Here is a 72,089-nt window from a genome sequence, read left to right as displayed (position 1 = left end):
TTTCCACACATCCTAAGGGCTCAGTAAATCTTTGCCATGTGTCTGTATCTTGACCATGCTTGGATCTCTTAACTTTCATTTCTAGGCAATTTGGTGAGCACAAAACACCAGTATGTGGCTCTGGAAAGCATCAGTTTTGTGCAATACTAATATATTCTTGAACAAGGTAAAATTGAAAGTAGAATGGGAGGAAAAACAGGTGTATATATCTCAAGGAACTAAGGGAACCTCTGGTAGGTCTGTCCCGTGGTCTGTACTACATCTAGCATGCTATGGAAACAAAATTACACTGAATGTCACACTCCTAATTACCTGGGCTGGGACCTCAGCAGACACAACACCAAACAAACATTATACCTCCTACTGGGAGTACATGAGTGTACTGAAAAATGTTAAATTAGGCTTTCTACTGCTCTCTTTCTGAGGCTTGCGTCTACCTTTAAGCTGGATCCTTACTTGTTCATGAATGTCTCCCTGTCTTCTTCATATGCTTCACAACTCATGACAGGTTCTGGAAATTGGAATAATTGCATGGATGTTGGAGTAGGCTTTTTGTGTGCAAGAAAACAGTTATGTCTTCCCTCTTCACTTTGGCTGCAGCAGTCTGAAAGTCCATACTTTTCCAAAATTTCCTTCTCATGGCACATTTCTTCCAGAAAGGCAGGTAGCTATAAGAAATATTTTATTTTCAGTGAAAGATAACTAACTCTGCCTTAAAAATCTATAAAACACATGAAATATTTTCTAATGTCCAAAATCAGAACTATGGATTTTGAAAAATTTTCTGTACACATTCTGATGTATTTTGTATTAGCCTGATGAAATAGATTTCTCTGCTACCTTTTGGGAAATAAAACTTTAATCTCCAAATTATAAAAGAAAAAAACTCATGCATCATTTTGTTCCTCTTTCTCAATTTTGAATTATTTTACTTTTTCCTTTTTATGTTATCAAAAATTTGGACTAGGATATATAAGCTTCTATAAATATATACACCATGTTTCATCGACACAGAGAGGAAAACAACATACACTGGGACCTGTCAGGGGTTGGGATGCAGGGAGGGAGAGCATTAGGAAATATAGCTCATGCATGGTAGGCTTAATACCTAGGTGATGGGTTGATAGGTGCAGAAAACCACCATGGCACATGTTGATCTTTGCAACAAACCTGCACATCCTGCACATGTACTCCAGAACTTAAAATTAAAATTAAAATTTAGAAAACAAGAAACTGAGCAATATAATATTTTCATGATTCTCATTAAAGATGTAACTTTTGGAATTACAAATATGTATGTATATATCATGGTACATATGTACATATTTGCAATTCCAAATATATATATATGTATATATGTATATATCATGGTACATATATGTGTGTGTGTATATATGTGTGTGTGTATATATTATATATATATACATATATATATATAATATATACACACACCGTGTTTCAGACATAAATCCTCTTTTTACATGCCATCCTATGATAAGACAATATAAAACTGCATATTATTTTCAATTAGAAATACAAATGATTTTGAAATGAAATAATGGTTGGATTTTGAATGGAAAAAAGGGTTTAAAAAAACACTTTTCATTGGTCATAACTACAAATTTAGGTAAAATGTTTTAAAATGTATGTGCTTCCTTCTCTGGTGACTTACCAAACTCAGATGACAGCACCAATATGCCACAGAAAGCCTCTGAGGAATACAAGTGTTTCGTGCATGTTACGGAACTTTTATGCAGCTTTTATAGCTGCTACAGTAATATTTAGAGAATTCTGGAAAGCTTACATAAGATTTCTAATTCCCAATCCTCACTTAAAAGGCATGCCTTTAAATTTACAAGAATAACTCAGCAATCTGTAACATTACTTTGAGCCTCTAATTGGATGTAAAGTTGCAATAGGTAATGTACTATGTATTTTTTATACACATTTTGAAAAGATTATTGGGACAAGACAAAAATAGAGATGCAAAACAGAAATTTTTATCAAATCATTAATTTTAGAATTGGAAAGTACTTTATGTCTTTAAAAGAGCATCTCTTCTATAGTATTCTAGGTACATTGCCTTTCAGCCACCTAATCAACCCCACCATAACAGAGGATTCTCTGGGCATGTTCTTTTATAATTGAAGAGTTCTAATCATTATAAAGCTTGTTTCTATGTTGAGATAAAATAAATAATAATAAATATTATTTGTTGAGCACCTACATTGGAATATCCTTTTTTAAATTGTACTTTAGGTTCTAGGGTACATGTGCAGATCATACAGGATTATTGCATAGGTACACACATGGCAATGTGGTTTGCTGCCTCCATCCCCCCATCACCTACATCTGGCATTTCTCCCATGCTATCCCTCCGCGACTTCCCCACCCCCCGCTGTCCCTCCCTTGGCCACCCCCCCCCACAACAGACCCCAGTGTGTGATGCTCCCCTCCCTGTGTCCCTGTGTTTTCATTGTTCAACACCCGCCCATGGGTGAGAACATGCGGTGTTTGATTTCTGTTCTTGTGTCAGTTTGCTGAGAATGTTGGTTTTCAGATTCATCCATGTCCCTCCAAAGGACACGAACTCATCATTTTTTATGGCTGCATAGTATTCCATGGTGTATATGTGCCACATTTTCCTTGTCCAGTCTATCATTGATGGGCATTTGGGTTGGTTCCAGGTCTTTGCTATTGTAAACAGTGCCACTATGAGCATACGTGTGCATGTGTCTTTATAGTAGAATGATTTATAACCCTTTGGGTATATACTCAGTAATGGGATTGCAGTATTCAGGGTTTATCTAAAATTTAAATTAAACTGGGTATTATATTTTGTTGTTGTTTGCTAAACCTGGCAACCCTAACAATGTGCTATGCATCTTACATTCACTATAGTTATAATGTAATGAAGCTACTAAGACTGTTAATTCTGGAGTCAGATGGTGTAGTTCATATCCTAGCTGTGCCATCTGCTGGTTCCCTTTAAAAAGTTACTTAAATTCTCTGTGCCTCAGCTTCCCCAACTGGAAGATTAACATCTATCTTCAAGAATTATTTTACATGTTTAATAAATAAATATATGTAAGCAAAGCTGATATTCTGCTCATAAGCTTCAGCCAACACATCTTGACTCACTGGACAATGATTCTGATTTGTCAGTGCTATCCTTATGTTGTAAAACATTTTTATTATCAGTGTACACATTATGCTCTCTAAAATAATGCCAGTCACATTGTATATGTAATAAAAATTAGCTACTACTATTATTATACCAATTTTCATGCCAACTCCAAAATGGAAGCTATTATTATCCCTTATTTTATAGATAAGAAAACTGCAGCTCAAAAAAGTTAATATGCCCATCATCAGGATAATCTTATTTCAGAACCATAGCTCTTAGTCACCATGTTTATAATGTTCTCTTTATAATAGCTATCTATTATTCTCTTCTGCCCTCTTTGGCAATTCAGAATTAATCTAATTCCTCTTTCATACAATAGCTCTTCAAATATTTAAATATATTTCTCATGCTATTTCTGTATCTTCTCTTCTGAATGCTAAATATTTATCGAATATCACAATGCTTTTTTAAAATTATTCACTCACATGGTTTTCAAAACACCCTGCAGACTGTTCCTCTCCAGTGGGTTTCTCCATTGCAGTCAATACATCTTTCACCATTTTGCTTACTTCCATGTAAGTGGCTTCTTGAACAAACTGGGCAAAAAATATGGTAGCCCTGAAACAAAAATACACATTAATGCTTAAGGAACAGACCTGTAGCAAGCTTATTTTTCTCAAATATAGTTTTTTGTTTCATTTTCTATTTATGTTGTAACCTGGTTAGATATTTGATTTTAACAATTATGTAAAATTAGCTTCTAGTCGTCTGAGAAGAAACTTCACTCTTTTTTCTTGTTTTCTTTTCCCTTAAGTATACATATAGATGTTAAAGGCCAAAATAAGTGGATTTCCCATAACAGTGGTTCATCCTTTTGTAACCACCCATCTGCTGCAATGCACCCATAACTGAGGGTATCTTTATTACTTATAGTTACCATAACTGTAACTGTACCCTCAGTTACAGTTATGATAATCATCAATAGTAAATTGTATCTATATTATTATTACAATTACCATAAATGAGGGTATCTGTATTATTTATAGTTACCATAATTGTAACTGTACCCCCAGTTACAGTTATGATAACTGTAAATAATAAACTGTATCTATATTATTATTACAATTACCATAACTGAGGGTATCTATATTATTTACAGTTACTTTTAAATATAAGCAAAAAATAGGTCATTAGACAGACCTCTGATGGTGTCTACTCAGAGTATAATCAAGGTCTAAAATCCAAGACTGCAGTGCTCATGGATTGACTCAAAGTAGTCCTTGTGCAGGTTTGAATGTGCAAAGTGTAACAGAAACATACTACTTTATTTATTAGAAATTTAATAAATCTGGAATGAAAAGACATCCAAGAGACCAATATACTCTCCACAAATAACAAAAACTAGAATATTTTATCATGTATGATTTGCTGCTGAGATTTAAATAGGACATAGAAAAAGAAAATATTGTAATATAGCCCTATTGGTATTGATGAGAAAAATTCCTGAATTAGTATATGACTGTCACTGATCAGACACTAATCTTCAGTTTCTAAAATCTGATTTGGTTTGCCACGTGTGATTTCAAGGAATCTAGGGGTTAATATCTAAGGCATTAGTCAACAGTTTAACCTCTTCAACATCAAGTTGATATTCAGTATGGGTAACTTTTCTTGAAATTGTCCAAATTGCTTTTGTGCTTTTAAGGACTCATAGGGCTACCCAATTTTACTTAGATATTTACTTATCATTGCTTTGCACATTTAAAGTACATTTATATAAGCAAAACTTACAGATCAGTTAAATTTTTCTCTGCAGTACATTGGTAAGAATCCAATATGGAAGCTGGAAAGCAAAATAAACTTCATGAAATGTGTTTTCAACTGCAACCAAGAAAGTAATCATTGTTACATATGAATGTTCGTATTTCAGTTAGAACTGTACAGTTTTAGAACTAAAAGAACATTAGGGATAACCTAAGCTTCTGAATTTTATACCTGAGAAAACTAGGAAACTAAGAAATGAAGTTAACAAGCATAGTTTATAGTAGATCTAACACTAAAATCCGGATTTTGTCTTCCAGTTGTTTGGTTTTCCCCTGTTCCATAGTGCTGTAATTGTCCTGAAAATCAAATGGTTAAAAATGTATTTCAGGCATTCTTTTGAACATAGTTATACTACAGTTTACCATTCATATTCCAGTCACAGTGTTTCTTCTTCAGACTGTCACATAAAGACCCATTTTTCTGTATTAAAAATAAAGATGTTACTTATTTTACTAGTCTGAGGGAGTTTTCTACGTGAAGAAGCATAATTCTGGCTTCTTCACATATAAAATTTTATTTATTCACATATATGTACATATATGTGCATATAACTAATTTTTCAAAGTTAATATGTATATCAATTAAATGTGTAAAAATTAATTCAACATGAAACATACAAACCATTCATTTGTCATGTTAAGCACTACTGTAATTTTGTAAACTCTTATAAAGTTACAAGTTTATCTTTCATTTAAATATATCCATCAGTTAAATATTTTTTCTCCATATGGAATAAGAAATATGAGAAATAAATCAAGACAAATGAATAAATGCAAATTTTAAAATTTTAATATAGAGAAAAGACTAAAAAGAAAAAACACAAAATATCTCACCTATTCCGTATTCATTTCTACGTGGTGTTCTGGATTCAGTAAAATGTAGTAGAAAAATAAAAAAAATGGATCTCACCAACTTCATGGTGGCTATTTTGTTATTGGCAGTGGTGGGAGCAGAATATGGAAAATCATGCTGAAATTCTTTTATACTCTTTTCAGGCAATGCCTGTTAACTAGTAACCTTTTGTTGGTATATCAGTTACTGTATGATATGTCCTTAGGTTGAGAATGGGGCATTTGCCAATAATTAACAGCGTAGCAGTTATTTGTATTTTATGTTCAAGGACACAGACCTCTTTGGGGTGAAAAAAATGCAAATGTATTTCATTTTGCAAATACAACAAATATTCTCCACAAACTACAGAATATTCAAAGGGATAACTTGTCTCTAAGTTGCAAAATAATTAATTCCTCTCAAATTAAGAAGATAATAAAGCCATGAAGACACAGGATTTGGTATGCAATTCATTTAAATACATTAATTCTTTAAAACTATTAAATGTCTGTTATACGCCAGGCACACAACACATTGTCTGACCAATTGAGACTTTTCATTTTGTAAATATAACTGATATTCTCAAACTACAGAATATTCAAAGAGATGACTTTTCCCTAAGTTGCAGAATAATTAATTCATCTCAAAATATCATTGCTTGATAATTATGTTGTTATTGTTTAGCTCAAAAACACTTTTCACTTAATATGTATGTTGTAAGGTACATTTTTAAGTATTTAGTATGCAATGTATTGCTTAACATAGAAAACGTAGAGCTCAAACCTAATGAACCAGGTCCCATAAGAATTTTATTTGCACATGTGTCATTGTGAAGTGGGTCAGCTGCGCCATTCATTTGGTAACTCAAGATGATGATGTTAATACAAACTGATGGATGCTTATAAACTCCACCTGGTTCTAAGAGTGGTTCACCTCCTATGCTCCCTGTCTATGAGGGTTCCCAATCTTGACTACGCATTAGAATCACTGGGGCATCTTTTTAAATTCCAAATGCCTAGTCTGTAACACAGACCAGTTAAATCATAATCTGTGGAGTTGGGACCTAGGCACCAGTATTTTCTAAAGCTTCACAGGTGTTTTATTATTCTAAAGGTAAGATTATAAAACCAAATGACACACATCAGAAAATAAATTCATATGGTACATTCATAAAATAGGATGATATACAGCTATCAAAATAATGTCATGGAAGAATATTTAATAAAATAGAAATATGGCTCATAATATATTGCTAACTGAAAAACAGGATGAAACAATGTATGGAGAGTGGTCTCATTATCTTTGTACATCTTCTATACTCCTCTTACCCTCTAAAAAATAGTGTAGAATAAAAGACAGAAATAATGGACCACAAAGTTTTAATATTGGGTTTCTCTAGATGGTAAGATAAGTGAATTTAATTCTCTCTCTCTCTCTCTCAAAACTTCTTCAATGAAAGGACAATATGCAATTTTAAACATATAATTTTTAAATCAGCTAAGTACAGTACTTAAAAATATATACTGCAAGCTACTGGGACACACATTTAAACAAAATGGGTTTGCCATCTGTAGCACTTCCAGCAAATACAACCATTTGTCATAGTATAAACAAGGTCTTCAATGCTAATCAAGTAAAATTCCCATTCATTTGTTAGTTTTTGTTCATTTTCTGCTACATGTGGCTATCCTAGGTTCTGTCTCCTAAGGAACACATTAACGAAACAGACTTTGCTCAGGCACTCTCCAGCAGAGTTAGCACCAGCCTTGTCTATCCATTTGGATTCCAGGATGGTATTTATAAAGTTCAGTTCTCCTACACTTCCTCAAGGGGACTTTACTCAAATATGTGGAAGCCAAAGTATCTGTTACTGAAAAGCAGTAGTCATGAAGCATTATTTAAGAAGAACTGAAATAGAGTTTTATGAAGCAAACTACATAAGCTTGCCTAAGCATTAGCAAAATATCCCAAAGCCTTTCACAGTGCCTGGTTCATAGTCAGGACTCAGAAACATTTGCTGAATGAATAATAAATGTATTTGTTCAAAACAAGGGTTTAAGGTAGAGAAAGGGGTTACATTTGGCAAATCCCAGATTCTACAATGTCTGAAATCTTTATAACTTCACAAAATGTATTTCAGGTTTTCCGGTGTGTGTGTGTGTGTGTGTGTGTGTGTGTGTGTGTGTGTGTGTGTGTGTGTAATCTGCAAGGGCAAGTAATCCAATCTGATCATTTCATCAAAAGATTGGAGGGGACAAATGTAAAAATGCCTGGCAAACAGTAGGCCTTTACTAAATCATGACATTCAATATTACAAATATACATATATATAGACACATAACTACAAATAATATGTACGCATCAAGACAGTGTGTGTTGTGTCGGCCACCACTTCATCAAGATGCCCATGAGACTACACTAGAGTAATAACCTTTCTATCAGTCCAGGTCCTATTTGGACGTTTCCTGTGATATTCATGCTGGTGTTGTGTCATCCTCCAATCTCTTTTCATATTCCGCCTTACTAAGCAGATGTCTGCTATTTCATGCCATGTGATCAGAGAGGGAGTGTAGTACAGTATTAAGCATGTAAAGTTGGGGAACAGATTTGAATTTTTGCCCTGCTACTTAATTTTTGCCCTGTCACTTAGCTACATGACTTTGGGTGAGTTAATTAATTTTTCTGGGCTTTATCTTAATCATCTATAAAATGATGATAGTGATTGTACCTCCTTCATGGTTAACTGAGGATTAAATAAATTAATAAATATAAATGCCTCAGAACAAGGTCTGGCACAAAGTGGCACTCCATAGATGGCATTTTATTTATTCATTCGACAAATGTTACATCTGCATTCCAGGCACTGTTCTTGGATGGGGATAATCAGTAATAAGAAATAGCCACCTTCCAGCTCTTGTTAATCTTACTGCCTAATCAGAGAAACAGGCAATTATATCAGTAATCACAATATGGTGTAATGGATACTGTGTTAAGTAAAATGAAAAGAGGACCTCCTAACATCCTTGGAGGGATTGGCTAAGGCTTCCTAGAGAAAGTAACATCTTAGTGTGGATCTGAAAGAAAATTAGAGGTGGGCCAAATAAAGAGGGAAGGTATAGTGTTCCAAGAAAATGTAAAAGGCAGTGGAAAGGCCAACTGGTAAGGGGGAACAAGGCACACTTAAGGAATGAGAGAAAATGCATTTTCAAAGAGGCACAGAGTTTAACAGTGGAACGTATTAAATATAGGGAGATTCTGGCAAAGTTGGCAAGGGCCACATCTCAAAGACTCCTAGGGCTATAATAGACAACAAAAGGGAGCCAATAAAAATCCTATTTGTATTTTGAAGCTGTCTCTTTTGTTTCAAAAGGGGATACGACTATGATAAGGAGACAAGTTAGGAAGTTTTCACAGTAATACTGTCAAATAAATGGCCTGGATGACAGCTCTGGGTAAAGTTGAGTGGTATGAATGAGATAAAGTCAGACTTAGTAACTAAGTACATTTTCAGTTTTGGATATATTGAGTTTAAGATAAAGTGACCAGTTTACCCAAACAGTCCTGGCTCTATGCCTGTTGACATAGTGTAATTATTAATCAGGCCCTCTTTTCACTCTCATCTCCCCATAGGTGGGATGAGTACCTATGCTCATCCCATGGGCTAAATGTAATTAAATCTTAAGGAACAAGAGGACCCTATGGCTACAGGACACATTATAGGAACATCCAAGGCAAAACTCCCTGGTTTGCATGTTGAAACGTCTTTAAGCTCTCCAAGTGAGGAGGTTGACATGCATTTGAATACTACTTTTTATCTTCTGGAACAAGATTGAGGCTAGAGATAGGTATTTGGGAATCATAAGGTTGTAAACAGTTATTGTAGCCATGTGAGTGATTGAGAAAAAACAGATGATAGTGATAAGAGAACTGCGAAGAACACCAAATTTTCCAAGACAAGCAATAAAGAGGAGCTTTGAGCCAGAGTTTGCATACTAACGGCAAACAATCCTCTATCTATATGTGTTATTGCTCAAAGTTTAGTCCTAGGTACAGAGGTCACAGCAATGCTTTTCCATTGATGTAATTCTGATTCCGTTTACTTTTCATAAGTCTGCGAAACTGCTCAGATGCAACATGGAACAGTAAACTGAACTTTGGTATCAGAAAGATTCAAATCTAATTCTAGTCTAATTGTCTATGGTCAACTATTAGCTATATGACATTAGGCAAATAATCTAATCTGATTCTTAATTTTCTCACATGTCATGAAAATGATCTTTCACCTGAAGTTTATTTTGATATATAAATGGAATAATATCTTCTAAATGCCTGGTACCTACAGACATTAAAATCTGACAGTAATTCTTATCTTTGTTAGCATGGTATTATTGTCAAATGTTAGATATATTCTTCTTCAGAGCAGTTAAGCTATACATGTGGGTTGTGAGAACATTTCTTTTTTTTCCTCACTGTTTCTGAGATCCTTTTCATTTTTTGTTTGCTGGATTGGGTGGCTGGTTGTTTGAAAATGTTTTCAAATCTTCACTTTCCTTCTCCATCAATGCTTAAGAAAAACTGTACCCAACCCTCAAGGTCTATTCAAATAATTATCCATGAATGTATTTCTGATTAGTCCCTACCTAGAGAAAAGCCCTCTCACCTTTGAGATTAGGTGATAAAATATTTTAGATTATTTTCTCATGGAACTTCTTGCTTGATGGTACTTCATAGTCATTTGTAAGCTATGCAATTATCACTGGACCATTAATTTCATAAAATCAAAGACTCATCATTGTGGTTCTTGCGGTCCCTAACAGAACATCTGTCACAAGCATAAATAAATGGAAATAAATATCTTTATAAATAGAAATTGAATGGCACCACCCCTACCCCCAGATTGTTGTACTCAGGATTTATGCACTAATTGTCCGCATTCATTCATTGATACAAATGAATGACACATCTTTCATACTCGGCTCACCATAGAACATTATTGAAATGTTTATATTTATATTTTCTCAGATATTCAAGATCCAGAGGCCCCAGAACAGATCTGAAAAGAGGACAGTACCTAGGGCCTTGGGAGAAAGTCAGTGAAACCTGTTGCAAGTTGCAGAGTTTAAAATAAGCTCCATAGAACAGATATAACCCAAATGTCATGAGATGGACATCCTCAAAGTCCTTCAACCCATAGTGTCCTCTGTTCCTTAATACTTAGAGAGGGAGAGAAAGAAAGCACATTTAGCCCAGTGCTCATCCCACCTATGGGGAGAAAACAGAATTACTACCACCACCCCTACCCCATCTTTCTAAGAATTCAGTGATGAGGGAGTAAGGACTGCATTTATCCTTGGGATTACTGGTTCTTATCTCCTATTGCTGTTAAATTCTCTTTACCATTGTTCTGTCTTTTCTCCTTTACATGCTGTTTCTTCCCTGCCTTAAACCCCAGATCAGATAGTCCCCAATCACTTTTTCAAAGAACATCTACCACAAGTTTGTATCAAGGAACTAGACATAAAGCATGAAAAGATCTTTTCCACTCATATGAACACCACCTGACTTTCTTCATGTAGAGCGCTGATCGACCCACTTCTTGCTTGCTGTCTCTCTCTGTCCTTTGTTAATGTCTTCCCAGCCAGCCCAGCTTCTATACTCCCTCCTATTACTGCTTTCAGGCAGAACAAACTATCCCTCCCTTTGTTTAATTTGAGCCTATCTATCTGAATCATGCTCTAGAGCATGAGATTTCACCTTTCCCATTTGCTGCCCCCAAAAAGCTATTTTTCTTAAAAATAAAGAAATATTTATTTGCTTAAAAAAGACTATTTCCCTTTATCAAACAGATCTTGTCCTTGGTTTGTAGAGGAAAATAAATATTTTTTTTTCTCCCTCCTACACAGGAACAAACTGAAAGGAATCAGTCAGATTAGGCAACCAATTTTGCCTGCCAAACTTAAAAGGATAGAAGTGCCTCAAGGTCAGCAAGGTGAACTAAGACATCAATACGGGTCATGCAGAGACAGAGCAAAGTAAGTCAAGAGCCAACTGGAAATAAATTTTACAAAGGTCTATGTTCCATTAACAGCATTTCTTTTCTGTGAGTTGACTGCCTATGCTAGGCTGGGAATAGCTCCTTAAAACAGCAGAACTGGTCCACATGCTCAAATAGACTGTCAACTACTTGAGAGAAACATACTTTGAAAGCATCTCCTAGAACAATAACTTGCACAGAAAGAGCACTTCCTAAATCTTTTTATAATGACTTTTTCATATGGAGTCCTTCTCTTCCCAGCTTCTACAGCAATGACAGGGTATGAGAAATAACAAAGGGGGTCCACGGCCATCTGCCATCATCGGCATCATTACTGAATATGAATACTCCCTTTTCTTAATGTCTTAGTCCATTAGTTCATTTGTGCTGCTTTAAAAAAAACATTTGAAACTGGGTAAGTTGAAAACAATAGAAATGTATTTCTCACAGTTCCAGAGACTAGGAAGTCCAAGATTAAGGCACCAGCAGGTTCTATGTCTGATGAGAACTTTTCCTATCCAGGTGTCCCCACAAGGCAGAAGGAAGGGAATGTCAAAAGGGCACTAGAGCACTCCCTTCAGCTTCTTTTTTAAGACAATTAATCCAACCATGAGTGTGGACTAATCACATCCCAAAAGACCCCACCTCTTATTACTATCGCACTGGATATTATGTTCCGACTTGTGAATTTTGGAGTGACACATACATTTAAACTATAGCATTTCACAAGGGTGAGTGATGGCTCATTATTGTAGAAGTTTCAGGAAAAATGCCTTACTTGGTCAAGAGATTTCATTGTCTGTTATGGACTAGATATTTGCATCTCTCACCTCCCCCTACCAAATTCATATGTTGAAGCCCTAACCCTCAATGTGATGATTCTTGGAGATGGAGTCTTTAGGAGGTAATTAGGGTTAGATGAGATCAGGAAAGCAGGAGCCTCATAATGAGATTGCTAATCCTATAATGTCAAAGAGCTTGCTTGCTCTCTCTACCATACGAGGACATAGCAAGAAGGTGGCCAACTATAAGCCTAGAATGGAGCCTTCGCCAGAAACTAAACTTTGCCAGAATCTTGATCATAAACTTTCCAGCCTCCAGAACTATGAGAAAATTAATTATATTGCTTAACTCACCCAGGCTATGGTATTTTGTTTTAGCAGCTTGAGAAGACAAAGACACAGGCACACAGACACACAGACACACACACATACACAGCGGGGGTGGGGGGGTTGGGAAGAGAGAAAGAGAACTGTCAAAATATATAGAAAATATATAGAACAAAAAACTAGAATGATTATTTATTATTCTTAAGCAAGTCACGCCACTTCCCAGAAGATAAATTATCTATTTCTAAACAAGCTCTGTTTTATTTAAAGAAATGCTCTTATTTTTGATGTTCCTAAAAAAGAATAAGAACATATGTGCTGTCTTGTATTCTGTGGGATGTAAGAAATTTGTGAGTGGATATTTCTGTGGCCTCACAATTTCTGTCATAAAAAAAGTCAGACGCTAGGTCAGAACAAATCTCCACTGCCACTCTCAATGCCTCCTGGTCATCTTTGCACTGAGGCAGTATTGTCCAAACAAGGCATCTGTTGTCTGCCCCATCACAAAGTTAGGGGGGCCAGCTGTATCATCCAAAACTGTTCTGAGTATAGAAGAGCCAATCCTTCAGGCGGTGGAAAGGATAAGTAGAGCTAATATTTGAGTGTTGTTTATGGTGTTTCACTTATATTATTTCCATCACAGTTTTTAAAACCAAGAGATCATCTTTCCTACACTGAAGAAGCATCCTAATTTTGGCACATATTCTTCTTGGCAGCCATTGGAGCTAAACTCTGCACTCTGCTCCTTTGTAGCCTCTGCTCTAATGTCCCAGTGCCAAGCCCAAAGATACAGGCAAGCCTCATTGGAAGCTTTGGAGCATGCGTCTGCCTTGAAGGTGTCCTCTTCATCACTTGAAGATGTGTGTGACTCCTAATACTCAACTGGATGGCTCTTCAAGTCACCAACCAAATGACTCCACCTTAAGCAGATGAGAGCCTCTCCCCACACAAACAGAATGGACTCCCTATATTTGGTATTACAACACCACTTATTTCAATTCTTATTTCAAATAGCTCCTTATTTCAATTCTTCCCTTGAGACTCTTAGCTGTGTTTTTAAGGAAACAGTCTCCAGGGCGCAGATATCAATTGACCGAATGAATAAAGATTTTTGCAACAAAAAGAACTGAGTGAGACATGAGCGGAGACAGAGAGTAAATACAGAAAAGTAATTTGTTCATGCGTATGCAGTATTTTTCAGACCCAAGTAACTGCTTCACACTCTAGTGTTGAAGAAATTACACAGCACGCACATGAATTATGTAAAATGGGCAAAATGACTGTTACTCCCCCTGGACATCAACCATCACACATAACATTTTATAAACATAAAATCTTCCAATGGTCAGAAGATTCTATGTTTCCCAAAAGATAAATCTCAAAATGCCGAAGTTCTTTATTTGGTGCCATCCATGTATTCATGTATTTATTCATCAGTTACTCACACAAGAGAGATGATTTAGATAATTCTAGACCAATTAAAGTGATACAAAAGTGACACCACCGTATGAGACATTACTAGGTTTGCCAGCTTTGGATGTGCAGCTTTTGATGCACCTTAACTTGGAGAAATTTTTATTATTCACATTTTTAAAATAAAATGAATCATGGTTATTTTCTTAAAGTACAAATTTTCATGATTCAAATTTTTATAAAATTCAATTTATTATATTTGTTATTTTGGAAGTCAAGGAAATTATTGTAAATCAGGATTCTGTCATTTGTAGTTTAGAATATTTAAAGCTCATGGTATAAATCAATTTATTCATCTAATTTTAATTGCATACTCACTATGTACCAAGTTACTCTAAGTATCAGGGGAGACACATGGACTTCTAATTCGTGATCCCTGCTGATCAGAAACACTATCTAGTTGAAGAGAGAGGAGAGAGATAATGAACTGATACCATTAAATGAGTCAGCTTTCGGGGGTCAGAACTTTGTGTGTTCAAATTCAAGCCCTAGGACTCAGACTGTATATATTTAAAATGGATATAAAAATCTACAATAATTATAATAAAATATAAATGTGGATATTAACATGAATTTTTGAAAAGAATGTGAGTGCTATAGTAAGTCAGGTTCAAAGAGTCAAAGACCATCAGTAAAGAAATAACCAACTCTATTTAGAAAAGTTTCCTCAAAGAAAGTAACCTCTTAGCTGGATTAAACAGATAAAAAAGAGAAAAAAAAAGACATTCCAGGTAGAAGGAACCCATGTAGGAAGGCATGAAAAGCATGGTATGCTAATGAACAGTATGAAGTTCAAACTGATTAGGATATTGAAGGCAGGAAGTAAAAAGAGATTGGAAGGGTAGTCAGGTCTGGACCTTATAAAGTAATTAAGAAGAGCAAAGAGAGTTGTTAGGTCAAAAGGGAAGCGTAGGAATGATGGGCTTCCACGTGCAGTTTCTTTATATCTAGCACATCTGTCATAAAATTGTTGTCTTATGACAATCTCAGTTGCCCTTTCATAAATCTAATCTCTAAAATGTTAGTAATAGTAATAAAAATAACTGAGCCCATGTTGCTAAATTCCAGGAGGCACCCTTCACATTTTATTTTACATTAATAGTGTCCCCTGATTTATGCAGCAGTAGCATGCACTCATGTAAAGTATATTAATTTAGTCTATTAAGATTTACAATAATGAGTATAGAAGCCAGACTGACATACCTGCTTACTGTCCAATCGGTGCACATGAAGATTCTTCTTAAGGTTCAGGCATCATCTTTTCCTTTTCAGGTTCAGGTACCATCCCCTGTTGGTACTATCTTCTTTATTGTCAAATGCATCTCATTCCTGGCTAATTTCATATCTCCCATCTCAAGAAAAAAGTAGCAATGCTGTTATTACTCAAGAGACAATGGCACTTTGGAGGTTGTTTATACTGAAACAAATAAATCTTCTTGCTCTACAGTTGTCTATTACTTTTATTGAATTTAAAGCTGGTTACATCATTACTTGCATTGCTACATCATCTATCACGTCACCCTTAATTCTGGCTTCCAGTGACTCTTGTGTTTCACTGATAATAAGCGCAAATGCAAATCTCTGGTCATGTTAAATTTACTACTAAGACTTTAACATAAATGAAACAATACATCTTTTGACCATGTTTTCTTCTAAACTTTTAGGACACGATCACTGCATTTCTACAATGTGACCTATTTTCATGTTACTTACACCTCTGCCTTCCATACACAGGGACGAACAGGAAGAATAGGTGAGGCGCCTGAGGTAAAGCAAAAAGAGTGTTCACATTCCTTCAAGAAATGTTTGGCAGGACTTTAAAACCAACCCAGGGAAGTATAATGTAACCACATTGATGGAGGTAAGAGAGGACATCAGCTGGAAGAGTCCACTGGTAATGCAGAGCCATGGTCCTCAAAGCCCTTGGAAGAGATAGGCATGGCCACCCTCAAAGACTGCATCAGTTGATATGGAGGAATCTGTAGAGAAATGGAGTGCCACAATGGGTGCCTGCAGCAGAGAATGCTCTGGGTAAAGAATACCCGTCACCACTGCTGCTACCTTTGTGTATTGCAGGCAAAGGCTACTTAGGTGGAAAGAGCTCCTGCATGGCCCACACATACAGCTGAAGCTCAAGGACAAGTCAAAGGCCAGGGCCCTAAACTTATCTTGTGTTCAGTGTGAATAAGTCACCTGTCATAACTTCACAGAAGATGGTAGGGCAAAAATGGAGCTGACCTACATGATTTTGGAGAGTAATGTTTTGACTGGAAACTGTATGGCTAAAGACAAAAGGAACTATACATAAACACTGCACTCTAGTTAGTAAAGCTGAATTTCATGGAGGAATGGGTAACTCTGAAACTCCTTTGTATGAATCCTGAGGTGGAACAAATGAGTAGGTGGAGGCTAGATGGTAGAAGAGAAGTTTCTTACTGTCACAGAGGCAAGGGAGAAGGCTAGAATAAGTCCTGTGGTTCTGAAGTTAGAGACATCAGTATGAACTCATCTTTAATCATAAAGATAGCTGCATAGACACAGAAGTGATTACAGTTGTGTGTGTGTGTGTGTGTGTGTGTGTGTGTGTGTATTTAAATGAAGATAGTAATATTAGTATTCATACTTCCCTTTCTTTGCTCTGTTCCCTGAAATGGTCTAGAAGCAGTGATGCCCCATTAGCAATGAGAATACCCAGCACTCAGATCTTTGTAAAATCATTCTCTTATATAGAGAACCAGGCCTTCCTTAAGAAATGGTCATTTCTAGGGCTGGGAAAGGGAGATATAAGACGAGCCAGAAGCAGCTTGCCATGCTAGAAAGAAAACAAAATATAGTCAAAGGGATAGGGAAGTCAACAAAAAAGGAGCCCCAAAGGCCAAAGCTGGAATAATTTGAGCAACTGAATAATGTGGCATTGAATTATAACCCAAAGTATAAAACATACATGAGTTTATACTGACATAAATGAAAAATTAAATAACAAATCTTTCTTACGAAAATATTACAAATAAGACATGTAGATACTCCCCCTTTCAGGAGTTTATCGCTCTCCCTCTCTTTCAATGTGGGCTGGATTTCATGACTTGCTTCCAAAAAATAAGTGTGGAAAGGGAAGAGTGATAACTTTACAGTGGAGAAATCTGACAAACAGCACCTTAACCAAGTGATCAGTCTCAATATTCCCATGATAAATCATGTTGATATCATATCATAATCCCCCCAATATTGTATGAAAACAGGATTTTACACACACACGTGCATGCACACAGATCGATGTGCCTGCACCACTGTTACATTCCGGTGTACCAATCTTCCACAATCTCTTTTTGTTTGTGCAGGAAACAAAAAAAGCCAGCTAGCCAGAATAATGCGTTTGCCAGGCCACGCTCTAAAACTAGAGCAGTGAGTTTGGGTTCTGTTGACTTAACTGTCTGAGTTCCTCTGGGAATCTGGTCCACTCCAAGGGAAGCAGGGAAGCTGTAGCTCAGAGATTACCATATTTGGCGGGGGGGCGGGGGGGAATCTTTCTCCAAAAGTTTTAAGTTCCTCTTTGGTGCCTGAGACTGGCCAGCATGGCATTGCTATCGATACAGAGTGTCCAGACCCAGTTCTGTGTGGGTCTATTTTGGTGGCAGTGCTTATTGAACATTTTCTAGGACCATCTCTACAGCCTTTGAGCAGCCAAGGCCCACTATCTCCATTTCTCTTTTTCTGAGCACTCTCTGACTTCTGTGATGGTTGCAACAATTGTGAAAAAAATCATTTGATACAATCAACATGGACCAAAGTGGAGGCTGCTTATGGATAGGGGAGTGGAATGGTAGGGAGTGCAGAACAGAACAGTGCAGAAATAGAAGGAAAATTTTTGTAACTTGGTACTAGAACCTTTTGTAAGCACCACACTTAAAATGAAACTATTAACCACTGTTATTAAGAACAAGTTGCGGAATAGCATGTACAGTATGAAACCAATTTGATAAAAACTAAAAACACAAACTAATAAGGCTATAAATGACTAAGTTTGTGAATTAATAGACCAAGATCTAATAGGCTCGTAAATTCATAGACAAAGTTCTGATAGACTTGTAAATTTATAGACAAAGTTACAATATGAGTTACCTCTGGGTGGCCCAGAATAATATTTTAATGTTTTATAAGAAACAGTCACCCCACAACTTCTGCAGTTCATTATTTCAGTGGATCTTCATCACTCCTTACTGTGTGTTTCTCCAGATCTTCTAATTCCCTCTATAATAAGGATCCTCCAAACTTCTTACTCTCTTTGGGTGTTGTTACTCTAAACTGTCTTAAATTTCTTCTAGGATCACTCTTTTCCCCCAGTTCTGTCATCCACACTTATCATCATCTCAATCTCCTTTGTTCCTCACTATTTCTTATAGTGTCTGAATAGTAAAGAAAAGCCATGTTTTATTTTTTTGGAAAATAATAAGTCTTCAATAAATTTAACACCTACATTACAAATGGCCCTGAAAATGCTATTGAGTGATGGTATAACATTGCATCATATGGGTATTTTGTAGTATTATTAGCTATTTTATTATTTTTAAAAATGTTTTTTCTTTTCATAGGTTATTGGGGAACAGATGGTATTTAGTTACATGAGTAAGTTCTTTAGTGGTGATTCGTGAGATTCTGATGCACCCGTTGCCTGAGCAGTATACACTGCACCATATTTGTAGTCTTTTATCTCTTACTCCCTTCCCACCTTTTTCTCCTGAGTCTCCAAAGTGCATTGTGTCATTCTTATGCCCTTGCATCCTCATAGCTTAGCTCCCATTTATAAGTGAGAACAATGTTTGGTTTTCCATTCCTGAGTTACTTCACTTAGAATAATAGTCTCCAATCTCATCCAAATCACTACAAATGCCATTAATACGTTCTTTTTTATAGTTAAGTAGTATTCCATTGTGTGTGCGTGTATGTATCTTATATACATATATACCACAGCTTCTTTATCCACTCATTGATTGATGGGCATTTGGGTTGGTTCCACATTTTTGCAATGGTGAACTGTACTGCTATAACATGCACGTATCTTTTTTGTATAATGACTTATTATCCTCTGGGTAGATACCCCATAGTGGGATTATTGAATCAAATGGTATGTCTTTTTCAGTTCTTTCAGGAATCTTCACACTGTTTTCTATAGTATTGTACCAGTTTATGTACCCACCAGCAGTGTAGAAGTGTTCCCTGTTCACTGCATCCATGCCAACATCTACTATTTTTTAATTTTTTGATTATGTCATTTTTGCAGAGGTAAGGTGGTATCACATTGTGGCTTTAATTTGCATTTCCCTGATCATTAGTGATGTTGAGCATTTATTCATGTTTGTTGTTCATTTGTATGTCTTTTGAGAATTGTCTATTCATGTCCTTAGCCCACTTTTTGACACGATTGTTTTTTTCTTGTTGATTTGAGTTCATTGTAGAGTCTGGATATTAAACTTTTGTCAGATGTGTAGATGGTGAATATTGTTTTTCCCACTCTGTGGGTTGTCTGTTTACTCAGCTGACTGTTTCTCTTGCCATGCAAAACTTTTTAGTTTAATTACGTCCCAGCAATTTATCTTTGTTTTTATTGCAGTTGCTTTTGTGTTTTTGGTCATGAAATACTTGCCTAAGCCCATATCTAGAAGGGTTTTTCCAATGTTATCTTCTAGAATTATTATAGTTTTAGATCTTAGATTTAAGTTCCTAATCCATCTTGAGTTGATTTTTGTATAAGGTAAGAGATAAGGATCTACCTTCATTCTCCTACATGTAGTTGCCAATTATTCTAGCACCATTTGTTGAAAAGGTGTCTTTTCCCCACTTTATGTTTTTGTTTGCTTTGTCTAAGATCAGTTGGCTATAAGTATGTGGGTTTATTTCTGGGTTCTCTATTCTGTTCCATTGGTCTATATGCCTATTTTTATACCAATATCATGCTGTTTTGGTGACTATGGCCTTGTAGTACAGTTTGAAATTAGGTAATTCAACCCTTCCAGATTTGTTGTTTTTGCTTAGTCTTGCTTTGGCTCTGCAGGCTCTTTTTTTTTTTATTCCATATGAATTTTAGAACTGTTTTTTTCTGAGGGAAAAGCCATGTTTTATATTCCTTACCTATACCATAGTTTTGTTCTTTTAGTCATAGTTATTATATCAAAATATTATTTTTAATATTTATAATCTGTAACTTAGAAGAGTATTAATGTTTTATTTAATTAGCCCACAAGAAACTAGAAATCCTCTACTGAAGTGGAATAAGATAGAGCATTGGAACTTCCACAGAACATACAGAATTTTCAGGATAGCAACACACCTTTGAAAAAATAACAGTGCTGGACCACTTTTTTAGATTCTTTTCATTTTTTATTAATTAAAGCACAGAGAAAAGAGGCAAAATGATTAAAGAAATTTATGTTTCTTAGACAGGGTGTTGGCTTTACACCAACGAAAAAGAAAAACAGATGAATAAGCTTTTGATCTTTATTTTCTTTCTCTTATTCTCGTGGCAGGCTGAAAAACAAAAGGACAAATATAAGTCCTATTTGCAAAATGGCTGTGTTTTTCAAATCTGTTAAAATAAATGCCAAATTACTTAGATCATCTTTCTGCAATTTCTACCAGTGAAAACAATTTAAGCCTGTTGTAGTCTTATGGCTGCTGAATTCTCCTTCTGTTGAGCTAGGCAAAAGGACACACCAATAAATGTTGTGAAGCTCCTTTTTCACCATTGGTGAAAGGGAACACCATTGGCGCTATCAGACTCAAGCTTCAAAGTCAGAGGCTTTTCATCATCACTCCTCAGAGTTATTTACTCAACCCCTATATCTTACCTAAGTTATTACAAGCAAAAACATATCTTCTCAAAGTTAGAACTTTATTAAGAAAATCTTTGCACTTAGGATGAAAACAAATCACATCTTCACACTACCAAATTTGTAGAAATGCAAAGTTTCTTTCTTGCCTGAATGCATATGTTGGTATTATCATATGGGCAAAGAGGAAGTGAAATCATAATAGTAGTATAGACATCACAGTCAGTTTGGAAAATATGAAAATAACTCATGTTTAAAAAGTAGTTGAAGCCAGGCATAGTGGCTCATACCTGTAATCCCAGTACTTTTTGGGTGGGGCCGAGGTGGGAGGATTGCTTGAGCCCAGGAGTTTGAGACCAGCCTGGGCAACAAAGAGATATCCCCCATCTCCATTTTTTTAAAGTAGTTGAACAACTTATTTTTAACAACAACATGTTTTGTTGTTGTTCTATTTTTTAATTCTCCCAAAATAATTCAAATAAAATAGATAAAACATGTTTATGTTCAAACATCTACATTTTAAAGTGGGCCCTTTTGTCATAAGAAGATAAGTCCTATTAAAGCTCAGCTTGTTGACAAATTGGAAATTTAATAGCATATTGTTCACTATAAAGTTCACAGAAGGTAGATCCATCACATTCTCCAATAGAAAGAATGAGGTGAACTATTAAGTTGAACCGTATGAAATCACTGATATTCAACTGTATTTGCTCTATAAAGTGCTCTTTCATATGATTTGGCCTAATTCCTAGAGTATTCCCTGCTGAGCCACCACTTACTTGGATGGCTTTTCAGGGAATACTCTAGGAATTAGTATTCCCTAATACAAATCATATAAGTTAGAATAGGACATATCAGTTTGAAAAGGACAATGGGTAACACTTAGACTTTGGTTTGAATTTTGAATTTTGTCTCCACCATTCACTAGATGGGTGACCCTTTGGAAAATTACTTAACCTATGTTTTGATGTTTATCTTCATTTTCTCATCTACAAAATAGAAATAATAACAGTTCCCAACTCAGCAACTATTTTGAGAATTTTTAAAGCTAATATATACATATATAAATAGTTTAGAATAGTGGTTGGTGCTGGTCTATATGGCTCTTGGAAATGGTCAATCTTTGCTATTTTAATAATTATTATTATAGTTACTTTTTAAAAGAAATCCAAAATATAGTTACCTGAGATGCTCTTAATTGTCATGTCTTTAGGCTAAGGAAGCTTGACTTGCAGCAACAAGTTTTGGACCCTGAATACAAAGAAATGACAGATATTAGGAAAATATTAGCTTTACTATTAGAATACGAAACTAGCATTTATGAAGCTATTGATGATTGCAAAGTGATTTCATGTGCATCATATCCTTTAATTCCAATTCACTACTGTAATCTCTAGAAGAAAGCTCACAGACACAGTTGTCCCCAAAGGAATAAAAAAAAGTTATTGTCAGACCACAAGGGACAATATTAAGTGATTTAGACATTTGAATGTAGATTCTCCCACCAACCTATAAAATCAACTAAATCACAAACCACCACTTTTCAAGAAAATGTTTAAATAAATTAATGTTTTGATTTAATGATCAAAATATTTCAGGCCTTATAAATATTTGTACCAATATTCATAAGCATCACAAATTTGGAAACAGAACAGGCATTATAAACATTTTACAGGATGGCACAGTAGAGCAGGAGATAAAAACAAAGAGCTATTTTATTCATTTTGTAAGACAATTGTTTATAAAATAAGATCCCTGTCCCACATGTAAGAGTTTCCTTTGATATATAAATCCCTAAGCCCTAGCCTAACCAAACATGCAAAAATGAAAACTGGACATATTAAAATGAAGATAACTGTAGTACCTCCTGAGAAAAGCAGCTCTCCTTATCGTCAGCCTTGCAGCACTTCTCTACGTAAGCTGCAAAATTCTCCATAACAGTTTTCAGTTGCTCTTTTGTTGCCTTTGGCTTGTGTTTCACGAGCTCAACAAGTGCACTGAGTTAGAATGGAAAAAGAAAAAAAAAAAAAAAAAACAGAAAAAACATTACTCACACATAGCAAAATGGAGATAGTAAGGATGGTAGTCCCATCATTTAAAATTATAAATCTTGGAACCCCCAACTCTGAGTACTTTGGCACTCAGGCATACCTCTATAGGTCTTAATAGTCTCATCTGCATGATGAGGATAATAAAATCCACCTTCATGGAGATCAAATGAAACAATCAGTATAAACCACTCATCATGTTATGTAGTGTCAACAAATATCTTTTCAGTACACCTCTGGAAAGGAGTATGTCATTGCAATTATATATTATTCAGATTTTGGATGTGCCACATTATGTCATATTGAGTTTTATAGCTATTTAAGAGCTAAAACTTATCCTTAAAATTTAATTATCTTTAATATTATTATTAATAATATTAATAATAAAAAATATTATTATTAATAATAATTTAATTATTAATTAAATAATTTAATAATTATTTAATTATTTAAAATTTTTTCATCTATAAAGATGAGAATCTTTATATTTTGTCTTTAAACTTTGCTCCATTCAAAGCTATTAGTGGGGAGGCTATAGAAAATAAGGCTATCCAAACTCATGGGAGCTGCTGGTTCTCTTTCATTGACATCTGCAAAGACAACAATGCCAGAGAGAGATTTGTGTGAGCATGACAGGTTTTGCAATATTACTTTTCAGCCTAGACCGTGATTACAGCCCACCAGAGAAGACAGCAACTTTCTATTGCTAAATTTCACGCAATTCTAACCCCTGTGATAGCAATAGGGAGTTAAGCTTCAGGGCTTGCATTTCTAGATGTTTTTTTATTCAAGTTTCATTCTCAAAAATCTCATCTTGGGTGTTTGTCTCATGCGTGGGGTCACCGTAGGGCAAACTTAAAATAATTATTTACATCTAGAAATAAATTCTTCTATGGTTCCTTCTAAATAATTTGCCATGTGTGCAAATTTATTGGTTAATTGTTCATCTTTTTCTACTGATCATGGCCTAAGATGTTATTCTACTGTGGCTTTACTCCTCAATATTACTCTGAATAATTTTAGCAATATTATAACAGAGGATTTTGTCTTTAAAAAGTTATTCATCTTATTCCGGGTACTTTTATCAGCATAATAAGGGCAATACTTTCCTCCAAGAAATATATCATCACCACTTCAGGAAAAAAGTTAATAATTTGAATTGACAGTTCTTGCTATCAAGACTACAAACACGTGCAGTAATGAAATACTCCTCACGTTTGTTTCTTGACTTGTTGCTCCTTCTCAGAAAGTGTGCACATATCTGCATGGAAGGTGAATGTTTCTGCATTAAACACTTTGGGAGCATATGTTTCATCGACCTCCAGAGCAGAAAAGCAGGGTCGCCTGTTCACCAAGGATTCCGTGCAGCATTTGGTGACTCTCTCACTTACTGGCGTTTTCTCATGCAGCACACACAACTGGTTCAGGACCACAGACAGCTAAAAACAGGCAGGAGAGCAAAAATTCAGGAGAGGTGAAGCTGAAAATTTTCCATGAACTTCTGACTTTCCAGTGCACCAAAATAAGTATTATATTTCAACTAGTAATGTTGAATCCAAAATTGATTTAAGGCAGTGATTTATGTTTAAAACTACAAATAAGGACTTTCAAAATTCTCTTCCTTTTAATTAAATGTCTACATTTCAAGAAGAATTCACTTGAGAAAATAATTGATGAAAATAATTTCAGGCAATATGTGCTGAGACATGTGTTACAGTGAAGAAGAAATATTCCTATAATGATACATTAAAGAAGAGATCCCCCAAAGAAAGTAAAAATTTAGAGAACATTAGGCTGGAACCCTGAAAATGCATAAATTTTTAAAAAACAATTTATTATCTTTGGGGCGCTGGTTGCAATATCACACATACACACGTGCACAAAAACATGAACACACACATTACTCCCTTATGCTCCTGAAAGTCAGCATTATCAATATCTAAAGGTAAAATTTTGTATTATTAATTTATTATATTTTTTAAAGACTCACATAGTCTTCTGCACAGGACATTCTTTTTGCTTCAGGCTGTTTACAACATTTGGTGCCCACTTTTCCTAGGCTTCTTGAGACCTCTACAAGAGTTGGAGTTGACACTTGAGGTACTTTCTTGGTGTAACGAACTAATAGCCTAAAAAAAAAAAAAGAAGTCAATGTGTTTTCAGCCAGGCAAGAAACTGTCTAACATAGAAAATAAAACAGAGAACACTTGGCCAGAATCAACTAAAATGTTCCTGTGTTCCATTCTTCATATTATCTCCATCTGAGAGTAGTGGTTTAGTGTACGGGGGGAAACTTGCTTCTGAACAACTCGTTAAACCTGGCTTTGACTTCCAGCTGTAACATTTGTATAATCTTGGGTAAGTAAGTTACCTAATTCAGTGACATTAATAAATTTATTAATTTCTTTCTTCTTTCAGTAAAACCTGGAGAGAGCTTCACGTGCTACATTTGAAAGATACAAGTAGAAAATGGGAGGAAATATATCTGACTCAATAGGGGTAGTTCAAGGATTAAATTAAAAGTAATAAAACATTACAATCAATCCGACATTGTATCTAATATATAATAATAATGTATTAAGAATGCCAATTACAATTAAAAGTCAACATATGACTGTAATCTACTTGAGGGAAGCAACTATGTCTTCTTCACTGTTATTATCCCTAAAACCCATAATCAGAAGAGCACTATGTGTATGAGCCACACAATAAATATCTACTGTATAATATGTCTCTTCTTGTTTTTACCTTCCTAGATAAGGCTCTATTGAATTGGGACATTAGTCCAGCAAGCCATTCTGTCGCTATCTCTTCTGTGGAGAGAAATTCCGTAGAAACACAAGGTTTAACCAGCAAAGACTAGGCACATCTCCCAAGGAACTTAAACTTAATATTCAAATATCTAATTCATTTTACTATATTGTTTTTGTTCAGCTTATATATTACTTTTTGAGCAACTGCTATTCAAGGCCTACTACTTCCTGCTCTACAAAATATTGCCATGTTCTATTTGTCCATTAACTATTCCTTAACCTTCAAGGAACAACCTCAGTTCTGATATACCAAGATTTGTTATTCGCCCTCCCAGGCAACATACTTCCAGTCTTAAGAACAATTTTTAGACTACATTGAAATATAGGCCTCTCCAACCCATCAACTATTTTATCTCTCCTCTCCTATCTTTTGTGACAAAGAGTGATTAGAAATACATAGCGTATTTTCATTCTTAAAAGTTCTATGCTAGGTGACTCATATATTAAGTCTTAAATAATTACAAATTGATCAAGAATCAGTCAATAAAAATTACTTACTCATTCTGGAATTTGTACTCTCCAAGCTGCTCAAAAAGTTCACAGTTCTGTTTGACTAAGTTCTGAGGGTCTTCCACAAGAGGCTGGAATTCATCAAACTGAAACATAAAAGAATTGTGTTGACAGTACTATACCTGAGGATCAGATGCAGGTTGTTTTTCACCCCTCTGGTCAGAATGACATATTTCCTCCTATCTTCTTAAATCCACAGGAATAGATAAATATCAATGCCACATCTGTCACATTACATTCAAAATATTTATTTGGTGAGCTTGCATCACGTAACTAACTGGCTAAGAATATTCAGGCTCTGGAGTTCAATGACCAGTATTTGAACCAAGTCATCTAACTCATTCTTCAGCAGTGCAATTTTACCTACCATCTCTACACTTCAGAATCCTTACCTCCAAAATAGGGGCAAAGATGGTACTCATCTCACAGAGCTGCTCTGTAAATAAATTAAGCTAATGAAATTAAACACTGCCTCCATATAATAAAAGTTTAATAAATGATGGCTATGATTATACATATTACTATTATTAGTTCCTCTTTCCAGTTACATTCAGGGCTTTCCAAAATGAGAGATTTTACCTCGTTCATTGGTTGTGCATGGTGCGTGGCATACGGCAGCTTCTTTATAGAGGAAAGAATGAGTTTTCTTTTATTCTGAATAGTTTGGAAACCATTACATATGCTAGTGGGGACCCTAAAAATCTTCCAGAACAGATTTCCTCTCCTAACTTAATTTCTTGTAGAACTATTCCTAAACCTTTTCAAAAAGATTTGAAAATATTCTAAAGGGATATATTCTACAATTTCCCTTAAGATATTAATTCTAGTACTTGATAAAAGGATGTTATCATGATCCAACAATCAAAATGCAAAAATGTTGGAATCAGGCTAACTGACTTTACATCTAAGTTAAATATCTTCTAATTAACATTTAAATTTACTTTAAATTATTTTGTTCTCAGGATTGTGAAGAAAAGAAAAAATGATCAAAATTATTTAGAGATTGCTCTGTTCAGATCTTTCTTTTCTAGACTAACTATTCTAAATTTTGTTAAACATTCTAAGGCTGCTTTTTCTTAGAAAAGTAGCCTTAGAATTGAACTGAAGAACTGAAATCATCTCAAGGAAAGATCTAAATTGTACTGTGCATCATTTTACATTCTTGCATTATTTTTCTTTCTCATTATTGGAATCATCAGTCAAAGAATCACATTTTTTTCAAACAATAAACATACCACTTTGGCATAGCATCCATGGGGATCTTCCATGGCACAGCATTTCTCTAGAGTGGCTTCATATGCCTTGGCAAGTCTCAGCAGCAGCATGGGAGAGTAATCAGGATGCCTTCTTGAATATTCATACAAAAACCTAATTAAGATGAAAATAAAATAGGCTTTGTTGGACAAATTAGCACAAAAAATCACAAAGCTAACCTCAAAAGTAAATCATATTCCAAAAGTCTTAGTTTGACTAAACCCCAGGCAGTAAAGCTTAGTAGCTAAGGACTTGGAGTCCAGAGTTAAAGTTACCAAGGTTCAATTCCTACCTCTGGCACTTATTTTACTGTGTTGTCTTAGGCAACTTATTTAGATGATCAGAGCCTTAGTCTCCTTCTTGGTGGAATGGAGATAATAATAGTGTCTGTCTCAGGAGGCGGATTATGAGAACTATATGACATAATCTACACAAAACACACACTGCTTGGCACATATGAAGTGTTTGACAAATGATACCTGTTATTTTTATTAACATTTTGTTTGATTTAAACTATATCTCAAAGGGATTCTGATAAATAGATGGGTAGAGATATGTTCTTAAATATTTTCTTTCTTCTCTGTATGAGTGAAATCTTGCAGGGTACACAATTTTATGAAATATTTAGTGCATAAGATATTATCATAATCCAACAATAAAAATGCAAAGTTTGTCACCACACTTTCTGACAATATGCAAACATTTATTTTGTAATTTAGTTGCATACCATATTGCCGTTATACTGAACTTCTGGTCTTTTAACCAAATATAAAGCATGTGGTATCAGATTCTATGCTTCTTTTTACAATTCTTTGCTACCATTGTATACCTTAGATAGACTAGATTAGATTAGTTATATAGGTAATACATAGTCACTCACATGTATTACAGATATTCAAAAAATACACTTTGAATGAATGAAGTATATATAATTTATGTATACACAAAATATTTCTAGGTATTTTCAGAAATGCCTCTAAGGAGTAAGGAATGCTGAAATTTTGCCATGAGCATAAATTATTTTATGACAATGTATTCAACAAATTAACTATTTCAAAAACTGTTAAAAGCTGGGAAAGGGAAGGACGAAGAAACATGCTGGGCAACAGGGTAATTGTAGCAACTCCACAGAAAAGCCTAGACTATCCTCCCAAGTTGTGAGGTCATACCAAATCTATGAAAGAATATCTTCTTATCTACTTACATGCCCAGGAAGACATCTTTTGCCTCAGCATAGTTTTTGCAAACATCCTTACTCTCAACAAATTCAGCAGCTAATTCAGGCAAGTCAGCAGGCAATTCATCATTTTCCGCATGGGAAAGGCAGTGGGATTTTTCCAAAAGAGGTTTCTCACAGCATTCCTTCAGTTTACTGGAGAGTGAATCTTGATTGTCACACATATACTTGGCAAGCTCCGCCTATAAGTAAGTTGGTGGAAATTGTTCAACATAAATTGACATTACTGCACTTTCTCCTCAGACCTTTATTAAGTTGGCAGAAGATATTCATTTATTCTAAGACCATACACATGTACCTTCTATGAAGGTACATACTCTGTTTGCTCCTAAACCTGGAGATATAGATAGGACTACAAAACATTCCCACTTGATTAAAATAGACTAATCAGTAGCAGGTGCTCAGATCAGTTATTTATTCATTTTATATTTCTATTGTTAAGGCATTTAAGTTTTTTTATTAAAACTCAATGCTCTTTTTCCAAATAATCCCCTGAAATTAAGTACAGGCATTTTGAAGCCAAATAACTAAATAATATGGAAGATTTTTGAAAAATGAGTCAAGATCATAATCATAGTCATAGGCCCTGCTTACATACACAAAATAGCTGCCTTAAATTTTCCAGAAAGTGTCATGAGAGATTAGGATTCTAGTATTTGTCCCTAAATTTAATCCTTGAAGAAAGGGAGAAAATCTTATAAGTTTGGAGAAAAGAGATATCATTCCAAGTATTTGCATATCTAACAAAGAGAGCTAATTAAGGGTGGGAACATAGAGAAGAAAAATATATCATTTTCCAAAAATCTGTTCAGGTAGTGACCTTCTCCAAGTCCACCTCCCTCCCTCCAAAACGCTTCTTAGACATCTACCTTGCAGATGTTCTATCAAGTAGAACCTTGTAACTGTTCTATTTCAGTTTAAACCTTTGTTTACAGTTAGAGCATGACTGAAAGGGATTACAAATCAGTGAATGGGTTTATCATGTAATTTATAGCCAGGCTGAAAAAGAAAAGTACCACCACCACAGGCAGGGAAAGGTTGAAGATAGGGCAGATGGAAGCACGGAAGACAATCTCAACCCACTGTCAGCTATCACCAATGATAGCAAACTCAGCCATTCTACCAACTGGAGCATGCAAGCTAACAAAGAGCATACTGATAACTCTTTACCCTGTCATCTGCACATTCAAGCAGATCTCCATGGCAGCATTCCGTATGGACTTTGGTAAGATCTGTCACTACCTTGGTAACTTCTGCAAAGTCAGCTTTGGGAAATTTCTGGCTCAGGCGAGCTACTGACCTAGAAAGAAAATCACCCATAAAAATAGCATTATCATGCAATATTTTTTATGAAAGCACTAGGCAAATACTATTTCTGATAAGAAAATTCAAAACTAACATACAGAAATAATTTTTTAAATTGTACTTTAGGTTCTGGGGTACATGTGCAGATCATGCAGGACTGTTGCATAGGTACAGAAATTATTTTTAAAATTCATTAGTTCTAGTTCTCAACCAAATGTTCATCGTTTTTCTTTAGGGCAGAATTATCCATTTAAGAGTGTGGTGGCAGACAGAAATCTAGCACATCAAAAAAGCAAAAATCAGAAAGGAACTCCGAATGGGGCAACACGCTGAGAGGCATCAGGTTTGAGTGTAGATGTGACATCCAGATCTGGCTTTATCAGATTAGCAGTTGGTCTCTAAACAGTTTACTCAGCCTCTCTCAGCTTCAGCCTCTGCAGTGTCACAACAACGTGCTAAACTGAAAAATTGTTTTGAGGATCAAATTAGATAATACATTCAAAAGCATTTTATAATCTAGGGAGTACTACACCAACACCAGTTGTCTTTTTTCTCAATTGCAACATATTCTTTCTAACTTCTAAAGGTCTTTTAGAAAAGAAATCTTATAACTTCTACAGAATGAGGGAGTTTTTACTGATCATACTTATAAAAAGAAAGATCCAGCACCATCTTTAAACTCTATGATAAGATGTAAAAGTCTAATTTTCTTCTTTCTCTAGTCATTTCACAGTTGCCTAAATCTGATAAAGGAGACTTCTTTCCCAGAACCAATCATAACCTGTTTATCTGTGTATATTTTTATGTTGGTGTTGTTTCATTTATAAATTTGGTTGATTTTGGTGGTGTAGGTCATAGGAATGATGGGCAAATACAGTTCAATTGACAGTTTCTAGACAGCATGCATAATGTCTATTATTTTCATTTTATCTCCTGTTGTGTTGATTTGCTGTTGACTAGCAGGTAAGGAGTGAGGCTGAGTGGACAGCTAGTATTTTTCTTGGCTCAGATATTAAAGTATGCTCCCAGAATCAACTAAGTAATATAAAAACAGAGGCCCAGGCAAAAACCTGACATGAAGATCAGAGCTGGAGCTATGCAAGAATAAGAGGTAACTTCTACTTAGTCGGTGACTGAATTTAACTATCAGGACATAAAAAGACAAACATACAGTTTTAGATCATTAGGGGAAGATAAAATTAAATAAAGGAATTATATGTGCTATATACTTGTATCAAAATGTCTCATATACCCTGTAAATATGTATAACTACTGTGTATCCACAAAAATTAAAAATAACTTTAAAAATTAAATAAAGAACCATGCCTACAGCTCTACAAAAATAATCAACCATTAGAATAAGAGTCCAAGTTTTTATAAATAAATAGAACTTAAATATCTGTCCTTTTTTTAGAACAAAAAGGACAGTGTCTTCTAAATTTTTTGACTATTTAGAAAAAAGATTAAATATAATGTCAAATTGTCATTGATATTCTGATTTTTACCTCTACTAGAATTCTACCTTTTAGACAACCAAAGAAATGTGTCTAACAGCACTTTTCAAAATGCATAAAAGTGTTCAATTTTGACACTGAAGTACTATCATTTATATCATTACAAAGATGCAAATTATGTTCAAAAACATTTACCATGCTTTGAAAGCTCTGTCTCCAAATTTCTGAAGACTGGCACACTTCAATCTCTGTTTGGCAGATGCAGCCTTCCCTTGATCCTGAAGTTCATCGAGCTACAAAAAGGAATCATTTGGCAAAAATTAGAAAAAAAATTCTACTTGAGACACCCCCCCATAACCTCAGATGAGACTGTGCCAAATTAAATTTCGAAAAGATAGCTTATGCCTGAATTCCCAAGTACTCCCTTTGGTGAATAATTATTTTGTTCTGTAAGAAACGGAAAGCTTATTCTGGTCATAGCAGAATTTCCCTGTGTAGTTAGAAACCAACTGGAAATATTGCCAGGGTAAAAAGCCTTAAAAGTGGGAGAAAGAGTAGGAAGAAAGCCTTAAAAGCGGGAGGAAAAATAGAAGAAATAGTACACTAATATCCCAGGGACTGCAATTTTGCTAATTTTTAAATTTTGTGTATAATTAAGTTCAGTCCCTCCTCCACCAACTCTTCCAACAACAGTAGAATTCTCAGAAAAGAAAATAGAACACTCCATAAAGTATACTTATGAAATGAATGCATGAACTCAAGCATCTAGATGCAGTAAAATTCTCTACTTTGGATTCCCTCTCTAATAAAAAAGATCATGAAAATATAAACAAGAACTGTGGCCCCTTGCTGTGCAATTTGACAAACAAATTTCAATATTTCACTATAGTGATCACCACCATAAAAAGTGGTGAAATATTTAAACACATGCATGGTGATTACCTCTGTCAGGTTATTACTGGCAAATCTTAAAAGAAGAAATGAGACTGTAGGCCTTCAAAGTTGAAAGATTTGCGGGAGGTAAGAGTGGGGAAGGCTTTTTTGACCATGTCAAGAAGTTTATATCAGACACTCAGGTTCCCTAAAACTAGCCACAAAATGGTCAAAATCTGAGTCTGGACTATGAACTCTTTTTTTCTATTCTTTTGCGCAATACCTTTGGCAACAGGCAGGCACCTTTATCAGCAGCCTGGCAACATTCTGTAAAGGCCGCTTTATACTTTTGAGCAAAGAAAAGGAGCTCTGGGGCATAGAAGTAAGGATGTCTTCTGGCAACTTCATATAAGTATCTAAATTTTGAAAAAGAAAAACAGTCACTTTTCTATAGCAGACAGTATTACAGAAACAATTGTAATCAACATTCTTTCCAGAACTTCCAAAACCCAAATATATTTAATTAACAAATTAAGCTCAATTTGCACATGATGGTCTTGTCTTTGTTATCCTTTAAGTCTGTGAAAAAAGGGTTAAGTTGTGTGTATGTGTGTGTGTGTGTGTGTGTGTGTGTGTGTGTTTGCATACATGTTAAATTTTGGAAATATAACGTTGCTGACTAAAATCAAATCAATTATAGTAACTTTATATTCATATCTTCATAATATATTAATATGCCAATCTCAAATTTTTCAGATGGATCATATCCTGTTTCAATAAACTCCAAAATATCTTTGATTCTATTTTTTGTTATGTAGAATTCTGTGATATCAGATACTACTTCCTTAAAAACTCATCATCATAAAACTTCCAAGTCTTAATGTTGAAAATATTTTTGTTACGGTAATTTTTATAGTGAGTGTTGGCCTATGGAGTTATTCCATACTTTTTAACTTTGATGTATAAACATCTGATCACTTACTTTTTCAAAAATGTATCTGCATTTTCCTGAAAAGCACCGCACATCACATCTACCTCTGGTCTGACCAACGGAGGGAGGTCTGGCTTGTCATCTTTGTGTTGCAGGAAGCATTCATTTCTCTCAGGCTCTTGTTTTGCACAGCAGTCAGCCATGTCACCATATTTTTCACGAAGAGTTGCAACTGTGCATAATTTGTCTCCAAAAAGAGTATGCTAAGTGGAAGAAAGCAGGTTTCAATTGCTTGGCAATTGAAACTATACTATAAACCTTTTTTCTTTATAGCCAAAGAACAATAGAAAGAGTTTAATATACTGGTGAAGCTTGGTCAGGAAATCATTTAAAAATCCACTTCGCTTTCCAATCCAGATTTAGAGTTTCCCTTGATTTAACCATCTCTGTATAATTTTTCTAAGAATTAACTGTCACACTATAACTTACAGTGAATAAAACAGGGCAAAAAGACAGTCAATGGCTTTAAGAAAAGTTACACGACTCCTGTTTCCAAACCTAAAACTAAAGGGTAAGAGCAATAATTATAACAAAAATATGGTAAAATAAGCTTCTAAGTAGCAAGTGAATTCAGCTAGAGGAGAAAAACATTGAGATAGCTTCTCATTTCATATGCCCCCTTCTTATAGGGCCATTTTTAAATATATGTCATTCAAAACTGAGGAATAACATAATCTATCATGTATTAAGTGACTATTAAGATGTAAACATGTTTCTATATTTTCTATTACCTGAAATCACTTTCCATTAAATGAATCCTTTCCTTGTCTCTAATTTTTATTATGAAAGTAATTGTAACCCCAGGGAGAATATATTACTCTAGACGGAATTTATTAAGTTTTTTAAAAAATGTACTTTTAAGAATTCATATGTAGAGCCATAGTATTGTGTAAAGTTAAAGTCCTGACTTTGCTGTGAGGGAGAGGTAATAACAAGAAGGGGAAAGGCTCCCCTTCCTGTGTTGCTGGAAGCATTCATTTCTCTAGGGTTCTTGTTTTGCACAGCAGTCAGCCATGTCACCATAGGTTTCACAAAGAGTTGCAACTGTGCATAATTTATCTCTAAAAAGAGTATGCTAAGTGGAAGAAAGCATGTTTCTTCCACTTAGTGGTGAGAAAAAGATAAACCTGTCCTTGTTTTGAAAATTGATCTGCAAATACTAAAAGTTTAAAGTTCTTCAAAATGACTAAGTATTCTGCTTTTGTACAGTATGTAAAAACACAAAGATATCTAAAATGAGGAATAGATAGCTGTACTATTATTCCACCCAGGTAACAAAATTAGCACAGAAATCCGTTGGTGTTTTCTGATGATTAAAAACCATGCTATCATCTCTAAGAGATAGTAGCTCTCCTATGTTCATTGCAGCACTATTCATGATAGTCAAGATGCAGAAAGCCAATTTAATGTCAATCAACAAATGAATGGATAAAGAAAATGTGGTATACACATGGACTGGAACATTATTCAGCCTTGAAAAGAAGGAAATTCTGCAATAGGCAACAACATGGTTGGCCCTTGAATACTTTATGCTAAGGGAAATAAGCCAGTCACTGGGGTCTGTGAGGGGGAACTAGAGAGGGACAGTGGGGGGTGAGGAGTTGGGGAGGGATAAGGTGGGGAGAAATGCCAGATATAGGTGATGGGGAGGAAAGCAGCAAACCACACTGCCATGTGTGTACCTATGCAACAATCTTGCATGTTCTTCACATGTACCCCAAAACCTAAAATTCAATAAAATATATTAAAAAAAAGAAAAGAAAAGGTAAACAGGACATGATACCACTTATATGAGGTAGTTAAAATAGTCAAACTCAAAGAATCATAGAGTGTAATGATGGTTTCCAGTGTCTGGGGGAGGAAAAAATGGGGGGTTACTAATCAATGGGCACAAAGTTTTAATAAAGCAAGATGAGTAAGCTACACAACAATGTACCCATAGTCAACAATAATGAATTTTACACTTAAAAATGTAAGAGGGTAGATTTCATGTTAAAGGTTCTTACCATAACAAAATAAGACAAATAAATAAATACAAGCTATCAGATCACTATTAGCCTCTGTGAAAAGAAATCAAACCTCAAATTTTAAAAAGGGTGTTACTTTTGAGTGTTGCTGACAAATTGCGTCATTTAATAATAATTGAGAAAACTAAAAAAAAAAAAAAAAGTCATTTGAAATGCTTGGGATTACTTCAAAGGGAAGAAAGAATCTCCAAAATTAGAATGTACTTACAAGTGATTTGTCACAATTTTCAGCTGACTCATCAGCGACACATGTTTTTGCAAATTCAGTTACTTCATTCACTAATTTTACATGATCTTCAAATGGGCATTGCTGAAGATACTGAGAAAAGGCAACCAGCACCCTGAAACAAAGGACACAGAAAAATGTAGTATAATAAAACTTCAATATATAATTGGCTGTTATGCTAGAGAAAAAATCATGTATGGTTATATATTCTATCTTTTATACATCTTCTTCGCCATTATCCAGAAAGCCTACTCATATCAGGTATTATCTGAGACCCAGCTAGGCATATGTGTCTTCTTAAGCAGAGGATAGTATTTCCCCAATGTTTATATGCATGCGTGTGTCAGTAGATGCACACATGGATCAAGCAAGCATACTGTATACCAAATAGATCTAATTGTCAAGACTAGGCATTTTGAAAGTCCTCTGAGTTACTTAGAAAACAAATCCCACACACTTTTTTGTTCTTTTTTGAGACAGAGTCTCACTCTGTCACCCAGGCTGAAGTACAGGGGCACAATCATGGCTCACTATAGCTTTGACTTCTCAGGTCCAAGAAAAGTGATGCTCCTACCTCAGCTTCCCAAGTAGCTAGGACTACAGGCATGTGCCACCATTCCTGGCTAATTTTTTTGTCTTTGTTTTTGAGAGACTTGCCCAGGCTGGTCTCAAACTCTTGGGCTCAAGCCTTCCAAAGTGTTATGATTACAGGTGTGAGCCACCACACCTGATCCCCACACACCTCTTTAATTAGCCTGTAGGATTACGTTGACTTTTAAAAAACAAATTTTTCTCACTTTTTTACTAGATTAAAAAATATTTAAATAATCCCAATTAACCACAGGAGTGTTTCCTATGTAAAGGGGATTTAGTGAGTGGGCCACCAAAGTAAACCTGTATTAAACTCCTTTGCACCAACCATGTTCTGTATGAGTTCCACAGCTATACTTTCCAATACAGTAGCCATTAGGCACATGTGACTATATACATTCAAATTAACTACAATTAAATACAATTTAAGGTTTTGTTTCTCAGTTGCACATGTCATATTTGAAGTACTCAATGGCCATGTGACCAGTGACTACTATATTGGATAGCCCAGATACAGAATATCTTCCTCAATACAGAAAACTCTATTAGACAGCACTGTTTTAGAATCTGGACCCTGATGACAAGGAAATATAAGCATTTTAGAATAATAAATAACACTATTAGAAACATTAAATTTGATTCATCAATATTTTAACTTACAGGTCTTTGAAATTTTCTTCTCCCAAATCTTTAAACCGATGAGCAACCTCACTCTTGTCTGGGCAGAGAGAGAAGAAAAAGAGTTGTGAAATACTGAGGAAAACAAGTAATAATGTTACTTTTTATATTTCTTTACATTTGACTTAGATTATGCATTTACTTCAAAATATTGGGCACTGATTCCTACAGAAAAACTCAGGATGATGGTGAATTATTTATCCTGCCTTTAAACAGAAGAATAATTCAATTACCAAGAATACTATTATTAAAAATATTAAATATTTATAGATTTATATTGACTTAGATCATCTAATACTCTTAGTGTCTGTTAACAACTACTGAGAAGACAGGCTGAAATGAAAGTAAATATAAATACAAGTTCTATTTATGAGATCAACAGCACAGGTTTTGTGATTTTTAAATAAAGCATAGTGCAATGAATAGGTCTTTGGGATAGTTACGAATTCAGTCTTCAACTCTATTCTGTGAAGTTTAAGTCATTCTGTCTAAGTCACTCTGCACTTTCCTACATGTGCAAAAGAAAATTAGCCACTAAACAATTCTAGCCCTTTTTTTTTTCTTTTACCTAGGATGTTTGAAATTTATTAATATAATCTTGTAAGACTTCACAAATACAAAACGTCATCCCATTTTAGAAATAAATGCTGAAAGAATTCTTTAAAAATGTAGTTTACTAAAACTTTATGTTACTAGGAAAACAGAAATAAAAGTTGAACAATAGAAAAATGAAATTCTTACGTGCATCTCGACGAAACACACCCCTGGAATAAGCCGAGCTAAAGAGAAAGAGAAGGGAAATAAAGGTTACCCACTTCATTGTGCCAAAGGCTCGTGGGGTTGACAGAAGAGAAAAGCTAGGACAAATGGAGAGAAATTAGCACTAATATACTTCTTTAACCAATAATTGTAGATTATTAACTAGACTCATCTTTGTATTTCATTGGCTCCCAACTGATTACAAAATTCATAATATTCTTGCCAAAAAATTGTTTGACTAAATCCCTTGTGTGTATTTACCTTCTGGAACTGTTTTCTCCACAAGACCTTGTCAATGTATTAAAGTTGTGTAAAACACCTTATCAAATTTTACATAAGAGTTTAAAGATTTTGTACCTTTTATTCACTACCATGCTCTTTAACTGCAATTTCCCATTTGAACATTTTAGTTCTCGGTGTTTGCAATTTAGTTCTCAATGTTTAGTAATTGGTAACCAAACTAAATACTTGCTTGGAAATAAGACATACTGAAAGAGTTAAGTCCCAAGTTGTATCTATTGCTAATTCCAGGTGTGCTTTTATCTGTAGATAATAAAAATTTATACACAGGTGCTCATGCATGCACACAGACGTATACATACGTATGTATTTTAGGGCTTATGTGTCTTATTCACTGTTCTGAAGCCATCCTGCCTAAAAAAGTTGATGGTGCCTTAGAGGCAAACTAAGGGAAAAACATAGCAACAATAACAAGTAAAACAGAACTTAGAAATTCCATGTTCCTATCCCTGCTGTGGCCCACATGTGATTCAGGCCCTGAGACAGGATATTTAGATTCAGTGTGAGTATGTCTCATGCGTTCTTCAGTCAAAGAGAGATGGAGAAGAAAATGGACCCAAATGACAGTGATGAGTATCTTTGCCAAATTCCCTGTAGGTTATGAGAATCCTAGACCTTCACCAGGCATAGGATTCTTTCCATCCCTGTTTCATATTTTCTTCCTTTCTCTCTTTCAATAAGTAGAAAAAACACATGTTCTTTCATGTTGCTTTAAATTTCAAAATAAATTTAGCATTATGTCTAAAAACAAAGCAAAGCAAGAATAATTTTATTAATGTTTCATAAATCTTCCTTTCCTAACCACAGTTGTTATCTCCACCTCGGAAAAGCCATCGTACCTCTGCCATTTTGCTCAGAATATGAAGAACTACTGAGCTCAACCAGTAGGGAAAACAACTTTCTCTGATACTACAGAACAATAATTGATACTAAGCCATTTATTTTACTTAATTAAATAAGTCAGTCAAAACTGGCAGTCAAATTTCCCCATGGCACATAGAGGTACAGAGACTAATAAAGCATTATTTTTTCTATTCAGTCTTATAAGGAAAGAAAATTTGTTCTATTCAGTCTTACAATGAAAAAAATTATTTTCTATAATCTTACACTATTTTATTTCTTCTTCAGGAATGGGTACTAATTAAATAATAAAGCAAAGAAGAGGAGAAAATCAAACCTAGATAGATGATAAATAGATACATAGATAGATTTTTTTTTTTTAATGATTCAAGGGAGTCCTGAAAGGAAACACCAGACTCGTCTTTCTGACTACAATTGAATAGACATAAAGCAAGTCGTCCTATGGAATTATTTCCATTAAAGAAAAACAAGCATATTTTCTAAAGCCAGAAAAACCTATATCTGAAAAGAAAAAAGAAACTATTCTGTCTTTCTAAATTAATAAAATAAATCTTTTTGGATAAATTATGTCAATGTTTAACTTCCTAGAAATTATTTATTAGAAGTCAGTAACCAACCCTAGATTTTTCCTTATAGGAATCCCTGAGAACAGCCCATGCAAAGCTAAAATCCTTACTATTGAGTGTAATTGTTACTTCACAAATTCAGGCCTTTGTCACCCACACATATGCTTTGTGCATATTTTTTCATTTAACAAATGAAAAGAAAAATATTAGTCCATTTAGTTTTCACTGCAATATTATATTGTAATATACTGTTAAACACAAAAAACACTTTTAAAAAAATCTCAAATGCATAATGACTGAATAGAAACTTTGAATCAATTTTCCTATATCTAATGAAGATCCCTAGCTTGAAACAAAATAGATGAAACCCAGAAGAATCTTTTCTTACAGTACCAATAAGGCATTTTACCTATGTGTATCCTACTAAAAGATTAACAGATAGTTTAGAAGTTAAAATACTTAATTCTCAATGATATCTGCATACTTAAAATTAATGTTTTTTTGTTTTTTTGGTTTTTTTTTTTTGAGACAGAGTATCGCACTGTCTCCCAGGCTGTAGTGTAGTGGCCAATAAGAAATACTTGAACAACTGCATTTTGTGGATTTGCAAAGTAAAAATTTCCTCATTTTTTGTTGATGGGATAGAAAAGGCACAGTTTTTAAGTAGACAAAATATCTCTGAACCAGTCTCCCATTTCCTGGCCACTCTAATCATAACCTTAAATCTGGACCCTTCTGCTAACCTCAGGACTCCTGAAGCTTCTCACTGAGTCATTCAAACCAGGTTTCCCCTCCAACTAGCAATCCGTTTGGTCTAGCTCTTAATCTATCTCCCACTCTGATAAGTTATACTTCTGAGTCTTCTCTAAAAGACAAAGTAAAATATCTTCATGGAAATGTAACAACGTCTAATAATATCCTCACTATTTTAACAGAGACTTTCTATGAACAATCACTTTACCCAAAGTTATTCCAAAATACAGGAAATTTGGATTCATTTGGAGAGAAAATTGGGAACAGGAAAATCTTACCATTTTTCCACTGTAAAATAAACATATGCAGATTCTTTCTATCATAAAGAGCTTGTATTGCTTTCTACAAAATACAGAAGGGTGGAAAAGTGAAAGACCATTAAGTATCAAGCTAACCAATTGAAACATAATCAGTAATGTAGCTTCTTGTTCACTTATGGAGATACAGTTCCCCCTCAAAAAAAGTTAGGACATTGATGAAAATGTATATAGGCATTTCTAATGCAAATAAAAAATTGGAATGTAATCCAAACAATTGCTGCCTCATTTTCCTCTATAAGCCATTCCCTAAAATATTCACTTGAATTAGTGAGAAATATGGAATTGGTTGCAGATTTCATAGGGAATGAGGAGGAAAATGTTTGCATCATAAAAACCACCCTAGGTCACCATCTTTGGCTTGTCCCACATTTTAAGTCCCTCTGCCCTCAAATCTCCCATGATGAAAGAGTCCCTCTCCCTGACTTTCCTTATATTACACTGGGCCTCTGGGATTTATATACATTCAAATTTCCCAATCTTTTACTTTAAATTTCTCAATTCTTTGCTGTGCAGGTTAATTCACTTCAGGGTCACTTTCTAGCTGCAGACTTGGACAGGCAGATCTGCATATATCGCTATGCCATATGGGTCAAATTGGACTTAATTATCTTTAAGGATCTTTCTACCTTGAACATTCTGCAATTCCATGTTTTCACTGTGACAGTCTTATTGAATGAGAAAAGGACCTGAGTAGTAGGAAAGAATATATCAAGTTAGGCAATTAGGAATCAAGTTTGAGAGCTTGCTCCTTCCTAAGTCTCACAATTGCTCCTCAAGTATTATGTGCTAGCTAGTTCAGCTTAATATTTTTAAAGAGTAAAAAGATCATTTAAACTTATCTAAACTATACTGAGACCTTCTCATATCTTTTTATTAAGTTTCTCAAATGCAAGAAAAATATAGCTAATGTCTGCAATCCATGCTTATCCAGTCTTAAATTAACAACTAATAGAATGCATGTAAAGTGAAATTAATACTAATCCTGTCTCATAAGGATAGCCACAGATGGAAATTAAACAAATAAATGCACTTTGAGTCTATTCATAGTCTATATTTTAAACATGAAATTCAAGAAACTTGTTATGTAAACAAAGTTTAAAGTTACAAAATTGAACTTTATAAACCTTCTGTAAAACAACTAAGGTTGTATAGCTAAAATAGTCTCATGTTGAAATTTTAGTGGCTAGAGTTTAGAATGTTTTTATTAAAAGGTATTTTTTTTCTCCTTGATGTCTTCTATAACTTTAGACTTTGTGAGGTGTTTTGTAATCTTTTAGTGCCAGCTCTTAGCTAAAACTTTCTCAACCCATAACGCAGCTGAACCTTGGAATTTAAGTCTTGAAATTCTCACGAGTTTTCCAAGTAGCTATGTGTGCACCAACATCAATAAACGAATTATTTGATTCATAAAAAACAAGTTTTAAGAAACATATTAAATAAATAATTGGCATATGTTCACCTTGTTGAGAGAAATTCATCTCTAGCCTAATTATAATAAACTACATAATATAAATGCTTTTAAAATAATTGTAAAACATTGTTGGGTATATAAGCATTGAATTGTTTAGTATTAGTTTTTTATTATATAGATATTGAAAAGAATAAAATTATTTTGTTAGAATAATACTTTGAAATTTTGGTTTGCTAAAATCATTCACTCAATAATAATATATTGCAACAAAAATGTGCATTTAAATAAAATAAAGAACTAATTTTAGTAACATATAATGATGACAATGGCACTCTACTTCCAAAATGCTTCTGATTTACAGTAGGGACATATCCCATATATTTATCAGCAATACCTTAAGTTACTAGATAAAATACAGATAATTATTATTTTTATTCAATTTTAATTTTTAAATTTATACTGTTTACTCAGTTATTAATGTCTGAAAAACAAATGGCTGTGTTGAAAGCATTTAATGTCTTGAAAGCAAATGACTGTGTTGATGAGTCCAAACTTATATCTGCAGTTACATAAAAAATTGGCAAAAATGCACATGAGGAGTGATGACATCTAAAAGCAAATATTGCCTGGCATCAACAAACATGCTAATTATTTAACAGCAGCATTCTTGTTGACAGGGCACAATCCAATCCACAAGAAAATGTTTCGTACTTATTTTAAGGAGTTGATTTCAAGGCACTCACAATCTAACAGGGGAGACAAACATAGTAAGATAATTATAATGCAACATTATAAATTACTATGCATGTAGAATACAAGGCACTCCTGGGATAATAAGGAAGCAGTGGAGGAGAAGCTCTAAATCCAAGGGAAATCTCATGCATAAATAAGCTGTGTGGGCTCTAACCTCCTTAGTTACCTATGCAATCTAACCGACTTCTAATTTCAAATTTGTATTCGCTGTGTTTATTTTTGCTTGTGAAGATACTTTTCCTGGAGAAATGGAATGAGTAGGCAGAGGACTGAGGGAAGTAAGGAGGATATGAAGATTTGTAATTTCTAAATGTTTGAGAAAATATTAAAGCAAAGAACTAGATCCCAGCTTCAAAGACAATAAAACTTCTGTTGAGCCAAGAAAGCAAAGAAATGCAGGCTGGCAGGCAGAAAAGAAAAGCAAGAGTTTGCAATTATCTGGGTTTCCAGGCAAAACTAAGCATGAAAATGATCATTTGTCTCTCCCATTCCACTGCCCTCTGTATACCTCAAACATCTGTCTCTTAGGTATCCCATATTTCCAACTATTACCCAGCCTCTAAGTTCCATGTGTCTCCTTATTAATGTAAACCCCATACCAAAACTTCCCTTTCTTAACCTGTTGGCAAATTCAGGTAGGTATTAAAGATTAAAAATCTTGCTAAGCTAATTCCACAAAACCTCTCCTTATCTCAAGCCCATGCTCCTACTCTCATCAGCACTCCATGTCCTCCCCCATACCTAACCTTTCTAGAATAGACACATTTTATTATAGAAGGGACTGCCGTTATGTCTGTTAATTCCTAATGGATGGAATTTCAAACAGGTGACAAAATGAAAAAGAACCTGAAACAGCGGTTCGACAGTTCTTTGAATCTCACCATGGGAGTCCTATCCCACTAGAACAAAAGGTTAACTGACCCTTGTAAATAACCGTTAGGGTCTGAACTTTGGTGCTTGAACTTTGGAATCTATGTTTCACTGTTCAGAGCTTTTTTTCCCTTTCTCTTTGAATCGTTGAGGTTTTTAGATCAATGTTGCCTTATAATAGAAATGCTACAATTTATGTCCTACATCCTCAATATAGTAAGTTTCTTGAAAGCACTAACCATGTCTCATGCTCACTATATCTAACACGAGATCCAGCTCATGCCTTGGATAGAGAAGTCATTCAAAAATTTCATTGACTGTCAGTTTAATTTGTCAGATCAAGAGTCAACTGTACCCACACGGTAAGTGACCATGAGCAACTTGATACCATGCATCCTCTACATTTTCCTTTTCTCATCAGAATGCAATCCAGAAATTGGTGTAGTTAAAGGGACACCATGAAGGTAAACAGGCTAGCAGAAGCTGCCTTACATCAATCCCGACCAACAGAAGAGGTTAAAAATATTCTAGCCACTAGTCAAGACAGGGTCTATTTAAATAGCCCAATGATATATCGGATTGGCCCAGCAGCCACGCCACATTCATTGCCCAGAATGTTACTCAATACTTGCAATGTACTGTTATAGCTGGCACTTCTTTGGCCTCCCTACTCAAATCCAAGTCCCAGCCCAATACTAATTCCTAGTGATATTATTTTGTGTTTGATTTAGGTGAGTAGGTAAAGGGGATGCTAAAGGAGTTCAAATATGAAAATCTCCCCAGTGACTCAAACCCCCAGTGAAGCAATGTTATTTGTTGTAAAGAAACTTGCTCATGGCCACTTACTACATGGGTGCAGTTGCCTCTTGATCAGCCAAATTAAACTAACAGCCACAAATCTGTCCATTTAGGAGATATTCTTTTGTTCACTCTCACTATACCTTAAAATTGGTCATAATCCTGGAAAACATCAAATATGAAATGTATCTACAAGCATAGGGAGGGAGAAGATATTGAGGACATTCCTTTACGCAACAGGAAAAATCCACTGTAGCTAGTTATTAACACAGATACCTTTATTTTTAAACTAAAACACACATTTTTATAGTAGGAAATAGTGATGATAGTTCATGCTATTTCTAATATTCTTTGTCATCCACATCCTGAAGCATCTGTAACTAATTAATTCATGTGTTACAAACTATTCTGTTCATAGTCATGATCATCTAGGAAAAATTTCTATACCCTGTGAACCCAAGCTTATTTCCTAATGCCATATGGCACAACTCGAAAATCCTGATTAGCTTTGACCTTTCTTCTATAAGGCCCTCATTGCCAAAAATCTCTATAACACACCTATTATAGTAAGATCCTGATTTTCAACTATCTTTAGAACAACCTTCAAACAGGGTCATGAAATAAATTTAGGATGTCATGGCCAGTATTGTTTAGAAAAATAAAATTAATAGAATAGAATTGATCAGAGCAAATTGCATATGGTAGGATTAGTATCATTTTGTGAAAGTTTCGCTATACATGTGTATATCAGGTCATCATGTAAAATCTGTGTTTTACTCAGGACACTGTCAAAATAACTTGGAAATTTACTCTTCCTCATGAAACCCACTTGACATCACCTTGGTGTGTCAGTACGTTCAAAGTCAATTGGTCATTTTCCCTCCACAACACCCATCTAATTTTTTTTCCAAATTTATCCATTTGGCTAAGGATACTGTAAGTTTTCATGCCACACCATTTGATAGCTTTGGAGTATCTTTAACAGTTTCTTCTCCTTAACTTCAAGTATCCAATATGTCCCTAAACAGTTTTGATCTATCTACCAGTTTTATTTAGTTAAATTATTAGGTTGGGTTTTTTGCGGGGGCGGGGGGGGGGAGTTTTGGGGGTTTTTTTTTGAGATGGAGTCTCTCTCTGCCGCCCAAGCTGGAGTGCAGTGGCATGATCTCGGCTCACTGCAACCTCTGCCTCCTTGGTTCAAGCAATTTTCCTGCCTCAGCTTCCCAAGTAGCTGGGACTACAGGCACACGCCACCACACCCTGCTAATTTTTGTATTTTTAGTAGAAATGAGGTTTTGCCATGTTGGCCAGGATGGTCTCAATCTCTTGACCTTGTGATCCACCCACCTTGGCCTCCCAAAGTGCTGGGATTACAGACGTGAGCCACTGCACCCAGCCTTAGTTAAATTGTTTTTTACATTTATTGTTATCCACCAGGGCACTGATACCAGTTTGGTTCAGGCTGTCACCAAATCACACCTGAGTTATTATAATAAACTCTTAATTATCATACCTCTAATCTCTACCTACTCTGATTAATACTAAAACTTTCCTCTCTTTAAAATACTTTATTGGTTCCCCACTACACTTTAAATAAATGCCAAGCTCCTTGCTTTGGTATTCGAAATGTTCTGTAATACCGCTGGACAAGGCAGCCGACACCTGTAATCTCAACACTGTGGAAGGCCAAGCTGAGAGGATTCCTTGAGCCCAGGAGATTGAAACTAGCCTGGACAACATAGTGAGACCCTGTCTGTACAAAAAACAAAAAAATTTAAATTGCCCAAGTGTGGTGGTGCACACTTGTAGTCTCAGCTGCTTAGGAGGCTGAGGTGGGAGGATCGGTTGAGCCCAGGAGTTCAAGTCTGCAGTGAGTTATAATCATGCCATTGCACTCCAGCCTGGGTAACAGAGCCAGACTCTGTCTCCAAATTAAAAAAAAAAAAAATGCAACATTGCTCTGTAATCTGATTCCACTAGTTTATATTGTCCCTGAAAGCAGAAGCTCTGTATTTCTCCATCACAGCAATATCTCCCGTGGCTAGCAGATGACTGGTGCATGTGTGTTCAATAATATCTGTTAAATAGGTAAGTAGACAAATGAACAAATACATGAAAAAACGGTCTTCATAAAATAATCTCTTATTCTCTCTCATTTATAAATCTTCCCATTAACTCAGTAGTGTTCCCTGTAACATTTTTTGCAAGCCTACAAAGTATTAAATGCCATGCTATATGAGAAGATGTGCAAGGTGTTATGAAGTCATCTTCCTCTTTCCCAGGGTGTCACGTCCACTTCCAGACACAAATCTCTGCTTATTGAGCTTTCTCCCACCACAATGATTTCCCCTGCTGTGTATCTATCTAAATTTCCCATCTCCACAGCACATCTCCAGAACTTCTCTTTTCCCAGGGTAACATTCTTCTCATTGTCTTCTAATGATCTCTAATACTTTGATTTTATTCTTAGTCATACCTCTTGGATTTATAAGATTTTATTAAATTGTAATCATTTTATAAAAGTAAAGATTTGCCCTATTCACTGTATTCTTCACTGTATTCTTCACAAAATCTCAGTTCAATACTAGAAAGTAGATGGTAATTAAACCTATGAATTAAATTCGGTGAGTAAAAATTTTCCAAGTGATTGTATAATGAAAGAACAAAGAAAAGTTTCTCTATCTCCATCTCTAGCAAATTTAAGATTCACATAAGTAATCCCATACATTCCTGGCATGTAGTAAGTGCTCTAGAAATATTTGTTGAATGAATTAATTAATGAACAAATGAACAAATAAGCAGTTTCCAGTCTGATGTCCATCAACTACTTGATATCCATGGAAGTACAATAAAATTCCATGAGTTTATTGCCAATAGTAATTGAAAATAACAATAATAGAAAATTTGCATTTATTCATTATAAAGCTGCAAACACTAAAATCTCAAGTGTATTCATTTTGGATTAGAACTATATTAACTCTACTGAGTGTGTGAGGGGAAAGAGGACAGCAGGGGACGCTCTGTTTGTTTAATAAGCACTTATAAAATGCCTTCAATGTGCTAGTCCCTGTGTTCAGCAGTGCTTTACCAGCAGTAGCATATTTGCTCCTCTGGAAACCTTATTAGAATAGCAATGTCATTACTGCATTTTACAACTGAGGAGACTGAGGTTAACATAAAGTAGCTAAAATTAAGTAACTTGCCCTGGGTCAATAGCTAGTGAACAAAACAGCAAAGAGGTGTTCGAGATATATATATCCTATGATGCCTTTCAAAAAATTAGGACAATTATTCTCTAATAGTCCTTCCAAACTATTATTATTTTGACAAAACTACCTCCATCGTTTTTGGCGATAGAAAATTTAGGCGAGGAGGGAGGTTGAATTGCGACCTGAGATGAGGCTATACCCTTTTTGTCTTGTGCTTTATTCTTTGCTTGTCTTAAATAGGCTTTCTAAGTGTCATGAAGGCCTTGCTTTGTACCTTTTCTGTAACCCACAGCAGCAAAGTAGATCATTAGTAGATGGGGCACTGCATGCCAAAGAAGAAAACAGACACTGGCAACCATGTTAGGAATGAGAAACATCCAAGGCTATTTCTAATCAGGGTCTCACAACAAACCTGAGATAAAATCTACTATTTCATATTGCTTTATTTTACAATTTTTTTTTTAGACTGAGTCTCGCTCTTGTCACCCAGGCTGGAGTGCAATGGCATGATCTCAGCTCATTGCAACCTCCGCCTCTTAGGTTCAAGTGATTCTCCTGCCTCAGCCTTCTGAGGAGCTGGGATTACAGGTGCCCACCACCATGCCCAGCTAATTTTTGTATTTTTAGTAAAGACAGGGGTTTCACCATGTTGGCCAGGCTGGTCTCAAACTCCTGACTTCAGGTAGTCCACACACCTCAGCATCCCAAAGTGCTGGTATCACAGATGCAGGCCACCACACCCAGCGTATTCTACAATTTTTAAAACAGCCACACAAAACTTTATTTTACATTTTAACTGATACTCATTTTACTTATTACTTTGTCACTGCTAGAAAACATGTAAAAAGAATACTCCTTAAAACTCTTAAAGTCTTTCTAACCTACACCAAGTTCTGCTTTTCTGGGAAGATTAGGTTTGAATTTGTTTTTGGTTTAGTTGTACTGATGATTACATCTGTGGAATTTGTTTAAAGACAGATGGTTGCTCAGATACAAAACTGCTGGATTAAGCAGAAGCAGAGTGAACTGGAATGATAAATACAAATGCAAGCCACGTGAAGGCAGCAATCAGAATAAAACAAGGTATTCATGGGAATGAGAGTCCTTCCAGTAATAATTACTTAGGAATTTTCCGGGTGAGATATACAGTCACTTCATAGAACTACTGCCATGTTTATTTATTTCTTATTTATTCACCGAGTTCATTCAAATGAATATCTAGTGTCTGTTATATTTTCCACATAGTTCTAGTGTCTGAACTGGGTACCACATGAAATATTACCGTGTATTGATTAAGAGCACTGGTTTGGAATTAGATTTCCCAAGTTTGAATGCCAGCTCCACTTCTTACTAGCTGTGTGGGCAAGGTACTTCAACACCCTGTGCCTTGATTTCCTCTCTTGAGAATAAATAATAAACTTAATTTATGGGGTAGCTGTAAGGATTAAATTAGTTAATGCGCTTTAAGTATAAACATTGCCTGCCACATATGGACACTCAATGAATTTTAACTAGTGTTATTATTAATGCCATGAGAAAAAGCAGACAGGCACCAGCACAGGGTCTTACTTCAAAGCATTCAAGTGAAATTGCAATTATAGTCATGCAAGGGCACTTAACTAATAAAGCAAAGGTATTTGGCTAGCCATGGACTAACCCATAAAGACTCTACAGCTGCTCACACGGGAAGGAAAAAAAGTTCTGTGGGTCCAAGTGGTTAGAGATGTGACTTAACTAGGTCTTAGAACATGGGTACAACTTGGACATTTTGCTATCCTCATTATTCAAACCAATCTAGTATTAAGAGAATAGAAAAGAATCTTAGGCCTAGAAAAGTCCTTAGAGATAATTGGTTTTATTCCCTTTGTTTTACAGATTAAAATATAAAGGCCAGTTAACCAAACCATTAGCAAATTTTTTGATTGCTTACTGTGTGCCAGCCTCTATTCTAGGTGCTGGGGATTCAACATTGAATAGAATGTACATATTCTTTGACCTGAAGGAGCTTACATTCCAGTGCAGAAGACAGCAAGTTAACAAGTAAATAAATAAACCTTTCATGTACTGATAAGTTGAAGATGATAATAAAATCAGGTACTGACAGTGAGTATGATGGTGAAAGGCCACAGCTTTCCTGAGGGTGTCAGAGAAGGGCTCTCTGAGGAATTAACACTTTCATTGAGATCTGAATGGTGATAATAGCAAAGGAAGTGGTCAGCAGTGATCTGAATATTCTGGAATGTTTTTACTCTGAATATATTTTGTGAGTAGCACTGTCAGTTATTACTGAAAAATTAGATGTAAGGTGTGAGAAAGAAAAAGGATTCAATAATGACTCGATATTGACCTAAATATTGACCTAAACAACTGAGAAAATGCTGTCACTATTTACAGAAATGAAAAAGGCTGGAAATGGAGCGCCCATGGGAGGGGGAAAATGGGAGATATACCCTAGGCTTAAGAAAGGTAGTTACTAGTTCTGTTTGGCCTTGTTAAGTTTGAATACCTGTTAGACATCCTGGTAGAAATGTGATGTTGCATAGTATATGAATCTAGAAGTCAAAGAAGAATTTCTGGCTACAGATAAAAATTTGAAAGAAAAAAAAAATAGTACATAGATAGTGTTCAAAGAGATCATCTGGTCACCCAGGAAGAGAACGTATACAGGAAAGAGATGAGTGCTGAGGGCAGAAACTTTCATATTACATTTAGGGATCTGAGGCTGGAGGAGGAGCCAGAGGAAGCCAATGAAAAGGAGCAGGTGAAAAGTAAGAGGACAACCAGAAACATCTGTGATGTGCAAGTCTAGAAAAGTAGACTCAGATACTTATGCAATTTAAGGTTGCTGGTTAGTAGCAGAGTTAGGACTGCAATTATTATTCTGTAAGTAATTTATAAGCACTTTAAAGACAGGAAGGGCCTTAAATTCCCAGTTATTTTATTTCTGTGTCACCAACAGTACTTAAGAGAGCTAAGTACACAGTGAAACATTTGGGGAGAACTCACTAAGTTATTATTAATTGGTTATACATATTTGGAACAAAATAAAAACTAAGTTTACCTTGAAGGAATACTTAATCTGAATTTGTTTTCAAGTTCCAGGCTTCCATTTTTACTTATTTGCAGTCCTACTGACCACCTACTGACTGAGTTGCAAATTAATATATCTTTCTCATGTCACTTGGTTATCACTATGAACCATTATTGGATAATCACATCATACTCTTATAGACATAATATCTATCTTGGTGATATATACATTGGTGCCTATGTATCTTGACTCTAAGATTTAAATAAGCTGCTCAGAGAACAAGATAGATTTCCAATTGTGTTTGATTTGGACAAAAAGTTAACTCAAAATCTTTCTTGAGAGTTTACGTTGTTTTAAAAATAGTTTTAAGCCTTTATGAAACAAAAATATTAATATGCACATTAATTCCTTACATGGATTTTGCAAATTAAAAGCAAAGACAAGCCAAAAACATCTCTAATACAAGATAGGAGACTGTGAGAGCTTAATAGTGTAACAAGCAATATGTATTTCCATTCATTCATAGTACTTTCAAGATTTAATATGTAGAATATCCAACACCTCACACTTTAGAATCACTTCTGATCATAGTTTATTTCTTTTGCCTAAAAAATATGCCCTGTAGAAATAATTCAATATATTAAAACATAAATTTATTTAAATATTTTTGAACTGTAATATCAGCCCATCCACCACTTTAAAGGCCAATTACCTTATTTTTATACTTTAATCCTTTACCTTGATAATTTGCAAAACTCAGGCAGACAGCAAATACTCTGCAACTCTAATCAACAAGGAGTGAACTATGTCCATTGAAAGTATACTCTGAGCAAATGAATTACAGAAAGTCTACACACACACTCAAAAAATGACCTTCAAGGACTAGCCTATCTCTGGGAGAAGGAGAAATGCTGAGTCTGCCGTTTGTGTATCAATTGGAGATTTCATGGGCAGAGAATCAACAAATCACTCTCATCATTCTGGAATGCAGCTGACAGTTTACAGCTCTAAAAGTTGCAGTGATAAATATAATAAAATAATCATTCACTTAAATTTGACAGTGACCTAATTTAGGAAAATACTAAAAAAAATTTTATTTTTATATCCCACATATTCTGCTGAGTCCATTTTTAACACATCAGTGGAGAGACATTAGTAACAAACAATGTGGTGAAATAAAACTAGGGATTATAATGTCAGTTTTCTACAGTACCTGGGAAAATTACTTTACCTCTTGCAATGTGAAAAAAATCCTTAAAAAATTGCAATGAGTGTCATATTACACACAAACTCAAAAATTATTTCAGACACAGTGCTTAGAATAGTGACAGGTGCATAGCAGAAACTTGCATATAAATGTTAAAACAGGAGTTGGATCAACCACTCAACTTGGGGTGAGTTACTTTTCAGTGTCTCAGTTTACACTACACATGCAGAAGATAATATTTACTAGGTAAAATTTATGAGATTTTCTGCTATTTAGCATTAATTGTTTTTCAAAATGAATTAGGGCTCATTGTTAATCCTCATTTATCATTCAAAAAACATCATCATAGTAGAGAGCATTTCTCTAAACATCCTTAACATCTATTTTAATATGACATAAAAAATGCCTTTGATGAATACAAAAATAAAGTAGAAGGATAAGTTCTAGTATTTGATACTACAGTAAGAAATTAAAGTGAATCATAATTTATATTTCAAAACAGCTAGAAGAGAAAAAATGTAATATTCCCAACACAAAGAAAAGATAAATGTTTGAGGTGTTAGGTATCCCAATTATCCTGATATGATTATACACCATATCAAAATACATGTACCTGCAAAACATGTACAACTAAGATATATCAATTGAAAAAATATTAAGAAAAAATCTCAAGATTGCCTTATTTTATAGGATTCCCAAAATCTTTGGTGTTGACACTGCCATCACTGTCACCTGGATAGTTACAAAAATACACAAACTGAAGCCAGCTGATCCCAGAAAGTAAAATAAATATTAATAACTATGTGATAGGGTAACACTTCTTGATCTAGTACATTCTCTTTTATTCTTTAGAAAATTTCAATTTTTGTTATCAACGAGATAAGTCATTGTGTGCTAAATGCTTTGGAGGAGGGAAGTAAAGGATGAAATGCATGAACAAAGGGTTTTTTCATGTTGGTTTCTAAAACTAAGCTCCTAGAGGAACTGAGGTAAGCAGACAGCTTGGGATACATATTTGAGAGAGAGGAAAGGATCTGAGAAGATGCTAGAAAGAATCTATCAAGATGGGGAGAAAAAACAAATATTGAGGAAAGTAGTAAGAATATTATCTCTGAAAAAATTAACTCAAGGTAGATTAAAGATTGAAATGTAAGACCTCTAACTATTAGACTCCTAGAAGAACACCTAGTAAACACCATTCAGGACATCAGCCTTAAGAAAGAATTTATGACTAAGTTCTCAAAAGCAATTGCAGCAAAAACAAAAATTGACAAGTGGGACCTAATTAAACTAAAGAGCTCTGCTCAGCAAAAGAAACTATCAATGGAAAAAGACAACATACAGAATGGGACAAAATACTTGCAAACTATTCATCCAAAAATGGTCTAATATCCAAAATCCAGAAGGAACTTAATTCAACAAGCAAAAAACAAATAACACTTTAAAAAAGCAGGCAAAACATATGAACAGACACTTCTCAAAAGAAAACAAACAGCCAACAAACACATGAAAAAATATTCATCGCTAATTATCAGAAAAATGTAACTCAAAACCACAATAAGATACCATCAGAATGGCTACTAAGAAAATTTCAGAAAATTACAGATGCTGGCGAGGCTGCAGAGAAAATGGAACACCTACACTGTTGGTGGGAAAGTAAATTAGTTCAACCACTGTGGAAAGCAATTTGAGATATCTCAAAAAACTAAAAATAGTACTACCATTCAACCCAGGAATCTCATTACTGGTAATATCCAAAAGAAGATAAATCATTCTACCAAAAAGATACATGCACTTGTATGTTCATCAAAGCTCTATTTACAATAGCAAAGGCACGGAAGCAACCTAGGTGCCTATTAGTGGTAGCTTTGATCCAAAAAATGTAGAATATATACACCATGGAATATTATGCAGCCATAAAAAAGAATGTAATGTCCTTTGCAAGAACATGGATGGAGCTAGAGGCCATTATCCTTAGCAAACTTATGCAGAAACAAAAAACCAGTAATGCATGTTCTCACTTATAAGCAGGGACTAAATAATAAAAACACATGAACACACAGAGGAGAATAATACACCCTGGGACCTATTGGAGGGTAGAAGTTGGAAGGAGCAAGAGGATATGGAAAAATAACTAATGTGTACTAGGCTTGCTACCTGGGTGATAAAATAATCTGTACAACAAATCCCCATGACACATGTTTACCTATATAAAAAACCTGCACATATACCAAAATAAAAGTTAAATAAAAAGAAAAAAAAAGGGCCAGGTGCAGTGGCTCATGTCTGCAAACCCAGCACTTTGGGAGGCCAAGGCGGGCAGATGACTAAGTCAGGAGTTTGAGACCAGCCTGGCCAACATGATGAAACCCCGTCTCTACTAAAAATACAAAACAATTAGCTGGGCGTGGTGGCAGGCACCTATAATCCCACCTACTCAGGAGGCTGAGGCAGGAGACTCATTTGAACCCAGGAGGCGGAGGCTGCAGCGAGCTGAAATTGCACCATTGCACTCCAACCAGGGTAACAGGGTGAGACTCTATCTCAAATAATAGTAATAATAATTTTTATACAAAGAAATAGAACATGTGATACATATACCCCTAGGAATACTACACGGCCATAAGAAAGGACAAAATCATGCATGTTCTTTGAAGCAATATGGATGCAGCTGGAGGCCATTATCCTAACAGAATTAATACAGAAACAGAAAATCAAATACCATATATTCTCACTTATAAGTAGGAGCTAAACATTGGATACTCATGGACATAAACATGACAACAATAGACACAGAGATCAATAAAGAGCGGAGGAAAAGAAGGGAAAGGGATGAAAAGTAACTATTGGATACTATTCTCACGACCTGGGAGACAAGATCATTTATATCCCAAACCTCAGGCAATATACCCATGTAACAAACCTGTATATATACCCCATGAATTTAAACTAAAAGTTGAAATTACTTTAAAAAACAATAATGGTGGTTGAAGAGAAGGGGTTTGTCTGAAAGACATTTTTTCTGGAATAGCATAGGAAAGACAAGGAAAAACATAGTATCTTGTGAGAGAGTGAGATTCCTTTCCAGGAAAGCCGTAGGGAAAGGGGCAAGACAAGACCCCCACAAAGAAAATGTGCCATGTCTTAAACTATCTCAACCTTAGGCAAATTCACAAAAATCAGGGGAAGTAACCAAATGATTCCAACATTCTTAAGCTAGGTATAGAAGGAATAGAGAGTTTGAACAGTATTAAAGTGGCTACCCAACAAGATGGAGGGGCACTTCAGGGGTGAACTACATAGACAGAGAATAGAGAACCAGATGGGCAATGACTTACATCTCAGCAGAAACAACCAAGAAATCAATGGGCCCTCACCCAATGTCTTGGCATTTCATGAATCAACTCGAGGAAAGCAAAGGGACCCCAAACTGATGAAGGTGAATATTTCTCCACTTAATCAGGTTCAAAGTGGAAATGAATTTGACTTACAAAAAATTAACGAAGGTTTTCAGGAACAAAGCAAGAATGTCACCCCAACAATGTTTTTCAATGTTGTTACAGATGACATAACCATTTGTGTAGAAAATCCAAAAGAATCAGAAAAAGAAAAAGCAATTATAGCAGGGTTGGAGGATACAAGATTAATATACAGAAGTCAATTGTTTTCCTGTATATCAGCAATGAATAAATGAAATTTAAAATTAAAAATACACTACTATTTACATTAACACTTCAAAAAATAAAATACTTAGATATAAATCTAATAAAATATGTACAAGATTTATATGAGAAAAACTACAAAACTCTGAATAAATCAAAGAATAACTAAATAAAAAGATATTCCAAGTTAATAGACAGGAAGACTCAATATTGTTAAGATGTCAGTTTTTCCTAACTTGATGGATAGAATCAAAGCAATCACAATCAAAATCCCAGCAAATTACTATGTAGCTATTGAGAAATTGATTCTAAAGTTTAAATGGACAGACTAAAGACCCACAATAGCCAACTCTAAGTTGGCTGAAGAAAATCAGAAATCTGATACTACCTAACTTCAAGACTTAAATATAATTTACAGTAATCAAGACAATGTGGTATTGACAAAATAATAAGCAAATAGATGAGCAGAACAGAATAGAAAGCCTAAAAATAGAGTCAAATAAATATAAATAGACATAAATGTAGCTGTGGTCAGCTGATCTTTGACAAAGGAGCAAAAGCAATGCAATGAGTATAAGATATTTTCAACAAATGCTGCCTGAACAAGTAGACATTTACATAGAAAAAATGACTAGGTATATGCCTTACATCCTTCATAAAAATTAACTCAAAATAGTTCATAGACTTAAATGTAAACATAAAACTAGAAAACTCCTAGAGCATAAATATGAGAAATTCTAGATGACCTTGGCTTTGACAGTAACTTCTTAGATGTGACAACAAAGGTGTAACATAAAATACAGAGTTGTTAATCTGGACTTCATTAAAATTAAAAATTTCTGTTCTGCAAAAGATACTAACATGAGAATAAAATGAAAAGCCATAGGTTAAGGGAAAATATTTGCAAAAAAACAACTGAGAAAGGACTTTATCCAAAACATACAACACTCTTAAAACTCAACAATAAGAAAGCAAACAACCTGATTAAAATATGGGCCAAAGACTTAACAGATACTTCACCAAGCATGATATACAGACGGCAAACAAACATATGAAAAACACTCTACATAATATGTCATGAGGGAAATACAAATTGAAACAACAAGGAGCTACCACAATACCTACTGGAATGGCCAGAATCCAGAGCTCTGACAACACCAAATTCTTGCAAAGATGTGGAGCAACAGGAACTCTCATTCATTACTGGTGGACTGCAAAATGTACAGTTACAGTCAGTTCGAAAGACAGCTTGGCAGTTTCTTCCCAAACTAAGTATACTCTTGCCATATGATCCAGCAATCATATTTTTTGTTATTTACCCAAAGGAGTTGAAAGCTGTGCCCACACCAAAAATCTACACATGGATATTTATAGCAGCTTTGTTCATAATTGCCAAATCTTGGAAGCAAAATTGTCCTAATGTAGGTAAGTGGATAAATTATAGTTCATCCAGACAATGAAAAGTTATTAACAATAAAAAAGAAACGAGTTATCAAATCATAAAAAGACATGGAAGAAACTTAAATGCATAGTACTAAGTATAATGAGTTAGTTTGAAAAGGCTACATATGTGCTGTACAATTCCAACTATGTGACAATCTGAAAAACGGAGACAGTAAAAAAAAATCAGTCATTGCCAGCTGTTAGGAGGGAGGAAGGGATAAAGAGGCAGAGCACGTAGGACTTTTAGAGTGGTGAACCTACTCTCCAAGATACTGTAATGGTGATGTATGTTTGTCCAAACCCATAGAATGCACAATACCAAGAGAAAACCCTAATTAATGTAAACTATGGACTTTGGGTGATTGTGATGTGTCAGTGCAGGTTCATCAATTGCAACAAATGTACCACTCTGGTGGGGAAAGTTGATAATGGAGAAGGCCATGTATGTGTGAGGGCTGGGGAATATGGGAAAATCTATATCTGCCTCTTAACTTTGCTGTAAACCTAAAATTGCTCTAAACATTAAAGTCAATATTTAAAATTAAGGAAAGTCAGCCAGGTGCAATGGCTCATGCTTGTGATTCCAGCACTTTGGGAGGCAGAGGCATGTAGATCACATGAGATCAAAAGTTTGAGACCACCCTGGCCAACATGGTGAAGGCTCATCTCCACTAAAATACAAAAATTAGCCAGATGTGATGGCACACGCCTGTAATCCCAGCTACTCAGGAGGATGAGACATGAGAATCACTTGAAACCAGGAGGCAGAGGCAGCAGAGAGCTGAGATTGCACCACTGCACTCCAGCCTAGGCAATAGAGCAAGAACCTGTCTCAACACAAAAAAAAAAGTTACATGCTTGCATACCTGCTTTATTTACAAAACATACAGTCACCCTTGTGCATGCATCTTTAAAGACAGATCTTTATCTGTCATCATAGATACATCATTGAACATAAGAGAGTGACATGAGAGTAAACTCATCAAGATCAAGAAGAGACTCAGCTGATGCCAACAAAGAACTAACATATAATAAAATCTTATGAAAAAATGCTTTTTTTGGACATGCTGTCCCTTAATAAAACACAACTGTTACCACATATCTTTTTATGTGTGCTTCCCTCAGTACAGTACATATGATCATAAATTAAAATCAGGAAGCTTGAATTTTACTTGAGTTTTCTTATCCCATTTGTAGCCGTGAGTACATTGCTTAGATCTCAGTTTAATTTAGTGGGTCTTTGTAATCCAAGGTGGCTCAAATAATCGGATATTTCATGATCACAGCTGAATTACAGTGACCAAGACTATTAAGCTACATTGGGTTTACCTGCCTAATGGGAGATTATTTAAAGTGATGTTAGACATGTAACTCAACTCAATTTTCTCATGTATAAAATAAAAGGATTAGGCCACATGATTTATAAGGTGCTTTCCACAATTTTGATTCTTCTGAAACCATTATGAAGTATGGATTTTTCCTTCCATCTCTAAAAACCAGTTCCTAAGAGTCAGAACTAGGGAACCTAAGGCAGGGAAAATGAGTTTTTACTCCCTAAAAGAAACATCTAAATAGCACCTATGATGGAAAAAGCCCATTTTTAGCACTTTACACCTATGCATGCATTTAATCCTCACAACCGAGGTAGGTACTCGTATTATGCTTATTTAGCAGATGAGGAGCCTGAAGGATCAGACAAAGTAGTTTAATTTGTTCAAGTGTGCACAGCTGGTAAGTAATGAATGGGGTCATCACGCAAACCCAGGCAGTTTGGCTTTTAAGTTCATGCTCTGAACCACCCTACTCTTAGGCATGCATAAAATTCACAAAGCCCGTGTACTTTATCCATCATGGCAAGCAATTATGTTAGACTCATAGAACTCTTCCAGCTTCCCTTTGCATTAAAGAAGAGCACGGGGCAGGGCTGAACAAACATGTGCGTTGTCAGAGCTCTATAAACAAATGTGACTCAAGACTCCTGGCATTGCTAATTTAATTGATACTGTCATCAAAAGTAACCTATCTTTGGAAAAAATAATATTATAACCCTGAAATTCCATTCAACACTATAATATTTGTTATTACATCTTGAAAATGGAGGTCCAATGAAGAATTCAGACCTCTTGGCCCATCTTCTTATTATAGTCTGAATTTTATTTAACTTTTCATTCTGCCTTTTGAAGGCCTTCAATCAATCCAGCTCCTTGCCCTTAATTATAAAACACCTCTCACTCTAGACTGTTGGTTTCTTGTGATTTGGGACTTTGCCTGTCTTGATTGTCACTCTATCACAAACGGGTAGAATAATGCACACACAATAAGTATTTGTTAAACGAGTCAGTAGATATCCAACAAATGTTTGTGAATTAATAATATACAAAACATGGCCAGGTGCAGTGGCTCATGTCTGTAATCCCAGCACATTGGGAGGCCTAGGCAGGAGGATAACTAGAACCCAGGAGTTCAAGACCAGCTGGAGTAACATGGAAAGAACTTGTGTCTAAAAAAAATGAGAAAATTAGCTAAGATGTTTCAGACAACATCTGAAAAAAGATATATTTTTTTATGGCAGGTAAAAGGATGATTAACTCAAGAAATAATAACAATTGTGGTTTGGTTATATATCATAAAGTAGAAATGCAGATCTATCTTTTAGAAACCTTAAAAGAAAACTGAGAACTTACCACACTAAAAATGGGAAAGAGGAAATCTGAATAAGCAGTAGGAGTTGCTCATTGAGTAAATGTTCTTGCATATTAAGCAACTGTTACATGAGTTTTGATGAGATTCAACCTCAACCAATTATCTTTAATATGTTTTCATTGAAATATTAAACTTATTTAATCAATGCACAAGAGGTTTCTTCAATTAAAAGTGAAATGCCTGGTTTATTAAAAAAAAATTGAGGTCTATTTCTATTTTAACACTTAAGAAATTAAACAAGAAAAACTCTACACTCGAGTTTAGCAATCAAGACACAAGCCCAATCCTGTCTCTAAAGAGACTGTTAGGCATCCTATTCGTTGCATTAGACCATCTGATATTAAGTTGAATAAGCTTAATTAAAATCAAACTCCAAAAAGAACAATTTAAACTAATGGAACATGGGATAAAAGCAAACATAAAATATAGTCACCCAGTTTTAAGAATCAAGTAACCTATAGTGAAAATATGTAATTACCTGAACTCAAGGTAAAAACATAAATGATCAAAATGTAAATGGTCGTACTGGGTCTCAGATTAATAAACTTGTACTTCCGCTGAAAGAGAGTCAAGGTTATCACTGCTTCTCTAAACAAATTCTAAAGCCCACGCATGGTAACCTTTGAAATTTTAACAGAGCATCGCCAAGCATTCACAGATTGCTTCAGTTTGCATGTCACTGGTCATAGAACTTTGAACCAGCCATTTTTGTTTGGAAAACTTGTAGATATTGTCTCTCTTTAAGTTAAACAAACCCTTGGACATACACAAATGCTGTTTAATGGAAGTTGTCTCATGAAAGGAAAATTTCACTGGTAAAAAATTAAATGGAATAGTACACACCAAACTAAATAATCTCTGGACCAAAAACAAAACCTCATACTTTTTATCTTTTTTCTCACCTACCTTATATATAGAAGATATCTTTTATTTCTTTTTATTTTATTCATAAAGAGAATGGTCCTATATCATCTTGAGTTACACCTATTTGAAATTAATGTTAAAATATTTTATTGTAATATAATAAATATAATAAAACTCCTCAATTTTTGCTTTATAATATTCTTGATTGAAATGCAGAGGAGAATCTAAACAAATTTCTGGTAGTATAATTCTGTTTGTCTATTGAATTTCATTAAAATATCAAAGGCATTTTTTATAGGAAAAACATAACTCCTTAATAAACTAAGGCAAAGAAAGTTTAAATCCTTTTATTAAATAGAATTAATTTCCCATAAACATTGACAATATTCAGAATAGTAATTATATTATTGAGCTATGATCACTATATTTACCTTAGAATAAAAATACTAATGACAGGCCAGATGCAGTGGCTCCCACCTGTTATCTTAGCACTTTGAGAGGCTAAGGTGGGAGAACCACTTGACCCCAGGAGTTTAAGACAAGCTTGGGCATCGTAGCAACACCTCATCTCTACAGAAAATAATAACTTTCAAAATTAGCTGGGTGTGATGGTACACACCTGTGGTCCCAGCTACTCAGGAAGTTGAGGCAGGAGGATCATTTGAGCCCAGGAGCCTGAGGCTGCAGTGAGCTGTGACTGTGCCACTGCATTCCAGTCTGGTGACAGAGTGAAAAACCATCTCTAAAGAAAAAAAAAATAAGAAATACTAAAGAGAAAATAAGTAGCATGTTAAACTCTAACAGTATTCAGTTATCTTTTTTCTTTTAATGAAGGTTTATACGAAGAGTCTGTCTTATCCACTGGTGCGGTACACACAGTTACCTAATGCTGACATCTATTTGACTACTATTTCTTTCTTTTTTAGTTCATTCCAGTTTATTACTATCCCATCACTACTCTGAAGCTGAAACTTTTCAAGTCACCATACTCAATCCCAATAGGAAAGTATTTGCTACATATGTTCCATGCATATGAAAGAACACATTTGATGGCAATTGATTAGCCTCTTTTATGTTAATCTTAATGAAACTCCATTATTCTAGTTCCCTATCTTCTTGAACCAACTGTTTACTTTCTTTCTTATTTGCTGACAACTCTTCTTTCTATCTTCTAACGAAAGGCTTCTTTGTTTCCTGTTCATTCAGTCAGGAAATCATTTAGTTGGTCGAATTGGTGTTGATTTGGTTAATATAGTAGTACTGTTTAAATGAGGAAAATTTCCAAAAGTTTAAATTTATTGAGCTGGATGTCAGTTTGCCTATTACGATTACTATCAGTCAATATACAACATCAATAGGCTAAATAAAGTTAACTGTATCTATATTTTTAAAAAGTCATTTATTTTCTTTTTTCATTTGGTCTATTTTCTCTCCTCTCCTGTTTTCTCATTTCTGTATTATTGTGGTAATGTATTAATGGATATATGTAATCCAAACACAAACAATTCTGTACATTACTCCCAGAAACATTTTCCTAGAATATTATATGCATTCATTATTCTCATTCTACTCAAAAATTTATAGTGGTTCTCCATTGCATATAATAAAACCCAAATTCTAATAAAGTTCTGGACCCTGTTCTTAATACAGAAAGGGAAGCAGCCTAGAAAGGAGAGCCTTTCATAATGTGAATCACTCGACCAACTTGCGTAACAGGCTCTTTTAAGGAAGTGAAAAGTCAGCAGATTGGTGAAATACAAAGTTCCAAAAGGAGAAGACTATACGTAATGAATGTTTAATAAGTGTGCATCAACGAACAGGAGAGTCAGGTTTTAATGAGGGCAAGGAGACATATAGAATAGATAAGAAATGGGCTTGAGATGAAGATGAGGATCTGACCGTGCTAATGGGAAAAGGAAGTAGATACAATGACATGGGGAATGCAGAGACGGCATGAGTTAGACGAGATAAAAGAAGTAATATCCATAAAGATTGGGTGAAGAGTAGTATACTACAAAAGAAGTAAATGTTAGGAAAGAAAGCCAATTTACTGAAAGCAGGAAGGCAGAGGCAGATAAATAGACAAGGAAATTAAAACATACACATATTTATAAAAATAATTTAAGTTTTTTTTTCCTTTTTTTATATGATCTCCCTATTCAATACCTTGGGGAGGAATCAAATTGGTCTAGCAGAAATGCAAAGAGAAAGAAATGTTAGTATTCATCTAACATTACCAAATTTTCAAGTGACACAGTAATCTTGAGAAATTTTTGCTAAGAGAGAAAGGTTTTACTACTTAACCTTGTTCATCTACATATCAAAAGCATAACTTAAGTGGTCTCAACCTAGAGTGTCTTTTAAATTTTTTTTTTCTTTTACAGACCATATAAACCAGATAGAGAGAACTCTGAATGAGAATGAGGCCATTTCATTCTTTCCAGGAATAAAATTGGAGAACCTTTCCAGAGGAAGAAAAGGAGAAGCAAAAGAGACAACGAAAAGGAATGAAAATTGGATGCGTACATTGCTAATGTCACTCTGAGACCTATTATCCTCAAACAAACAGGCAAATAAGATGTAAGATGGAAAATCAAGTAGGTTGAGGAGAAAGACAATAGCAGTTTTGCACTGTTTCCTATTTGGAACTCCTAGAAAGACTCCCTCACGAAGTACCCATAAGCAGCAATATGCGGAGGCCCCTGTGAAGCAAAAATAAACAATTACATGGTAATGAGAGAGTTATTTTAGGATTGATAGCATCGTGTCTTGAAATTTTATATCACATCTTACTGAATGAATGAGAGGCATACGCACTAAGCTCATATGCCAGCGTTTTTGGGTCTGAAGTGGGGGTGGGATAACTCTGTTTGGTAAATTCATCTGCCATTATATCTGAGTACAACCAAATATGGTCCTCACAGAACTTTATCTAAGATACAAAAGGTTGAATTTTGGCATTTTTAACCACACAAGATTTGAGATATCCATACAGAATAGTATGCTGTATGGATAGTACACTGTAGAATCCTGTGGAATAAGAAAATTAAATTCAAGAATACTGAGGAAAAAAGAGACAAGAAAGTACTCAACAGCAGTAAAACTTAAAACTTTATATACTTGGCAGATCTGAGAAGCTAAATCCTAATCACTTCTCTTTAGGTTAGCTCCAAATCAGAAATTAATGAAATCCTGAAGAGTCACTCTAATTTTTATCATCATACTGTCCTTCTTAGACTGCCTTGTGATAAGAACAAAGTGTTCTGGACAGGTCTCAGGCACAGTAGCCCAACCCATGAGGAGGTAACAGTCCCTTTGGCAACAGTTTAATTACTAAGTCCAATGTCATGGAAAAATCATCTAGAATCGTCACAACGTGTCTTATCCCAGAGAACTCACCCAGGCATGTTTGTCTACTCTGCTCTACTACAAAACTTTAACAATCCCGTCCACACCGTGTTGACTCTGACCATGAAATACTAACCACAGGGAGTAGAGGTCACATATAACCAAGTTTAAAGGCTCATCCCAGTGGCCCCCTCCCCACTAAACACACACACACATACACACACACGCACACGTAGACACACACATCTGGAACAGGCATGCCTTCCTTCCACCTTTTCCCCTCTTGGTTCCAACATTTTCTTTATTTCAAACAGACCTCTGGCATTTACTTCCAGACAAACTACAAGACTTGCTAACTTTCCCTTTTTCCATATGAGTCTGCTTTCCTCACTTGCGTGGAGAGAAGTTCCTCTCACTGACCTGTTTAATTCTAAGTTCGATATTCAATGGGTTTTTAAAATATCTAGCCAGGCAGTCAGGGAGTATAAATGGAAAATAACCAGTATTTATTTGCCATTTTGTACTCACCAGATGAATGTGATCACATATTTGATCCCCCTGTTTTTCTAGGGGAGTAGGTTTCAATCTTTCCTGTGCCTAAAATCAGCAGCATAATGAGACATCATTCAGTATTTTCTTGTATTCTTCCAACAACATTCCACACTAAGAATTACCTACTCCTAATTTTAAAATGATCTTCCAATCATCCAAATGTCATCAATAATGTATCCATTCAATGTAATACTATGCCCTGTAGGAAAAAAAAAGAGAAAACTCCTTAAAAATGCATGTAAAATAGTCTCTAAGATATATTATTGTTCAGGAAAAAAAAAAAAGTACAGAGCAGAGTCCATAGTATGCTACGACTTAGGTAAAAAAGAAAAAAGAGGGCATGCTGGGAAGGACATATAAATATTGACTGGTTCCCAATTATAAAAAAAAAAATCTCTGGAAGCACACACAAGAAAATATAATACTGGTTAACTCCTGGAAGGAGAGATGGATGACCATGGAATATATACCTTTCACTGGATGATACGAACCATGTTAACGTATTATTCATTCAAATATAATTGAAATTAAAACTGAAAAATATTTAAGACACAAAGTAGTTTTTGGTGAATCTAAGAACTGTTAAGTTTTGTTTTACCATTGTACTAGTCCTAGGAAAATATGTCTCATATTAGGAAAGACGTTGTCCAAAATCACATACTTTAGATTCCTTCTCATATAGTTGGCAGGGAAGAAAATTTCTGGTCTCCTACTTCTGAAAAAAGTTGCTGCTAGCCATGGTCCATACATCAACCAATCTTGAATCACACTGGTTACAATGACTGAATAGAATAAGAAACTTCAGCAGTATCCTTCACAAATTACTTCTATCTTTCAACTTTTAAAATTCAACATTAAATCTCAATCATTGCACATGATAGGAGAGTGTTAGAAATGACGTCAAAGAAATTGAGAAAAAACAAAATAAAATTTACTGCTTGCACAAGCAACAATTTTTATTTTAGTTGGAAACTAGTCAATGAGCTACTTTGATGTACAGTTTATTGAACAGTGGCTCTGAGATCATGTGGTTCTCTGAGGCTAACACCATATCTTAATCATCCCTGTAGCACCCAGTACCTAGAACAGTGTTTTTCAAGTTATGTTCTATGGAAACGTGGGGTGCTTCAGATATCTGCAAATATTTGGTTTGCTCTACTTCTTTAAAAGTATATGTAATTTAAACTCTATATATGCATACACATATATACACACATATATGCATACATATATATGTCCTATATCAATTATATGTATTATAATACACATATAATAAATTTGTGTATATATATCCAAGTTGGAGACTTCAGAGATAATAAAAACATTAACTTCTATGGCCTGGGAAATTCATTTTTGAACAAATCTAGGGAAAATATCTATGTATACATTTGAATTTCTTGAAAATGTCAGTGCTTAGGAAGGTTGAATCTTACAAAATGTGTTTTCTAAAATTCAGAACTGAGCATATCACACTATGTACAATTCTATTTAAAACCTTTGTTCTAGGTACATAGGGGTTCATTACATTAATCTCTCCAAATATGTACACTTTTCCTAATACAAAAAATTAAAAATTAAAATAAAAGGTTTGTTCTATTCTTCTGCTGTCCCAGCTGAATAGACAATTTCAAACTGATTCCATTTAGTTATTCCTCATGAGTCAGGGGGAAAGTGTGGCTTCAAGTCACCATTGCCCTTTGCTGTGGCTAAATTCTTCACCCTTTTGTGATTGTGTGCATTACAAAAGTCCTGGGCCACTTCAAACAGAAGATTCTTTTATGAAGAACTTGGCAGAGCCTTAAGGTACAGTGGATGGCACTTCAAACTGAACAAATGATGGAGAACAGACAGTTCTGGTGACTGGCCCTGACTGTGGGACAACAATAAAAAAAATGTGGAACTCAGGTTCCATTCAGCTTTGTAGTGCTTCATCACGGAATGGAAATCATTGCTTTGGTTGGTCGTGAGGTAAGGGCAGATGGTGACTTGTGTCATTCCCATTCTTCCTTCTTCTCCAGACATGAGTAGTTCATCTGTGAGACGTGGGAAAATTTGCTCCTCAATTATGGATCCAAATCATATTTCCACACTACCCTCTTACCCTCACCCTTTCCAATAGTAGTATACTGGCTGGAAAAAAAAATATTCTCGACTTACAAGTTTAAGAATTTTGTGAATACTAGTTGAGGGATTTGGGGAAAAGAAAGATATAAACTGGTACTCTAAAATGCATGCGCCATACTCTTGTAAATGTCAATCAAGCTTTAAGCATACCTGCCTAGTACATGCTTTTGTCAAATTATAATCATATGTGCAAAGACAAGTGAACTTCCAACAAGTAGTACATGAAACCATCATAGTTTTATCATTTACCACATATTTGAGTTGCTCCTTGTCTGACTTATATTTATGATAAATAATATAAATAGGCTGGGTGTGGCCGCTCACACCTGTAATTCCAGTACTTTGGGAGGCTGAGGCAGGAGGATCATTTGAGCCCAGGAGTTTGAGACCAGCCCAGGCAATGTAGGGAGACCCTATCTCTACAAAAAATTTAAAAATTATCTAGGCATGGTGGTGCACATCTGTAGTCCCAGCTACTTGGGAGATTGAGGTGGGAGGATGGTTTGAGCCTGGGAGGCTGAAGCTACAGTAAGCGGTGATCATGCCACTGCACTCCAGCCTGGTTGATAGAGCAAGACTCTGTCTCAAAAATAATAACACTAATATAAATGATTGTTAGAGGTTGTAGGTGATGTAGTTATGAAATAAAATTATCCTACTATTCCTATTAATCATGTTATTCTCAGATTGCAGGTCAGACTGCTTTTCTTTTGCTTTGTTTTTAACTATTATCATTTTTAATGAAACCATTGCAATTTTTTTTCTTGTTATCTTGCAACCAGAGCCCTTCTAAACATAAATTGAGAAGCAGGCTGAAAAAAGCACTGCAACTGTCATTCATGAACTTCAATCAAATGGCCTTATTGGTCTTAATGATTAATTTCATATTATTAAATATTTTAATTTGAATATGTAAAATAAATGTATACCAATAGAAAACTGCTTTTATCTGTGTCTATATTGGACTCTAAATATATAAATACATTATATTTACATATTAATGTTAGAAATATTTTTAAAATAACAGCCTGGTTCAATAACCAAAGAACAGGTTCAAAATAAGTTGAAAATTTCCTTTTCTAAGTAATGACTATTTTAGCTTTAACAAAATTCACAGAGCCATGTAGGATGGTTACAAAACAGAGTTTGAGAAATTTATGGTATGCAGGATAGCCCTGCAAACATCAAGCCACTTCTATCTTTCTATAAGGAGATAAACTAAAGAAGTAAGAGAGTCCTTGTAAAAAAATAATTTGATTTCAAAAGCTTGGTTTTAATAATCATGTATGAACTTTCTCATCACATGAGGGATAGCTGTGATAATCAAGTCACGATAATAATTCTATTTATTTTTAGTAACCCTTAATGTTATTCCAAACTTCATAAACATATTTTACCATTTTTAAGTATATGTTACTCATCTGTAAATCAGCAAGTATTCACATGTAGTCCTGATTAGCTGAGTGCTATAAATACAAATTTTCAATACCATATAAATGAAATAACTTTCTCAAGTTGTTTCACAACTTTATTTATTCATTCATTCAATAAATAATACCAGTTGAGTATCTCTTATCTGAAATATTAATAATTGGGACCAGAATTTTCAACTTCAGGTTTTTTCAGATTTTGGGATACTTGCATATGTATTGATGAGATATCTTGAGAATAGGACCCAAGTCTAAACATGAAACTCATTTATGTTTCATATACACCTTTATACACATAGCCTGAAGGTAACTTTATGCAATTTTAAAAAATAATTTTGTGATTAAACAAAGTTTTCACTGTGTCAAATCACATGAGGTCAGGAATGGAAATTTCCACTTGTAGCATCACGTTGACGGAACTCAAAACTTTTGCATTTTGGAGCATTTCAGATTTCGGCTTTTCTGATTAGGGGTGCACAACCTCTATTGACTGCCTGTTAAGAAAAGACACAATGGCCGGGCTCGGTAGCTCACATCTGTAATCCCAGCACTTTGGGAGGCTGAGGCGGGCAGATCACAAGGTCAGGAGATCAAGACCATCCTGACCAACATAGTGAAACCCCATCTCTACTAAAAGTACAAAAAATTAGCTGGACATGGTGGTGCATGCCTATAGTCCCTGCTACTCAGGAGGCTGAGGCAGGACAATTGCTTGAAACTGGAAAACGGAAGTTGCAGTGAGCTGAGATCATGCCACTGCACTCCAGCCTGGCGATAGAGTGAGACTCTGTCAAAAAAAGAAAAGACACAAGTTCCTACCTTCATGGAATTTACATTCTAGCACGGTAGACAGACATTAATGTAATAGGTAAGTCAATTATACAATATTTTAGAAGGCGACTAGTACTGTGGAAAAAAGTTCGAGCAGGTTAAAGAAGTTTGGGAGTACAGGCAACAGAGATGTTACAATTGTAAATAAGACAGTAGACTTCAATGAGAATGCAGTATTGAGCAAAGACTTGAAAGAGACAAGGTAGATGCCACATACATAGTAGAGACAGAGTATTCAAAGCAAAGAGAATGAGTGCAAAGGCTCTGCAATAGGAGCATGCCAAATGTGTTGGAATAACATTGAGGAAGTTAGTATGTCTGAAACAGAGTGACCAAGGGGGAGTGTAATAGGAAAAAAAGTCAGAGGTAAGGAGACCAGATCATATCATGTCCTAGAGATGACTGACAGAATCTCAGTTTTTCTTATGGTTGAAACAGAAAGCCAAGGTAGGGTCATGAGTAGAAAATGTAGCAAACTTAATACTACTGCATAGTAAATATTATTATGTAATAGAAAATTGCAAGGTTCAATGTGGGGCCAGGCACAGTGGCTCACACCTGTAATCCCAGCACTTTAAAAGGCCAAGGCAGGTGAATCACTTGAGGTCAGGAATTCGAGACCAGCTTGGCCAACATAGCAAAACCCAGTCTCTACTAAAAGTACAAAAATTAGCCAGGCATGGCAGTGCACACCTGTAATCACAGCTACTGGGAAGGCTGAGGCAGGAGAATCACTTGAACCTGAGACACGGAGGTTACAGCCAGCCAAGAGTACACCACTGCACTCCAGCCTGGTGATAGAGTGAGGCTCTGTCTCCCCCCGCAAAAAAAAAAAAAGGTTCAGTGTGAATGAAATATATAATAAAATGGCTCCTCTAAAATCTTACCTCCTATAGAGCTTATATTCTAAGACACTCACATAAAAACCATTTATTGAATAGTCACTATGACCAGATGCTATTCATTAATTAATTCAACAATTTATTCAGTGCCTACTGTGTGCCACGTGCTACTCAGTGTACAGAGATAGGCACCACAGACACAAAGATTAAAGAATATCAAAACACAGGGGGGGAAAGGGCACTCTAGGAAAGCATCTAGGTTTAAATGTTAGTATTACCATTTGCTAGCTGTCTGATATTGGATACGTTTCCTAAGCATTTTCAGCCCCAGTCATCTCATCTGTAAAAGGGGATAATAAAAGTACTCCTTATACTATAGGGCTTTCTAAAGATTGTTCTGGTCATTATGTGGAGAGTGGATAATAAAGAAGGCAACACAGGAAGGAAGAAGGGAGGGTTAGGGAGCTATTGCAAAGGTACTAGGAGAGTTCGGGGTCATGACAAGAGTGGTGGGAAATCACCAATCAGGATATATTTGGGAATTGGAGCCAATATGTCCTAATGGGTGGTGGTTAATTTGATGTGGCATATGAGAGAAAGAGAGGAATCAAGGATAACTACTAGTGTTTTGGCTAAATTAACTGCATCAATGATGGAGTCATTTGATTGGATTGGTAAGTCCGGAGATTCTGAAGAGAAAATTGGGTTCTATTTTGTATGTGTTATATCTGAGTTACCTATTAGACATCCAAGTAAATTCCAAATCAGCATCTGAACATGTAGATTTAAACTCAAGACAGAATCAAGAGCTAAAGGCCTAAATATAAGAAACAGAAATATATTGATGGGGATTATACCATGAGATAAAATTAATTAATTAGATTGAGAAAGTAGAGAGAATAAAGAAGACTAAGGACTGAGATCTGAATTACACCAATAATTCAAGCTCAGATATAAGGAAGGAGCCAGAGAGGAAAATAGAGGAGCATCGAAGTCAGAGGAAAACTAGAAGCATGTGGTGTCCTATTTTTAAAAAATAAGGATAAGGGAATAATCAATTATCTCAAACTCTCCTGAAAGCTTGAGGAAAATAAGTCCTCAGATTTGACCATTGGTTTTGATTAGATGGGGGTCACTGTTGGCTTTGACAATAGGAGTTTCAGTAGAGTAATACATGTATCAACCTGATAGAAGCATTGAGGAGAGAATGGAAAAAGAGAGGAAGTGGAGGTAGGTAAAGACAGCTCTTTTTTTTTGTGGTGTTGCACATCAACAGTCCCAGCCAATAGGGAAGCTAAGGCAGGAGAATTGCTTGAGGCCAGAAATCTGATATGAGCCTGGAAACACAGCAAGATCACCTGTCTACATACATACATATAGACAGACAAACAGTTCTTTCTATAAATTTTGCTGTAAAGGGGAACAGAGAAAGAGGTCTTGGGCCAAGTGAGTACTTTCAAAGATGGTGATATTCATATTCTAATGGAAATAATCCAAAAAGAAACGCAAAAATTGATGCAGGAGAAAGGGGCTAAATGAAGGAGAAAAATATTGACTAGGCTAGAGAATATGGAATCCCACATACAAACTGAAGAATAGAATTTAGACAGAAGCCAGGACAGTTTAATTATTTAAGGAGAGAAAGCAGATTGCAGAAATAAGAGCAGGGAGCTGGTAATTTGGGGGTTGGAAAGATGAGGAAGTCCTCTTCCATTTGTTTCTATATCCTGCACAAAGTAAGAATCACAGCTTAGAGTGATGAGGATGGGAGAGATACTTGATTTCTAGATATTTTTTCTCCCTGGGGGCCTGGGTCACTTCATGATTGTGTGACCTATGCAACAGCACAGGGCTCTGCACCCAGAGGAGGCACATGCTTGGTTTAGAGCTCTGCTGTTTCCAACTTCAAGTTCTTAATCACTTTAGAACAAGGAGCCCCCATATCTTGATTTTGTAATGGGATGAACAAATTATGTAGCTACTCTTGCTAGAAGCTTTTGAATCTTTGTCATCAGCATTCTAGAATTTCAGCAAGTACCTTGCTATGGGTCTTTTTCAATCACTGTACTGAATCCAAAATTGGTCTTTTTCAAAGAGTAATTAATTTCTTCCATGCTAAGAGAGTTTCTTGAATTGCGTCATTGGGAATTTCCTCCTTTTCTTTTTCTTTTTCTCTTTCTGCAAACCCTATATTCCAGATATTAAAGCTCTTGTACAAATTCT

General features: G+C 35.1%; 2 protein-coding genes across 2 annotated transcripts in view; both read right to left on the bottom strand.

Annotated features, from left to right (window-relative positions):
* The window catches only part of AFP (alpha fetoprotein), a 25,125-nt gene extending 19,165 nt beyond the window's left edge, over nucleotides 1-5,960 (bottom strand). The window contains exons 1-4 of the mRNA XM_032260980.1: nucleotides 5,785-5,960; nucleotides 4,919-4,970; nucleotides 3,613-3,745; nucleotides 457-668 (exon numbers count right to left, since the gene is read on the bottom strand). Coding sequence (XP_032116871.1) covers nucleotides 457-668; nucleotides 3,613-3,745; nucleotides 4,919-4,970; nucleotides 5,785-5,869 — 482 coding nt within the window. The 5' untranslated portion in view covers nucleotides 5,870-5,960. The remainder of the gene's footprint in view (nucleotides 1-456; nucleotides 669-3,612; nucleotides 3,746-4,918; nucleotides 4,971-5,784) is intronic.
* Nucleotides 5,961-20,751: 14,791 nt separating this feature from the next.
* On the bottom strand, nucleotides 20,752-38,133 carry ALB (albumin). The gene is made up of 15 exons (XM_032260979.1): nucleotides 37,971-38,133; nucleotides 37,212-37,269; nucleotides 35,943-36,075; nucleotides 33,699-33,910; nucleotides 33,000-33,132; nucleotides 32,039-32,136; nucleotides 30,255-30,384; nucleotides 29,052-29,266; nucleotides 27,829-27,961; nucleotides 26,582-26,679; nucleotides 25,261-25,399; nucleotides 24,486-24,709; nucleotides 23,087-23,219; nucleotides 22,406-22,473; nucleotides 20,752-20,920 (listed from the first exon to the last, which is right to left on the bottom strand). The coding sequence occupies exons 1-14, from the start codon at nucleotides 38,047-38,049 to the stop codon at nucleotides 22,432-22,434; spliced, it is 1,827 nt and encodes a 608-aa protein (XP_032116870.1). The 5' UTR covers nucleotides 38,050-38,133; the 3' UTR covers nucleotides 20,752-20,920; nucleotides 22,406-22,431.
* Nucleotides 38,134-72,089: the final 33,956 nt, after the last annotated feature.

Source organism: Sapajus apella, unplaced genomic scaffold, assembly GCF_009761245.1.
Source record: "Sapajus apella isolate SASKATOON/1434 unplaced genomic scaffold, GSC_monkey_1.0 scaffold121, whole genome shotgun sequence".
Taxonomy (NCBI): domain Eukaryota; kingdom Metazoa; phylum Chordata; class Mammalia; order Primates; family Cebidae; genus Sapajus; species Sapajus apella.
The sequence above is the reverse complement of the archived record's forward strand: the minus strand, read 5'-3'. Positions and strand labels throughout refer to the sequence as shown.

Coding starts and splice junctions, on each gene's coding strand:
- ALB (XM_032260979.1), bottom strand. CDS start 38,049: ATGAAGTGGGTAACCTTTATTTCCCTTCTCTTTCTCTTTAGCTCGGCT. Junction 24,710..25,260: donor TGTCCTGTGCAGAAGACTAT/GTGAGTCTTTAA, acceptor GCCTGTTTTTAG/CTGTCTGTGGTCCTGAACCA. Junction 23,220..24,485: donor CAACAAGTCAAGAAACAAAC/GTGAGGAGTATT, acceptor ATTCTAACTCAG/TGCACTTGTTGAGCTCGTGA.